This window comes from Triticum urartu, chromosome 2A (genome assembly GCF_056163025.1).
Source record: "Triticum urartu cultivar PI428250 chromosome 2A, HENAU_Tu73, whole genome shotgun sequence".
In the NCBI taxonomy this organism is placed as follows: domain Eukaryota; kingdom Viridiplantae; phylum Streptophyta; class Magnoliopsida; order Poales; family Poaceae; genus Triticum; species Triticum urartu.
Window position 1 is genome coordinate 147,382,863 of NC_141874.1, and position 72,089 is coordinate 147,454,951.

A 72,089-nucleotide genomic window follows, 5' to 3' on the forward strand; every position below is an offset into this window, starting at 1 on the left:
AATTAGTTCTGAATTTTCAAAGTTTTGGTCAAACGGTCAAAGGGCATTCGAGGGACCACGACGGAAAAAGTAAAGGCAAAACTACGCAAGCTCGAAAAGTAAGGGCAAAACCCATGGGTAGGAACCAACTAGGGGCAAAAATGCAATTGCCCCTTATCAGATCCGGTCCAAACAACTGGCGGTCTCCAACTTCATCCCAAGACAATGGGGTCCTACACCTCCTTCCGTACAAGGCTTCGAAGGGGCCATCTTCAAACTGGATTGATAGCTGTTGTTGTACGAAAACTCTGCATACGGCAAATTCTCGTCCCAACTAGATCCATAATCTAGCGCACAAGCTCTTAGCATATCCTCCAAAATATGACGGAGGAGTCTAAACAGAAAGTGAAATTGATTCGCGATAGGCTCAAGGTAGCTCAATCCAGGCAGAAGAGTTATGCAGATTCTAAATGCAAGGAGACAGTTTACGAAGTCGGAGACCGAGTTTATCTTCGAGTATCACCACTTCGAGGAGTTAAGCGCTTTGGAGTTAAGGGAAAGTTAGCGCCATGTTTTGTAGGCCCATACAAAGTTTTGGAACGTATGGGAGAAGTTGCCTATAAGTTGGAATTGCCCGAAGGATTGTCAGGAGTTCACGACGTGTTCCACGTTTCCTAGTTGAAGAAGTGCCACGCAGAGATGGCTGATATCCCTCTGAGAGATACAGTGCCACTGGAAGCGATTCAGTTGGACGGCGACTTGACCTACGAGGAGAAACCAGTCAAGATTCTCGATTTTGCCAGCCGAGTCACACGCACCAAAGTTATCAAGTTATGTAAGGTTCAGTGGAGCCACCATACTGAGGATGAAGCCACCTGGGAATGAGAGGAAGACCTATGGAAGGATCACCCTCACCTATTTTCTAGCCAACCCGAATCTCGAGGGCGAGATTCATCTTAAGGGCGGTAGGTTTGTAACATCCCAAATTTCCAATTTGGAAAGTTATGCATTAGATCATCATTGCATATCATATTTTAATGCATTTTGGTTTGATCCTAGAAATTTCATGCAACTCAAGGACCCACAGAGAGAGTTGGGGATTTCGTTATTTTCATATTTGAGTTTTCTCAAATTTTGAAAAGAGGATCGTTTGATTTTAATTATTTTTCTCTTCAAATATTTCTTTTATAAAAATAAAAGAGAGAGGATAAAATGACTTTCGCAAAATAAAGAAATATTTGAGATTTAATATTAAAATCAAATAAGATTTTATCCGAAGTTTATTGTTATTTTATTTGAATTAGGAAAGAATATGCGTTTTTTAAAAATTGCATTTAGGCCCCAAATAAATGTTCATCCTGTGCGGCTTGATTTTAGAAGCCGGGGAAAATTTATTTCGGGATTTTTGGAGTCCGTTTAGTATTCCTTTTGTCTTTTTTTCGAGCGTAATTATTTAAAAAAAAGTCTGAACTGACCTTGGGCCGTAACCGGCCAGGACTCCTCCTAGCCGGGCCTCTTATAAGCGCCCCGAGGCCCCCGGCCAAGCCCAAGCCGCCGCCCCCCGCCCTAACCCTAACCCTAGCCGGCTGCCGCCGCCGACGCCGCGCCGCCCGCACCGCCCTGCCGCCGCCCGCCCGCGCCACCGCCGCCGTTCGCCGGAGTCGCCGGAGGTAGTTTTTTTTTCGCCTCCGGTTTTTCTCGAAAAACCGTTCGGTTTTCCGACGGTTTTGTCGTTTTTTTAGTTTCATTTTTTAAAATAAATCGGTTTTCCGGTTTATTTAATTAGCGAGCGTTCGTCCGTTCGTTCATTTTAACGAATGTTCGTCATTTTTTCTTTTTCTCGGATTAAATCCACAATTTTTCAGATCGCGATTCCTGATCTGATTTTCGTTTTAGTCTAACTTTTCGCTCGTTTATCGGAATCAGACGATTCAAGCACCTGGAGTTTCGTCTCGAAACCGTCTTTCCATTTAACCAACTCAAACAAGTTTTTGCCACTGTAAAAATTTCCCTAGATCCAGAATAGTAAATGAAGCATGTTTCTTTTGTCGTTTGTCTTTCATTGCTTCGTTCGATTTGATTCTTTTTGCCAACCAGAGTTCTTAAGTTGAACTTTCTGGTTAGATCTCTTATGCGAGTTTTACCTGTGCATTAGTTGAGTACTTATTGTATGCTTGTTTGTTTGCGATAGAGTACCCGGAGTGCGCCGCTTGCTACTTCGAATCGCTAGGTTTCCCGGATCATCAGCAAGGCAAGTAACACTTTGATCATGTTTTCCCTCTACCCAGTTTTATTGCATTAGATCAACCCTCAGACATTGCATGATTAGGATCTAATTAAATTGTGGGTTTGGGAAGTAGATGAGGTAGAACCTATTACCTGTTATTATCAAACCCTTGGGAGTTACTATTATGTTATGCTTATATTGCCATGCTATGCTCGTAGACGTGGATTTGGGTTTGAGAGTAATTCATGACAGATGTGAGATTGTTAATTTATGGTTTACTTAAGGTGGCAACTTTAACACACATCTGGGTGGATTGAGGCACCCGGGTATTCCAGGATTGCCTGTTTTTTTGGACCGCCACCCAGGGTCAAAGGGATCATGAGATTATTCATGCTAGAAACTTCCGTGTGCAACCACAAGCTATTATGGGCTCTAGCATAGTTGATTAAATTGTGTGAATTCTTACAGTGGTAGACTAGCAGATGTAGGGGAAAGTAGGTGTAACGGTCTACCCGATCGTAAGGTGCTAGTGCTTCTGAAAGACTATGTCTCGGTCATCCGTCTTCTCAAACACCATGCAGTGCGAGAAACCAAACGGAGGCGATCGAGTCTTGTGGGAAAAAGTGCGCAAACCTCTGCAGAGTGTATAAACTAATCATGATTAGCCGTGTCCCCGGTTATGGACATCTTGAGTATCTAGTACCTGGATTATCATGTGAATCTCAACATGTTACTCTAAAATTAATTTTGATGGGTTTTGTTTAATGATGATGCTTAATTGGGATTGAGAATGATGTCAACCATTCTCAATGTTTAACAACTACCATGTTAGTTAAATAAAATTTATTCCTTTGTAGTAGGGAAAAATTGGCTTTACGCAAAACTATAACCATAGAGCTTTCCACCAGCCAAATATGCATATAGAATAGCCTATTTCATTCCATTACTCTCTATGTGTTATTTTGCCAGCATATTCCATGTGCTGACCCGTTTCGGGCTACAACGTTAATGTTGCAGACTTTTCAGACGATGATTAAGGAGTTTTTAGGTCGTGGTTCTATACTCAGTGATGCCGTTGGAGTTGATGGACACACTTATTTTCCAAGCCTTCCGCTGTTATCGTTATTAGTTGGCCTTAAGCCATATTTATTGTAATAAGTTCTCTTTTGAGACACTCGATGTAATAAGTGTGTGATTTCTACTCTGTTATAAATCCTTCAAGTACTGTGTGGTGTTAGCATTACTGATCCAGGGATGACACCTGAGCACAGAGATTGGACCGTTTGAGGTCTGGTCGCTACATGGACATTGGTCAAAATTATCCTTAGTGGAATAAGGATATGTTTCTCGATTATGGAAGTGACAAAAGGTTCGTCGTAAAGGGTTATGTCGATGCAAATTTTGACACTGATCCAGATGACTCTAAATCTCAATCTGGATACATATTGAAAGTGGGAGCAATTAGCTAGAGTAGCTCTGTGCAGAGCATTGTTGACATAGAAATTTGCAAAATATTTACGGATCTGAATGTGGCAGACCCGTTGATTAAACTTCTCTCACAAGCAAAACATGATCACATCTCAGTACTCTTTGGGTGTTAATCACATAGCAATGTGAACTAGATTATTGACTCTAGTAAACCCTTTGGGTGTTAGTCACATGTCGATGTGAACTATGGGTGTTAATCACATGGTGATGTGAACTATTGGTATTAAATCACATGGCGATCTGAACTAGATTATTGACTCTAGTGCAAGTGGGGGGCTGAAGGAAATATGCCCTAGAGGCAATAATAGAGTTATTATTTATTTCCTTATATCATGATAAATGTTTATTATTCATGCTAGAATTGTATTAACCGGAAACATAATACATGTGTGAATACATAGACAAACAGAGTGTCACTAGTATGCCTCTACTTGACTAGCTCGTTGATCAAAGATGATTATGTTTCCTAACCATAGACATGAGTTGTCATTTGATTAACGGGATCACATCATTAGGAGAATGATGTGATTGACTTGACCCATTCCGTTAGCATAGCACTTGATCGTTTAGTTTGTTGCTATTGCTTTCTTCATGACTTATACATGTTCCTATGACTATGAGATTATGCAACTCCCGTTTACCAGAGGAACACTTTGTGTGCTACCAAACGTCACAACGTAACTAGGTGATTATAAAGTTTCTCTACAGGTGTCTCCGAAGGTACTTGTTGGGTTAGCGTATTTCGAGATTAGGATTTGTCACTCCGATTGTCGGAGAGGTATCTCTGGGCCCTCTCGGTAATGCACATCACTTAAGCCTTGCAAGCATTGCAACTAATGAGTTAGTTGCGGTATGATGTATTACGGAACGAGTAAAGAGACTTGCCGGTAACGAGATTGAACTAGGTATTGAGATACCGACGATCGAATCTCGGGCAAGTAACATACAGATGACAAAGGGAACAACGTATGTTGTTATGCGGTCTAACCGATAAAGATCTTCGTATATGTGGGATCCAATATGAGCATCCAGGTTCCACTATTGGTTATTGACCGGAGACATGTCTCGGTCATGTCTACATAGTTCTCAAACCCGTAGGGTCCGCACGCTTAAAGTTTCGGTGACGATTGTATTATGAGTTTATGTGATTTGATGTACCGAAGGTAGTTCGGAGTCCCGGATGAGATCGGGGACATGACGAGGAGTCTCGAAATGGTCAAGACATAAAGATCGATATATTGGATGACTATATTCGGACATCGGAAAGGTTCCGAGTGATTCGGGTATTTTCGGGGTACCGGGGAGTTACGGGAATACGAGGAAGAAGTAATGGGCCTCATGGGCCAAGTGGTGGAAGAGAGGAGGCAGGGCGCACGACCCCCCTAGCCCAAACCGAATTGGACTAGGGGGCCGGCCCCCCTTTCCTCCTTTTCCTCCTTCTCCTTCCTTCTCCTTCTCCTCCTTCCTTTCCTCCTCCTAGTAGGAGTAGGAAAGGGGAGTCCTACTCCTACTAGGAGGACTCCTCCTCCTGGCGCGCCCATAGAGGGCCGGCCAGCCTCCCCCTTGCTTCTTTATATACAGGGGCAGGGGGCACCTCTAGACACACAAGTTGATCAGTTGATCTCTCCTAGCCATGTGCGGTGCCCCCTCCATTCCACCTCGGTCATATCGTAGCGGTGCTTAGGCGAAGCCCTACGTCGGTAGCAACATCATCACCGTCACCATGTCGTCGTGCTGACGGAACTCTCCCGTGAAGCTCTGCTGGATCGGAGTTCCGGGACGTCATCGAGCTGAACGTGTGCTGAACTCGGAGGTGTCGTGCGTTCGGTACTTGGATCGGTCGGATCATGAAGACGTACGACTCATCAACCGCGTTGTGCTAATGCTTCCGCTTTCGGTCTACGAGGGTACGTGGACAACACTCTCCCATTTTGTTGCTATGCATCACCATGATCTTGCGTGTGCGTAGGAATTTTTTTGAAATTACTACGTTCCTCAACAGTTAATGCTTTGTTCCGGTTCTCTATTAAAAAGAGACCTTAATATCCCTTAGTTTCCGTAAGGACCCCGCTGCCACGGGAGGGTAGGACAAAAGATGTCATGCAAGTTCTTTTCCATAAGCATGTATGACTATGTTCGGAATACATGCCTACATTATATCAATGAACTGGAGCTAGTTCTGTGTCACCTTAGGTTATGACTGTTACATGATGAACCACATCCGGCATAATTCTCCATCATCGATCCATTGCCTACGAGCTTTCCATATATTTTTCTTCGCTTATTTACTTTTCCGTTGCTATTGCTATCATCACTACAAAATACCAAAATATTACTTTTACTACTATTACCTTTTGCTACCGTTATCACCACTATCATATTACTTTGCTACTAAACACTTTGCTGCAGATATTAAGTTTCCAAGTGTGGTTGAATTGACAACTCAGCTGCTAACACTTGAGAATATTCTTTGGCTCCCCTTGTGTCGAATCAATAAATTTGGGTTGAATACTCTACCCTTGAAAACTGTTGCGATCCCCTATACTTGTGGGTTATCAAGACTATTTTCTGGCGCCGTTGCCGGGGAGCATAGCTCTATTCTTTGAGTCACTTGGGATATATATCTGCTTATCATTATGAAGAACTTGAGAGATCCAAAAACTAAGATCTATCCCTCAACTACGAGGGGAGGTAAGGAACTGCCATCTAGCTCTGCACTTGATTCACCTTCTATTTTGACTAAGCTTGCGACACCTACACCTACTTCTGCTATTCGTTCTGATATGTCGCATGTTATTGATGATGCCACTTCTACTATGAATGATACTTATGATGAAACTACCTCTATGCCTGATACTACTATGCCACTTAGTGCTTTTCTTGATGAACAACTTGCTAGGGCTAGAGAAATTAAAAATATTGAATCTGATGATATTGATGAAAGTGATGATGAAGAACCACTTGCTATTCCTAAGGGTTATGTTTTTGATCAAGATGCTTCTTTACCGATTTTAGCTTGCAGAAATAGAACTGAACTTAAAAAATTATTAGCTAAATGGAGTAAGCAATCTCTAAATTTTAGAATGAAACCTGACCCTGCCTTTGCTACTTCACCTATCTTTGTTAGTGATAAGGATTATGAATTCTCTGTTGATCCTGATATAATTACTTTGGTTGAATCTGATCCTTTTCATTGTTATGAATCTGAAACTGTTGTGGCACATCTTACTAAATTGAATGATATAGCTACCCTGTTCACTAAAGATGAGAGAACTCGCCACTTTTATATCCTTAAAATATTTCCGTTCTCATTAAAGGGTGATGCTAAGATATGGTTTAATTCTCTTGATCCTGGTTGTGTGCGTAGTCCCCAGGATATGATTTATTACTTCTCTGCTAAATATTTCCCTGCTCATAAGAAACAAGCTGCTTTAAGGGATATATATAATTTTGTGCAAATTGAAGAAGAGAGTCTCCCACAAGCTTGGGGGAGGCTTCTCCAATTACTTAATGCTTTGCCTGATCATCCTCTTAAGAAAAATGAAATACTTGATATCTTTTATAATGGACTAACCGATGCCTTCAGAGATTACCTGGGTAGTTGTGCTGGTTCTGTTTTCAGGAAAAGAACACCGGATGAAGCTGAAATTCTATTGAATAATATGTTGACAAATGAAAATAATTGGACACCTTCGGAGCCAATTCCTGAGCCTATTCCTAAACCAACTCCGAAGAAGAGGGGTATTCTATTTCTCAGTCCGGAAGATATGCAAGAGGCAAAGAAATCTATGAAAGAAAAGGGTATTAAAGTTGAAGATGTTAAGAATTTACCTCCTATTGAAGAAATACATTGTCTTAATTTACCGCCTGTTGAAGAAACATATAATCCAAATCCTTTACCTATTGAAGAAACTCATGGTCTTGATAACCCGACACAGGTAGTAAAGGTAAATTCTCTCTATAGATATGATAAAGCTGTAATCCCATTTACTAAAATTGCTAGCCCATGCTTAGATGAGTTTGATAAATTTATGGCTAAGCAAGAAGATTTTAATGCTTATTTTGGTAGACAACTGAAATATAATTCAAATATGCTTGGACACTTGGGTGATTATATGGCTAATGTCAAAGGTGAACTTAAACTTATTAGTAAACATGCTTCTATGGTTACCACTCAAGTCGAACAAGTACTTAAAGCTCAAAATGATTTTCTCAATGAATTGAATAATAAGAATAATGATAATGCTGTTAGAGTTATGACCAGAGGTGGTAGAATGACTCAGGAACCTTTTTATCCTGAAGGCCACCCTAAGAGAATTGAGCAAGATTCTCAGAGAAATAATATAGATGCACCTAGTTCTTCTAAAAAGAAGAAAAAGAAAAATGATAGGACTTTGCATGCTTCTAGTGATCCTATTGTTGAAACACCTGAGAATCCAAATGATATTTATATTTCTGATGCTGAAACTCAATCTGGTAATGAACCTGAAACTAGTGATAATGCTAATAATAATGTTCATAATGATGCTCAACCTAGTAATGATATTGACATAGAAATTGAACCTGCTATTGATCTTGATAACCCACAATCAAAGAATCAACGTTATGATAGGAAAGACTTTGTTGCTAGGAAACACGTTAAAGAAAGAGAGCCTTGGGTTCAGAAACCCATGCCTTTTCCTCCCAAACCATCCAAGAAAAAGGATGATGAGGATTTTGAGCGCTTTGCTGAAATGATTAGACCTATCTTTTTGCGTATGCAATTAACTAACATGCTCAAAACCAATCCTTATGCTAAGTATATGAAAGATATTATTACAAATAAAAGAAAGATACCGGAAGTTGAAATTTCCACCATGCTTGCCAATTACACTTTTAAGGGTGGAATACCGAAGAAACTTGGAGATCCAGGAGTACCCAATATACCATGCTCTATTAAAAGAAACTATGTTAAAACTGCTTTATGTGATCTTGGAGCCGGTTTTAGTGTTATGCCTCTCTCTTTTATATCGTAGACTTGATTTGAATAAGTTGAAACCTACTGAAATATCTTTGCAAATGGCTGATAAATCAACTGCTATACCTGTCGGTATTTGTGAGGATGTGCCTGTTGTAGTTGCAAATGTTACTATTTTAACGGACTTTGTTATTCTTGATATTCCCGAGGACGATAGTCTGTCTATTATTCTTGGAAGACCCTTTTTGAATACTGCAGGGGCTGTTATTGATTGCACTAAAGGCAATGTCACTTTTCATGTTAATGGTAATGAGCACACGGTACACTTTCCGAGGAAACAACCTCAAGTTCATAGTATCAACTCTATTGGAAAAATTCCATCGATTATATTTGGAGGTTTTGAATTTCCTCTTCCTACTGTCAAGAACAAATATGATATTCTTATTATTGGGGATGTGCATATCCCCGTTGAGGTAACATAGTGTTATTCGAAATTTCTCTGGTTCCATGTTATTCGGAATGAGTTCGTTAACAAGACTTGATCAACCTTGTTAGTGGATTCCTTTTGATGACCATGAGATGGATGAAACTAGAAGGCACAACCTTCTGTATCCCACTTTTACTTTCTATTATTTATATTAAATAAAATAGAAATAAATATTTTTCTGTCTGTTATCTGATTATCCGTGCAATATAAAAATACCTCGAAAATAAAAGTTCTCCAAATGCCCTGAAAATTAGATATGATTTTTTCTAGAATATTTTAGGATTTATGGAACTGAGAACACACCAGGGGGCCAACCACCTGCCCACGAGGGTGGAGGGCGCGCCCACCCCTCTAGGGTGCGCCCCCCTGCCTCGTGGGCCCACGGTGGCCCTCCTCCACTTATTCCTGCACCCACACACTTCATCTTCCTCCCACAAACACGAATATCCAGCTCAAGCACGAGTTCTAGCTCATCTTGCTGCCATTTTCGATCTCCTTGCTCAAAGCACCTCTCACAAAACTGCTTGAGGAGATTGTTCCTTGGTATGTGACTCCCCCATTGGTCCAATTAGTTTCTGTTCTAGTGCTTTATTCATTGCAAATTTTTGCTTCTTAGGTGACCCTGTTCTTGAGCTTGCATGTCAAAGTTATATGGTCAAAAGTAGTTTTGATGCATGATATAGGCCCTAGGCACTTGTAGGAGCAGTTACTATCAATATTATTGAGTTTGGTTTGCTTTTATTTTGAAGTTACTAAAAAATTTCAGAATTTTTCAGAGGAAGAAAAATGCTTAGGAAAATGTTCCAAGGTGGTTCTTCAAGGAAGCAAGGACCTAGGCTTGCAATGCGTGATGCTGATGAAGAGCCACCAAGAGACGCTCCAGTGCGTCCTTGTGAGTGGCCTTCTGAAAATTTTATGGATCGAGCGGGAATAAAAGAAGAATTCAACGCATATTTGCGTAACGCTGATCTCGTGAGCTTCGAGGAAGAGAAGTGCAGTCAGTATCATAATCTCACTAGTTCCTTTGTGAGGAGGTTTAAATTTTCAACTTCACGTAATTCTCCAACTGCCCTGTTTGATCTTTATGATAAATCTTATACCATGGACTTAGAGGATTTTACCACTGCATGCAAACTTCCACAATGGGGTAGTATAAGGGATCCTCGCAAATCTGAATTTAGAGATTTTCTTGCTAGCATAACTGTGGGAAAATCTAGAGATATTACACAAGCTACCATAGGGAGCATTCACTTTCCTGCTATACATTATTTTGCTCTCTTCATAGGTAGATGTATTAATGGTAAAGATGAGGATGTCACATGTGTGTCCCTGATCTCAGTATTCTTAGGAGTGCTGTGTTAGGAGACCAATCTTATAATTTGGGAGCCATTGTTGCACGTAGGTTGCATCTTAATAGATTTAATGGAGATTTCTTTGGTGGAATTTATGCAACCCACGTAGCTAATTTTCTTGGTATAGATGTACGCGAAGATGATATTGAATTACCTCCTGCCTATCTAGATTTTAATGATATGGTTCACCACTAGTTTATCGAGAGGAACGAATCACCTCTCCAGTTTCGACTAATCTTTGACAGACGCCGTGTTGTCCGTATTACTCTCCCTGCTCCTGCTTTCTTTGATTATCAGGCAAGAGGAGGATACACTATTACCAGAGAGGAGGCCGCTCGTCGCCACGCTACAGCTCAGCAGGCGATAGCTGCTGCATCATAGTACGACCCCAGCTACTATTATGGATATCAGCCAGGCCAACCGTGGCCATAGACCAACTTAGGCCAAAATTCTAAGCTTGGGGGAGTACGTATTTCTCACCGACATTACATTTATGCTCACACACTCATTGCTAGATGTTGGTGCTCATACTTTTTCATTCTATCATCCATGCTAGTTTAATTTCCTTTTTATGCTTTCTTCTTGGATGTTTAATAAACCTTAAGAAAAACCAAAAAAAATTAGTTGTAGCTTTTAATCAGTTTAATTTCCATGCTTGTAGTAGTAATTAAAAAGAAAACCCAAAAATATTTCCTGTTCTTCTTTTGCTTGTTGGGAGCTTTCCCGTGTAAATAGTTTTATTTCTTTTCTTTTCTTTGGAGGTCGATAGGAGAAGACCATGATTAAATTGTTGAAGTGGCTCTTATATGCATTATTGTTGATCTGACAAAAGAGCCCGTATTGCCTTGTCTTCTCCTGTTTATTGAATGCTTGCAGATTCCAACTTAGTCCAATGCACGTGCACTATTATTATTATCCACACTATTCGGTCGTGCAAGTGAAAGGCAATTATGATGATATATGATGGACTGGCTGAGATGAGAAAAGCTGGTATGAACTCGACCTCTTTTGTTTTTGTAAATATGATTAGTTCATCGTTCCTGATTCAGCCTATTATGAATAAACATGTTTGCAATGACAACTAGAGATCATAGTTTCTTGTGCCATGCTTGATTAGCTATGAGTTATAATGGTTTACCTTGCGTGCCAACATGCTATTAAAATGGTTATGATGTGGTGTGATAGGGTGGTATCCTCCTCTGAATGATTTAAGTGACTTCACTTGGCACATGTTCACGCATGTAGTTGAAACAAAATCAACATAGCCTTCACGATATTTATGTTCATGGTGGATTATATCCTACTCATGCTTGCATTCGGTGTTGATTAATTTTAATGCATGTTCATGACTGTTGTCGCTCTCTAGCTGGTCGCTTCCCAGTATTTTGCTAGCCTTCACCTGTACTAAGCGAGAATACTGCTTGTGCATCCAATCCCTTAAAACCCAAAGTTATTCCACATGAGTCCACTATACCTACCTATATACGGTATCTACCTGCCGTTCCAAGTAAATTTGTATGTGCCAAACTCTAAACCTTCAAATAAATATCCTGTTTTGTATGCTCGAATAGATCATGTATCAACTAGGGTTGTCTGTATCTTCCATGTTAGGCGGGTTATTCTCAAGAGGAGTGGACTCCGCTCCTCACTCACGAGATAAATGGCTGGCCACCGGGATGCCCAGTCCCATGCTTTATGCAAACTAAATCAAAATAATTGCAAACAAAACTCCCCCTAGGACTCTTGTTAGTTGGAGGCACTCGTTGTTTCGAGCAAGCCATGGATTGATGCTTGTGGTGGAAGGGGGAGTATAAACTTTACCATTCTGTTTGGGAACCGCCTATAATGTGTGTAGCATGGAAGATATCGCCATCTCTTGGTTGTTATGTTGACAATGAAAGTATACCGCTCAAAATATCATTCACCTCTGTTTTAAAACCGAGCTCTGGCACCTCTACAAATCCCTTCTTCCCTCTGCGAAGGGCCTATCTATTTACTTTTATGTTGAGTCATCATCCCCTTATTAAAAAGCACCAGTTGGAGAGCACCGTTGTCATTTGCATCCATTACTGTTAGTTTACATTGAGTGTGACTTGACTGGATCTCTTTTACCATGAATTACAATGTCTAGTCAGTCCTTGGTCTTTAAAGGTGCTCTGCATTTATGTTTTACGGTCTCAGAAAGGGCTAGCAAGATACCATCCTGTTATATCATATTATGATTGTTTTGAGAAAGTGTTGTCATCCGAGTTTTATTATTATGGCTCGCTAGTTGATTATGCTATTGATATGAGTAAACTTGAGACCTATGCGTTATTGCAAATGTGGTTAGTTATAATCTTTGCTGAAAACTTGAATGCTGGCTTTACATATTTACAACAACAAGAGCAAACAGAGTTTGTAAAAGTTTTTCTTTATCACTTTCAGTTTATCAACTGAATTGCTTGAGGACAAGCAAAGGTTTAAGCTTGGGGGAGTTGATACGTCTCCGTCGTATCTACTTTTCCAAACACTTTTGCCCTTGTTTTGGACTCTAACTTGCATGATTTGAATGGAACTAACCCAGACTGACGTTGTTTTCAGCAGAATTACCATGGTGTTATTTATGTGTAGGAGCAAACGTTCTCGGAATGACCTGAAACTTCACGGAGACACTTTTCAGAAAATAAGAAAAATACCTGCCAAAGATGAAGGCCAGGGGGGCCACCACCTTGCCATGAGGGTGGGGGGCGTGCCCCCTACCTCGTGGGCCCCCTGTTGCCTCTCCGACTCCAACTCCACCTCCATATATTGAGTTCCGGGGAGAAAAAAATCAGAGAGAAGAAATCATCGCGTTTTACGATACGGAGCCGTCGCCAAGCCCTAAAACCTCTCGGGAGGGCTGATCTGGAGTCCGTTCGGGGCTCCGGAGAGGGGAATCCGTCGCCATCGTCATCATCAACCATCCTCCATCACCAATTTCATGATGCTCACCGCCGTGCGTGAGTAATTCCATCGTAGGTTTGCTGGACGGTGATGGGTTGGATGGGATCTATCATGTAATCGAGTTAGTTTTGTTAGGGTTTGATCCCTAGTGTCCACTATGTTCTGAGATTGATGTTGCTATGACTTTGCTATGCTTAATGCTTGTCACTAGGGCCCGAGTGCCATGATTTCAGATCTGAACCTATTATGTTTTCATCAATATATGAGTGTTCTTGATCCTATCTTGCAAGTCTATAGTCACCTATTATGTGTTATGATCCGTTAACCCCGAAGTGACAATAGTCGGGATACTTACCGGTGATGACCGTAGTTTGAGGAGTTCATGTATTCACTATGTGTTAATGCTTTGTTCTAGTTCTCTATTAAAAGGAGACCTTAATATCCCTTAGTTTCCGTAAGGACCCCGCTGCCACGGGAGGGCAGGATAAAAGATGTCATGCAAGTTCTTTTCCATAAGCATGTATGACTATGTTCGAAATACATGCCTACATTATATCAATGAACTGAAGCTAGTTCTGTGCCACCCTAGGTTATGACTGTTACATGATGAACCGCATCCGGCATAATTCTCCATCACCGATCCATTGCCTACGAGCTTTCCATATATTGTTCTTCGCTTATTTACTTTTCCGTTGCTATTGCTATCATCACTACAAAATACCAAAAATATTACCTTTTCTATTGTTACCTTTTGCTACTGTTATCACCACTATCATATTACTTTGCTACTAAACACTTTGCTGCAGATATTAAGTTTCTAGGTGTGGTTGAATTGACAACTCAGCTGCTAATACTTGAGAATATTCTTTGGCTCCCCTTATGTCGAATCAATAAATTTGGGTTGAATACTCTACCCTCGAAAACTGTTGCGATCCCCTATACTTGTGGGTTATCAGGACCGATCACTCATCTCGGTTAGACCGAAACGTTACGAAGGGAAACAGAGTTTGCAATCCCATCTCGGTGAGACCGAGATCCCTATCGGTGAGACCGAACTGATTAGGGTTTCTGGCTATGGCTATGTCAAATGAACTCGGTGGCACCGGATAGATCAAATCGGTGGGTCCGAGTTTGACTTTTGGTTTGGGACATATGTGGATATGAGAAAGTGGTTGAGGGCTTTTGGAGCATATCACTAAGCATTTTGAGCAAGCAAACCATTAAGCAACACCTCATCTCCTTTTAATAGTATTGACTTTTCCTATGGACTCAATGTGATCTTGGATCACTAAAATGAAAATGTAGAGTCTTGAGCCTTTGCCAACATGTGTCCTTAGCATTTTGAGGGGTCCACATTCCTAGTCCATGCCGTGCCAATCATTGAACTTTCTGAAATGATCATCTTGAAAGAGCATTAGTTCAATGAGTTATATGTTGTTAGGAATTACCAAAACCACCCAGGGATAGTTGCACTTTCAACTTTGCGCTTTTTTATCAATTGCTCAGCAGTAATTTGTTCACCCACCGTAATAATTTCTATCTTGAGAGAAGCCTCCAGTGAAACCTATGGCCCCTGGGTCTATTTTACAACATATTAGTTTCCCGTCAAATTGCCAATTTCTATCGTCGTTCCCTTTGCAATCTTTTACTTTCCGTTCCATAAACCAAAAATACCAAAAATATTACTTTACCGTTTATCCATCTCTATCAGATCTCACGTTTGCAAATAACCGTGAAGGGATTGACAACCCCTTTTATCGCATTGGGTGCAAGTTGGTGTTTATTTGTGCAGGTATTCGGTGGCTTGCGCGTTGTCTCCTACTAGATTGATACCTTAGTTCTCAAAACTGAGGGAAATACTTACTCTACTTTGCTGCATCACCCTTTTCTTTTCAAGGGAAAAACCAACGCAAGCTCAAGAGGTAGCAGGTTACAAGTTCTAAGTAGGTTAGGAGGAGTCCCTCTGAATGTCGGTTATCTTGTCTTGCACCCCAAGCCTTCGAGCCTACCATGTTGTGGGGCCATGGGCAATTGATTGTCCTATAGCATGATCGACCTAGGGTCCCTAGGTCGGCTTCTGGCAAGGGGAAACACCCCTTGGCTGTAACACAATCAAATGGTCTAACACCTTACATGGTTCCACCCCTCCACTTACATAGACGTCCTGAGATGGGCTCAACAGTTAAGGCCCATTGGGACTCCATGTCCAAGTTCCGCTCAGGACTAATATGAGTCTGAGTGGTCCACTCGGATCCCATTCGACTGAACTAGTCGGATATGAGACACTTACCCTGTCGGATTCTCCATGTTTGTGTTCTTCGTTGTCGGTGTGCTTCCCTTCTCACTGCCGCGAAATCCACCGATGTTCACCATCTCAAGACGCAGCTCCAGTGACGCTGCCCTCTGACATCATTGACCAAAGCAAGAGATAGTGCATAATGGTGATGCGTCCTAGTGAATGTGAAAAGTGAGCGACGAGGAACCTAGGGTTATTTTTTCGGAATAGGTGGGGAATTGACTGCACGAACCCGGAACATATTGTGGTTAGAGATCACAGGTTCAGGTCTTACCACTAGATGCACGGTCACGACATTAGAAGGATATTTGGCGAAGCACATCTACCGTCCCCTCCTGATGGATCCCTCAAATAGCTCCCCATGGATCCCACAAATGGTTAGTCCAAACCTTGTAGGTGCGACAACTCTAAGGTATCCACATATATACAGAGAAACGTTGGGCAACAAACTTCTAGATCGGAATGCACAATATGGACGTGGAAGTGGTGACTACTAGGTCGTGGAACGATCTAAGCCTTTATATGTTCCCGTCTTCACTTACATAGTTGTCTCGAGATGTTCTCAACGCTGGCCATTAGGATTCCATGCCCAAATTCCATCGGGGACTAATCCAGGTCTGAGTGGTCCAGCCGGATCACATCCGGTTGAACTAATTGGATCTGAGACACTTACCACACCAGGATCTCCATACTTGTGTTCTCTGTTGTCAGTGCATGTCGCCGTGACATCCACCGATATACACCATCCCGGGACACATATCCGGTGCCATTGTGCTCTCACACCATCGACCAAAGGAGTAGATATTGCGTACTGGTGATGTGTCCTGATGAATGTGAAAAACCTCCTACAAGGAAGCTAGGGTTAGCTGTTTTTTTTTTCAAGGAAAGGGGGGGGGTGGTTGAGAACAACGATGACGATGGGAAACGACATAGTGAAAGTGAGGCTTATACTAACCTGACTGCAGGCCCACTTGTAAGGAGATGCCAAGGGCAGTGAGTGTCCAAAAAATGACGGCCGTCACTGTGAAACGTCACTGACCGGACAAAATCATGATGGAAAGGCAAAAACATAAGAGCCCTTCAGTTTTTAGGGGCAAAACCGAGGAAGCTTGGAAACTAGGGGCTCAAACGTAAATTATCCCTTACACCAACTCACCAAGTTCCATCCTGTCCGTTGTTTCCCATCCTGCGGCTGTATCTTCTTCGGTGCAGCAGCAGCAGTACTCTCTCTGACCCGGCGCACCACACGGCACGTCACCAAGGGGGCTCTAATAAAGTGTCTCAGTGCCCTAGAGGTGCCGCCGTGCCGTAGCGTCGCCGCCGACGCCATCGCCGTTCCCGTTCCACCTCATCTCGCCCCTGCCGCGTCGACCCCGTGCGCGATTTCCGTCGTTGGTCTCCGAGGTAGGAGCATTTTGCCATCCGGTGAATAGTTAAACCCCAGCGACCTCCAGAATTTCTGGGTGCGTCGGTGCGGTGCAGACCATCTAGATCCGCCCCCGAAAGACCCATATCTTCTTTCCTGTCCTAGATGCTCCAATCGCGGCTGCCAATTTGATTCGGTTGTTCTAATGTCAGCTTGTTTCCCCCCCAAATTTTGTCCTTCAACTGAAAAGCAGGAATGCCGTAAAGGATTTGCCGTGGAATCTATGTCTGAAGGGCAGGAATGCCGTAAGGATCCACTGTGGATTGGTTCACCACTATGGAGAATGACCATGGAGATGGGGATGATCTGGGATCAGGGTGGTTTGAAGTGAAAAAGGTAAGCGGGTCCTTTACCTGACTAGCTCTGCTCCATTTTAATTCCATAGAATGATTGAAATTGTACACAATATCTTCTCAATATCACCATGTTAGTTTGATTCTTCTGTAAGATGCTTCAAGGCTATGGGCTTTTCCAAAATTACCTTGTGTTGTGGACTGTCAAGATGGCACCACAATAGACCTTTTTTTTCTCCCATTGTTGTGTGTGTTTATCTCCTGTTGTGTGGTGCTGTGCTGCTGTTAACTCGCTATAATTTCTTTTAACAGAAACATCGATCCAGCTCGAAATTCACATTGCAGAGGTCTTCAGGAAGTTCCACCCATAAAACTCCAAACTCTTCATCACGGTCTCAGGCCAACTACAGTAGTGGCAGTTCAAGGTGGTATGACAGGCTGCAGTACCCACATCAGAGCACAAATGATAACCTTGCCGTTGATGAATTGGATAGTAGAGAAACAACTAAAGTTCAGCATGAGGAATGTGTTGATGTAGGTGCTAGTAACCTGAAGAATGGATTTAATGTTTCAGCTTCAGAGCATGTAGTAAAAAAATGTGAAGAACTGCAGTTGGCTGAAGAAACAATTGATCCTCCCAAAACTGGCATGATTGATCGCACAGATCATTCAGTGCCTCATGAATCTCCCAACTGTTCAAGTGATCTTGCAAAATCTGTAGAAGATTCTGATCATGTCAAAGACCCTCCAAAGACAGAGCTAGTAGGTGTTTTGCCCAACTCTTCTGTCAAGTTTGGAAATTTTGATGATGTCACAGGTCTAGCATTATCCTCAGATGCCTTCAGAGATAATAATTCTTCTACAGAGTACATGGATGATGAAGATACTACACAATTCAGAAATGAATTAAAAGATGAAAGTGAACTTGAAGATGAGATGAATTCTATAAGAAATGCTGATACATCTCCTATCACAATTCATGCAGTGGAGACACCCACTGAATGTAATAGAAATCCATTGGATATATGTGAAATACAAGATAGTCCTGTAGTTGTTAGTGGTTCAACTACCTTAGCTGACTCTGTCTCCCTGTCCTCAAATAATGATCTTGAAGTTCCAGTTACATCTTCCTCGGTTGCGCCCATAGAAAGCCAAACATTACTTCCTAACCACACAACGGTTTCTGTAGATCTTGGAGGTGAAACTGCTGAGAGCAAAGAAAGATTCAGGCAGAGGCTTTGGTGTTTTCTTTTTGAGAATCTGAATAGGGCTGTGGATGAACTGTACCTCCTCTGTGAATTAGAATGTGACATGGAGCAAATTAATGAATCCATACTTGTTCTTGATGAAGCTATATCTGATTTTCAAGAACTAAAGTCCAGGGCAGAACATTTTGATAACACCAAGAAGTCTCCTAGCTTACCAAAGGAAGGGGTACCAATGGCTGTCAAAGCCGATCATCGAAGACCTCATGCATTGTCTTGGGAGGTCTGTGTTCACACCAGTCCATCAAGATTACCTTCATGCGGTTCATTTTCATATTACACCTGTTCATTTTGTCTGCGGAACTTTGAAATATGTGTATATGGTTGTTTCTTAGCATTCTTATCTCTTTATGATAGTTGTTGAGCACTCTGATGAACTGTGTACTACTCCTAGAACACACGTCTACTACGTTGAATGCTAAAAGTTCTTGTTGGTTATGTTAATCGTGGTATATGTTTATCCTTAAAAAAGAGTGGTATATGATGTCTTGGTGAATGTAGATTTCTCGTATATATTTCTGTTGGAATAATATGAACAGTTGTGAAGGCTGAAGCGACATTTTCTGATATATCACGTATGCAGGTCAGACGAATGACAAGTTCACCACACAGGCAAGAGATATTGTCTTCATCTCTAGAGGCCTTCCAGAGAATTCAGTTCGAACTGGCACGCAAGCAGGCTGGTATAACAGCAGAGAGCTTTGCACCTAGCTCTTCTGGGGAAGTTTCAGGTATTTCAGCAAAGCTGACTACAGCATCAGCAACAGTTGGGAATATCAGTTTGAAAGTGGAGAGTCAGGTGAAACTTTCTGATGATAGTGAGAAAGAAGTTACTGAAGAGAGACAAAGTAAGGAGGCATTGAAGTCAGGTAGATCATTCCCACAAAGTAATCCTTCATTTTCTGCAAGGAGTAGAAGAGGGGCACTAGAACCAATATCTGAGATAGCTAAACACACTTCTAAGGATAGGGTAATGGCAGAGAACAAAAAGTCAACAGATATTGTGAAAAGGAGTACGACCCATCTTGAAAAGGAGAAGCAAAATACAGCACAGTGGAAATCGATGGATGCCTGGAAGGAAAAAAGAAACTGGGAAGATATACTGAAATCTCCTGTTCGGAGTTCCCGTGCCTCTCATTCTCCTGGTGTTGGCAGAAAAGTAACAGAACGTGGACGTGTTCTACATGACAAGTTAATGTCTCCCGAAAAGAAGAAAAGAAGTGCTTTTGATACGAAAAGAGAAGCAGAAGAAAAGCATGCACGAGCTTTGCGGATCAGGAGTCAACTGGAAAGTGAGAGAGTTCAGAGACTACAACGTACCACTGAAAAGTTAAGTCGTGTAAATGAATTGCAGGCTGTGCGCAGCTCAAAACTGCGAGAAGTAATGAATGCACGTCATCAACGTGGTGAATCTCGTCATGAAGCATATCTAGCCCAGGTTGCGAAAAGAGCTGGTGATGAGAGCACTAAGGTCAGTGAGGTTCGCTTTATTACATCACTGAACGATGAAACTAAGAAATTCTTGCTGAGGCAGAAACTTCATGATTCTGAAATGCGGAGAGCTGAAAAGCTACAGGTGATCAAAACAAAGCAGAAGGAGGACACTGCAAGGGAAGAGGCTGTGTTGGAACGAAGAAAGTTCCTTGAAGCTGAGAAAATGCAGCGCCTTGCTGAAATACAGCGTAAGAAAGAAGAAGCTATAGTCAGAAGAGAAGAGGAGCGCAAAGCATCTAGTGCTGCACGAGAAGCGAAGAGCGCAGAGCAACAACGAAGAAAAGAGATAAGAGCTAAAGCGCAACAAGAGGAAGCTGAACTTTTAGCACAAAAACTAGCTGAAAAGCTCCGTGAAAGTGAGCAGCGCCGGAAGTTTTACCTTGAACAAATACGTGAGAGAGCTTCAATGGATTTTAGGGATCAGTCTTCACCTTTTCAGCGTCGCTTCCCAAGTAAAGATAGCCTAAACCGTTCTACGTCAGCTAATAGTGGCGAAGATTCACAGATAGTAGGCAATGCCAGCACTGCAGACTCTATGGTTAAAACATCCAATGCCACACAAATGAAACGAAAGATTAAGAAGATTCGTCAGAGATTAATGGCTCTCAAGCATGAATTTGTTGAACCAGCCATAGGTGAAAACACAGGAATTGCACACAGGGCTGCTCTAGGAGCTGCCAAAGGTAAGTTAAGTAGATGGCTTCAGGACTTGCAAAGACACCGTCAAGCTAGAAAAGAAGGTGCTGCGAGCATTGGTTTGATTGTTGGTGACATGACGAAGGTACTTCTTATTGATTACATTACATATTGTGCCATACTATGATAGCAAAGATGGTTACTGATAGCACTTTCTGTCTATTTTTTAACAGTTCTTAGAAGGAAAGGATCTCGAACTGCATGCTACTAGACAAGTTGGTTTGCTTGATTTCATTGCGTCTGCTTTACTTGCCTCACACACTTCAAGACCAGTAGCTTGTGAAGTCACTGTTTACCTTTTGCGCCTGCTTAGAGTGTTACTCTCACTTCCAGCTAATCGGACTTATTTTCTAGTACAAAATCTTTTACCTCCGATTATTCCCATGCTATCTGCATCACTAGAGAATTACATTAAGGTGGCAGCATCAAACTCTGGAAGTTTGAATCTTCCGTTAAGTAAAACTACAGAGAACATGGAGACAGTTGGTGAAGTTTTAGATGGTTTTATATGGACTGTAACCGTCATTGTTGGTCACTTATATGTTGACGACGAACAACTCAAAATGCAGGAGGGTCTGATAGAACTGATTGTAGCTTATCAAACAATTCACCGTCTGCGAGATCTTTTTGCCCTTTATGATAGGCCCCAGGTGGAAGGGTCCCCACTCCCATCATCCATACTATTTGGTCTCAATCTTCTGACTGTCTTGACATCCAAACCAGGGAACTTTTCTGCCATTGATTGGGAGTCCTGCAAATGCAGAACTCCAGCTGGTAATCTAGCTCACGAATGTGAGTATCTTAGTTCACTAGACATACGAGTTGGCAACCAGCTGATGGCACCGGACGAGTCTGGAGATGCCAAATTACCATCTAACACTTGTGATATTTCGAAATGTGATGACTGTGGGTTTAGTGAAGTGGTTGAAGAAAACAAGCCCACCGAACAACATGAAGGTTCCGCTCTAGGAGATAGAAGATCACTGGATGAAACTAGAAAAGGCTTGTTAGACCTCTCTGCTGGCCAGAATAACTCAGGGTCTGTGTTAGAAATACAATCGTCAAATCTGGGAGATACAATAGATCAACATTTTGAAGTTTCCACTCAGAGAAATGAAAATAGTACCGTGGACGGTCACCTTGAAGGAAGAAAGATGAATAACATATGTACAGAAATGAATGACAGTCCTGGAAAAGGCAATGAAATAAACCTGAAACAACCTGCAGTGCTTGTACTTTCTGCCATGGCTGAGACAGGCCTGGTTAGTCTGCCTTCACTGTTGACAGCTGTGTTGCTGCAGGCAAACAACAGGTCGTCATCCGACCAGGTTTGTGTTTCTGCTTGTTATAAGGTGCAATGCTTTATTGAGAAAAGTTGTTTTATCTCCAAACTCAATTGCGCTGTAGACCTTGAGAGTCGCTTTACAAGATTGCACTGGGATGTTTGTAGAACTCATGCATTTTGATATATAGCACTAAATTTCTCAGCTTCAAAGTAGTACTCATTTTTGTTTCATGAACAAGAAGGGTTTTGCCCATAAATTTTCTTTCACTGGCATACTATTGTTCTTATTAAAGAGTTTAGTAACATATAACGAGAAAAATTGACCTTTTGACATCATATAGATATAATTTTGTAGGTAGCTAGCAGGCAATTTAGATATTATTGCATTGATTTGTTGTAGTTTTCTTCTTGCTAGAAAATGATAGCTAAAATTTTCAGGCTTCAGCGATTCTTCCATCAAATTTTGAAGAAGTAGCCACTGGTGTATTGAAAGTTTTGAACAATGTGGCATGTTTGGATATCACTCTTCTGCAATGTATGCTGGTAAGCAGCTGTATCCAAGGCTGGGTATTATTGTTATTGGCTTCTTGTTTGTTGGTTTTCATGCATCGTTTGACGCTGAATAGATGAATTTCTGAACTGCAAAATATAGCCTAGGAAGACACACAAAAAATAATCTTAAACTATTTATAGTGCCAGCAGAGAACTAGTCATTCTTAAAGATCTCATGCAAAATTTGCTGTCGGCAAACTGGCAACATTTTAATATGGGAGCCCTGAAGATCTTAATGATCTGTTTTTCCACCTATGGTAGTTTGTATGCTTACTGGTTATGAACTCTTTTCAGGCTAGATCAGATCTGAAGATGGAATTCTTTCATTTGATCAGTTTTCTGCTGAATCATTGCATGAATAAATGGGGAGTACCAAATGATCAGGTAAACTGTAGGCTATTGTATTTACAAGCAAACTTTCCATGTATTCTCAGTAGTTTGTGTGATATATCTATGGTTCTTTTTCTCGGATGTCCGTCCCTGGAGGGCCATATCTGTGTCGCTTTTGAAGTAGTGCTTTGTGTTGAAGTAGATTGTTTCACTCAAGTATTGTAGTAGTTACTTTCAGGTTTCAAGTTTTTCCAATTTGTAAATCATTTCTTCGTTGGCCGATGGTAGCAAGTAATACATCTGGAGTTCATTATTATTTGTCTTCTACTGATTAGGCTGTGATCGGTGTATCACTAGAATAATAAAGTGGAGACCGCTATTCCCAATGGTTTGAAAAATAAAGTGGATTCTGATATTTGTGCACTCTTTTAACTGTTGTTGGGATGCTGTCATTTCTAACAACAAAGCCTTTAGTCCCAAACAAGCTGGGGTAGGCTAGAGCTGAAACCCATAAGATCTTGAAACCAACTCATGGTCTAGCTACCTTCCACACACCCCTCTCCATGGATAGTTCTTGGTGATATTCCAGTCCTTTAGATCTCTCTTAACGGACTCCTCCCGTGCCAAGTTGGGTCTACCCCGACCTCTCTTGACATTTTCAGCACGCTTTAACCATCCGCTATGCACTGGAGCTTCTGGAGGCCTGTGTTGTATATGCCCAAACCACCTCAGGCGATGTTGGACAAGCTTCTCTTCGGTCGGTGCTATCCCGACTCTTATCATGTATATCATCATTTCGCACCTGATCCTTTCTTGTGTGGCCACACATCCATCTCAACATGTGCATATCCCCTACACCCAACTGTTGAACATGTCGCCTTTTAGTCGGCCAACACTCAGCGCCATACAACATTGCGGGTCGGATCGCCGTCCTTAGAACCCGCCTTTTAACTTTTGTGGCACTCTCTTGCCACAGAGAACGACAGAAGCTTGGCACCACTTCATCCATTTGGCTTTGATTCTATGGCTCATATCTTCATTGAGATCACCGTCCTTCTGTAGCATTGACCCCAAATATTGAAAGGTGTCTGTCTAAGGTACCACCAGTCCATCAAGGCTAACCTCCTCGTGCCTAGTAGTACTGAAACCGCACCTCATGTACTTAGTTTTAGTTCTACTAGGAAATGTGCCCGTGCGTTGCAACGGGATAAACAAATCTTTTCACGTCCTAGTGGTGACACATCCGTATTGCCACGTCTCCTCTTCACCATCGTCGTCAATGATAGTCACATTATTCACTTATTCACGATAAAAGTGGTCAATCCTAAGGCAATGAGCTTGCTTACTCTAGAATGCCACTTCGTGAGCTCCTCTCTACAATGACTTGTAATTCTACATACTTATGATGATGGTGGACGCCATCCTTATCTCATCTTTACTTGATTCATGCACCATTCCTACATTTGTATGCAATTGCTTTTTTCTGACGGTGTGGAATATATGATAGAGATAATTATTGTTGGATAATTTTGAATCAAATAACGAAGGTCCTATGCAATGAAGCTCGATGACAATGGCTAGGAATTCATTTGAATTTCACAAATGATTTCCTCCACCTTCTCCGTCCTATCTAAATCATAAGATATCCCCATCTGACAGCACCCTCACTACTAAAAAACACATCGTGCAAGACTAAAAATTAGGTTATGGCGACGTGGTAGAGAATAAAAAAACTTTTGAAACTTAAGCTGAGAAAAACTTCTAAAAGGCCATTTAAAATACTAAAACCATAAGGCGATATCACAGCCTATAGAGGCATGCTCCATACAGTGCAAGCCTTGGCGTCAATGTGTCCAAGCTTAGCTTCCTTCTAGCTTTAGAGGCCGCCTCCAACAAATAAACTTGTTGTTTGGTTCCATTTATCAGCAAAAGAGCACGCACGTTCTAATTGGTATAAAATAAATTTGATAATTTGTATCATATTCGAGTATTTATCTATTGCACTACTAAGTCCAAATCCATCCAAATTGAAATAATTACATATATTGGCTCCAAGTAATGGGGTGAGATATATTTACTCTTGATAGACCTCAAGTTTTACAGAGATGATTACTCCTGTGAGTAATTATTCTGTGAATATATTTCAAAGAAAATGATCATGCACATAATTAGATGTGGCACTACCGAGATACAGGAAGCAACTTGAAGTTTTTATCTCAAATTAGTCACCAAAAAGAATGCTCAAAAGTGCATGCTAGCCATACGTTTTAATGTCCATAATTTACGTGCATGAATGATGAATAATGAATAATGATCCCACAATATGTTGCATGGCACAATCATTGGAATTTTTAATTCCGGACAATGATTCCACAATATGGTGCATGGCACAATCTCTGGAATTTTTAATTCCGACCCACAAATCCTGTCCTTCCAAATCGGGGCTGCTTCATCTGTTTTACGGTGCATGGCATATGCCCCACACAAATCTCAGGAGTCTATTCTCATCTCTCCCTCTCCCTCTAATTAAGTTAGATCTTCTTTAATCTCCCTCATCCTGCGTGCATGCATAGCACACCGATTTATTTCCTCCTTAATCTCTCAAGTTATCCTGTGTGCATGCGTGCAGGCACGTTGTAACTCCTTAATCCACTCTGTCTCTCTCTCATTAATTTCATTTATTCCACATTTTTTCTTTAGAGACGGATCCAGTCCTTCCTGATTTTCTAGGCGGCTTATTGACATTAACTGGCAAGTGTATATAAATCAATCAGATTTTGTGTAAGAGGGCGAGGTGGGACAATATAAGACGGAAACGAACATGAAATCTTTAGTACATAACTTGGAGCTTGGTTAGTTGGTCGTGTCTGTAGGATTGAATCGGAGGGCTAGAGTTTGACTACGCGTACTGCATGTATAGTTGTTTTCTTTGCCTGGGCCACCTCGTGAGTGGGCTGAGGCCCATGTGATCGACAGGTCTAGAAAATCGACAGCGTACGAAAATTTGCTAGCGACGGACGAACGAAATTTTACACAACGGACGAAAATTTTGGGAGGAAGAAGCGATAGCTGCTTTATTATTAGGTAAAGACTAAGCCTAAAACCTTTCGATTCTAGAGTTTGTCTCCATAGCTCTTAACTTTCTAGTAACCCCCGTTCGACTATTATCGACTAGCACCACATCATCCGCAAAGAGCATATACACCATGGGATATCTCCTTGTATATCCCTTGTGACCCCATCCATCACCAAAGCAAAAAGATAAGGGCTCAAAGCTGACCCTTGGTGCCGTCCTATTTCAATCGGAAAGTCGTCATGTTGCCATCACTTGTACAAACACTTGCCACAACATTATCGTACATGTCTATGATGAGGGTAATGTACTTTGTTGGGACTTTCTTTTTCTCCAAGGCCCACCATATGTCATTCCATGGTATCTTATCGTAGGCCTTCTCCAAGTCAATGGACACTATATGCAAGTCCATCTTTGGCTCCCTGTCTCTCTCCATAAGTTGCTGTACCAAGAAAATGGCTTTCATGGTCGACCTCCCAGGCATGGAACCAAACTGACTTTTGGTCCCGCTTGTCGTTCTTCTTAAGCGGTGCTCAATGACTCTCCCATAGCTTCGTTGTATGGCTCATCAGCTTAATTCCACGGTAATTAATACAACTTTGAACATCCCCCTTGTTCTTGAAGGTTGATAATATACTCCGCCTCCATTCTTTTGGTATCTTGTTTGCCCGAAAAATGAGGTTGAAAAGCGTAGTTAGCCATACTAACACTATGTCTCCGAGGCCTCTCCACACCACAATCAGGATACAATCAGGACCCATTGCCTTACCTCCTTTCATCCTTTTTAAAGCCTCCTTGACCTCAGACTCCTGGATTCGTTGCACAGAACGCTTTATGGTATCATCAAAGGAGTCGTCCAGCTCAATGGTAGAGCTCTCATTCTCTCCATAATAGTTTGTCGAAGTACTCCCGCCATCTATGCTTGTTCTCCCCGTCCTTCACCAGGAGCCGATATGCTCTGTCCTTGATGCATTTGACTTGGTTGACATCCCTCGTCTTACTCTCTTGGATCTTGGCCATCTTATAGATGTCCTTTCGCCTTCCTTGGTATCTACTCCCTCCGTCCGAAAATACTTGTCATCAAAATGGATGTATCTAGAACTAAAATACATCTAGATACATCCCCTTTTATTCATTTTGATGACAAGTATTTCTGGACGGAAGGAGTAAGTGTTGGTAGAGGTCCTCATACGCCCGACCCCTTGCTTCGCTCATTGCTTGCTTTGTGGCCTTCTTTGCCACCTTGCACTTCTCAATGCTGTCTGCACTCATGTCCAGGTGTACGCGTCTGAAACTGTCTTCTACTTAATAGCCTTCTGGACATCATCGTTCCACCATCAGGTATCTTTAGCTCCGCTTCTACTTCCCCTCGTCACACCAAACTCCTCTGAAGCCACCCTACGAATGCAAGCTGCCATCTTCATCCACATATTGTTTGCATCACCTCCTTCCTCCCAAGGGCCCTCCTTAATAACCCTCTCCTTGAAAGTCTGAGCTGCCCCCCCCCCCCCCCCCCTGGAGTTTCCACCACTTCGTTCTAGCGACTTTGGTGCGCCTATCCCACTGGACACGAAGCCGAAAGCGGAAGTCAGCCACCACAAGCTTGTGTTGATGGACAACACTCTCTTCGGTTACGACCTTACAATCTAGGCAAGCACACCCGTCTTCTCTTCTCGAGAGAACGAAATCAATCTGGCTAGAGCGTTGACCACTACTAAAACTCACTAGATGGGATTCTCTCTTTTTACAAAGGGTGTTAGCTACGATCATATCGCAGGCTAGAGTGAAGCTCAAGACATCTTCTCCATCTTGATTCCGGATACCATAGCCAAAAACCCCATGCACCCCTTCAAAACCTGTATTAGATGTACCCATGTGGCCATTGAGGTCTCCTTCTATGAAGAGCTTCTCGCCAATAGGTACACTCCTAACCATGTTCTCGAGGCCTTCCCAGAACTCCCTCTTGGTGCTCTCATTGTGGCCTACGGGGTTTATGCCTTGATAATGTTGAGAACTAAGCCCCCAACTACCAGCTTGACCATGATAATCCGGTCCCCTTGCCTCCTCTTGACGTCTACCACTCCATACTTGAGGCTCTTGTTGATCAAGACACCTACTCCATTTCTGTTTGTAGTTATCCCCATGTACCACAACTTGAAGCCAGTATCCTCCACCTCCTTCGCCTTCTGCCCCCTCCATTCGGTTTCTTGGACGCATAGGATATCAACACCTCTCCTCACTGCTGTATCAACTAGCTCCCGTAACTTACCTGTCAGGGACCCTATGTTCCAGTTACCTAAGCTAAGCGGATCCTACTAGGTTCGGCTAGCTTCCTTACTCATCGCACTCGTCGAGCCAAATGCGAAGACTTGCTCATTTTCACTACACCCGGGCGTCGATGTAGCGCGCCACTAAGGATGCGATGACCCAATCCTTGCTCACTTATCACCATATCCAGATCAAGATACGGCATGCCACCAAGGGGGTGACGGCCAGGCCCTTGCCCACTTAACACCACACCTGGGTTCCGGTATGGCGCATCACTAAGAGGGTTATGCCCCAACGATGTTCTTTTGAGTTTCATGTCTACAAGAGTGGCTGAGTTTTGATGTTTGCTCGCCGAGCCTACGACAACCTTCCTCCTTTACCCAGGCTTGGGACCGGCTATTTTGAGACAACATAGGCAAAGTTGATGTTTTCATTTCTAACCATTCTACAAAGACCGATATGGGCACGAGGCAAATTTCTGGCACTGACAGTGATAGTTCTATTCGATGGTCAGCTATGATAATTTATACTTATTATTTTAAAAGGAACATTTATGTGTTACAATCGCTACTTTTTTTTTCTTTTCTTCTGGTTACCCAATGCAAGGGACCAGTGCTAACGTTATACCACAGTGACGCAAGGAAACAATTCTTGGCAAACATTTTTGGATAATAGGTGTGTGCTCCTTTTTTCAGGTCGGTTTACTGCTTCTAGAATCGATACTGCTTCTTGGCTACTTCTCTTTGTTCCATCCCGGGAATCAAGCAGTTCTTCGATGGGGTAAGAGCCCCACAATACTTCATAAGGTAAACAGTTATTTTATGTAGCCATGTTTTTTCGTAATTTCTGGAGAATACTGGGCGATTCTGATGAGTTGAGAAACAGGTGTGCGACCTGCCTTTTGCTTTCTTCAGCGACCCAGAGCTGATGCCCATCTTGACTACTGCTCTCATTGCCGTCTGCTACGGCTGTGATCAGAATAGAAGTGTGGTACTTCAAGAAATAAGCTCAGATATGATCGGTACTTTGCTTAGGTCCTGCAGAGCGTCAGTGCTGGCCACTTCAGATTCCGTCACCGTGGATGGTTCTGGAGCCAATAATTCCGGTGACAGCACTCATATCTTGCCGGACATCAGAAACTCACTATCTGACATGTCGATACGGTCAAGCCGCAAAGGTGCGCGGCCAGTGTTAGGAAAAGGCGTTTCAGGGGCCATCAAGTTAAACAGAAACAAGAATCAAAAGGATGGTAGAGTACGAGCTGGTGATGATGGGGGGCCCTTGAAGCAAAGGGCCGGAGAAGCTTCATCTGCTTTTATGTTGCATAGGAAAATCCCGGCTTTCTTCTTTGAGAAAGCAGAAGAGTTCTTCTGCGGCGGTGCATAGCGAAAACGCTGAATGGCACAAGCTGACCAGACTTTTACCAGAGGCTACAGAATTCGGGTTTTTGCACAAGCTGACTAGAAGACCTTTAGAAGAAGCTACCGAATTCCTTTTTTTTGCACAAGCTGACTGGACCTTCACAAGAAGCTGCCTGCCTGCCGAATTCGGGTGTTTGAGGCGATGGTTCGTCTGACTAGTGTACCATGAGGGAGGCAGTAACATATCAGCAGGCTGGTTCCAGGTTACCCTACCTGTTAATTTTTGACTAAATCCCGGGGGCTAAAGATGTGATTGTAGAGAATAAGTTTACGATGCAGCGTTATGCATGCCTCAAATTAGCCAGTTCCTGATTCTCAAAAAGAAATTAGCCAGTTCCTTGTCCAAAGAACTGTATAGAAACAAGCTGTGAATTGTAATGTCAAACTCTGGCACCAACACATGCACACAGGGAAGAAATACATCATATATACTATTTTGGGTGAGCTTCAGTTCAAAGCATGGTACAAACCAGACAAAGCTGTTATCCTTTTTCGAACATTATTTAGAGACGCGTATGCTGACAATCAATAAGTTTCTATTACAAAACAACCAAGGCCTCTGTCTTAGGAGGAACTACAACAAAATGCATTGATTTCCATGTCACTAGCCATCAAGGCTTGTGGTTACCTAATCTTTTGTACTAGCCATCACTATCTTATTCATGCCCGCCCAGCCGCCAACTGGCCCTCCCCGCGAGCCCGCTCTGGCTGCCGCCGACGCATGCATGTGCTGCTACTTAGAGCGCCGTCGTCTTGCCCCGAGCGTGGTCTTGTCACTCACCGTCTCGGCTCTCAGGACAGCGGGCTGCTGCGCTGTCCGTGCGCCCAGGCTCCGGCAGCCATCCCCACTCATCTCCTCCGCTTCATTCTCCCCACGTCAAGTGCCGGCCGGCGACCGGCGGCGGGGCACTTGTGCCGACGACCATATATTATGACAGCTCCCCCATCCCACAAGGCGTGTACGGAAAAGATGCATTTACACCTGCAACCGAGCCAGCGATATGACCGTAGTGCCTTGGGCGCAGGATGCCCAAGTACTGAAGCCTCGAGTGCATCAAATGATAGGCCAGCCCCCTCGTCAACGTATCGCACAAGAAGACGACGTCCTCAAAAGGATGGAACCCGAGGAAGCTAACATAATCAGACTTAGTTTCCCGCTCCACCACCGCTGCGTGATCGTCTTCTTCTTCGTCCGAGGCGCCGCCGTCGTTAACATCTTCCAGGATCCAACGCTCGTCGGTTTCTTCCCGACGGTAGCACACCCCACGCGCCAGTGCCTGCTCGAGGTCGACGCGATGCCTCAGCGCCCACTCGCACCGCCCGCGCGACTCGTCGAGGACCCAAACCCGGAGAAACCTGAACGCGTCTTCCACCATCGCGCAGCGGACCTCGTTCTCCGACTTGCCCAGATGAAGCTCCGGATACGTGGCCGTCTCCATGCCCGCCGGAGGGCGGATCACCCGATACTTACGGTCCGCCATAGATATCCTGCAGCAGAAGTCGTTTTAATTTGGATCTGCGCGTAGAGCGCTCCGCGCAGGTACACGCCGTAGCGCTTCACGTCCAGGTCTAGCCTGTCCTCCTCCAGCATGCCGGCGATGGTTCCCGCGGCGCCTCCTTGCCGGACGAACGCCCTCTCCTCCCACCGCTTCGTGTCCGACGAGTAGACGGGCAGGTCGAACGGCGACGGCGGCCACTCCGATTCCCTGGGCATCCGGCCCAGCCTCTCCTCAAATGGAACGAGAGGGATCGATACCACCTCGTAGTGAGGGGAGACACTGGGATCGAACACCAGAAACTTGTCTCCTCCCAAGACGTAGAAATCCTCCATCCCGGCGCGCGAGGGCAGCGGTGGCAGCGGCGGCAACCGCGCGCACTGCCGCGTTGCAGGGTTGACCACCATGTGGGAGAGTAGTAGGACGAGGCCGTTGCAGTGCTCCCTGACGGCGGTGTTCGAGCTATAACTGAGGTCGCCGGAGACCGCGGTCCTGGTCGACGGACGGAAGAGCTCCGAAACCTGTAGGAAGCAAGGTTTTGGATCCCAAGCGAGCCTTTTTTCTCGAGGGGCACCGAAATTCACGGTTCCCACGGTAACCACGAAATACCGGAAAAAATTCGGACGAAATTCAAAATCAAATTTTGAATTCAAATATTTCAAAGTTGATATAGATAAACTTTTAACTCTATGATATCAGTCTTTCTCCTAGCGTAGTGGCTCAACACACGCACCCACCTGCTTGGTCAGAGATTTTGAGTTCGGCTCCAGAATTTTTCAACTCTGTTAGTTTTTTACTTTCGCATTCTACTATGCCAGTGTGAGCGCTGTTGCTACATGAGAGATGCTGCTTATTTAACAGCAGAGTGATCGTTTGAATTCAAATTTAAAAAAAACTCGAATTTTTTTGCTTGGTATGAGTGTTTTCCGTGGGGTAGCGGTAAACGCGGTAACCGCTCGGGATTGCGAAATTTCGAGCGGTACCCAAAACAATGGTAGGAAGCGGAAGTATATGAAGATCTCGCCGAGCGTGTGCGGAAGGAGGTCTGCCCGCAGCAGGTGCCCGGCGTCGATCATGGCGTGCCACGCCTTGCAGACGCAGCGTGACGCCGTGAGGCTGCGCGGCGGGAGACGGTGGAGGATGTCCGCGAGCACGTCGTCGGGTAGCAGCTTTGTTACTGCTTCCATATGCTTGTCCCTTCCTTGACCTTGATCACACGTCCCTCTTGTTGATCGATCTAGCTAGCACACACACGAGACACAACACGGCGACACGCGAGTATATATATATACCTCCAAAGGCAGCCTAGTACATATAGAGTAGATGAATCGGTGACTGATCCTAGTTTGATTCGGATGGGACGTCGACTCTCGGTTTTTTTAGGAGAGAAAACGTGGACTCTCAGTTAATTCCAACCATAACGTGAAAAAAATGTGCCCTCTATTCCCTCTAATCTCTAATTTGAACAGACACTATCCATTATTTGTGATCATATGTAAAAAAATGATAGAAACATATGCGCATTTGATTGAAGCCGAGTGCACAACGTGGATAGTAAACGAGTCTTTTTTATCCGAAAATGATAAGTACTTGACATCAAGTGTGAGCACATGGCAAATCGAATGTTTTTAATGGTAATTTTAATGACGCGGAGATGGAAAGTTAGATGTACACACGGCAATTTTCCCTAACAGTTTCTGCACATCTCTTTTACATGTGGGCTCCTCCAATTTTCTGATTGCCTCTACCTTCTTAGGATCAATCTCTATGCCATGCTAATGAATTATAAAACCTAAGAACTTACCAGTCGACACACTGAAAGCACATTTGAATGGATTCATTTTCACCCCATACCAACGCATTCTTTCAAAAACTAATCACAAATCGGCTAAATGATGACCAAACCCATACGATTTAACAACTACATCATCAATATATATTTCTAACACGATGCCTAGAAGATCATGAAAAATCAGATTCATAGCACACTGGTATGTAGCGCCGGCATTTTTCAATCCAAAAGTTATGACAGTCCACTCAAATAAACCAACAAAATCAGGGCATCGAAAAGAAGTCTTAAACATATCTTTTCTGGCCATAAATATATGATTATAACCAGCATTACCATCTAAAAAATTGATTACTTTATGTCCAGAAGCATCATTAATCAATATGTCGGCCATAGGCATAGGATATTCATCTTTAGAGGTAGCCCTATTCAAATCCCTAAAATCAATACATACTCTAATCTTATTAGTATTTTTCTTTTCAACATGAACAATATTAGAAATCCATTCCGCATATCTACACGAACCCAGCTTTTAACAACCGATCAATTTCATCTTTGATGCGGTCATATATACTAGGATTGAATCGCCTAAGGGGTTGTTCATGTGGTTTAAAACCAGATTTATAAGGCAATTGTTCAACTAAGTCCCTGTTCAAATCGGGCATCTCAATATAATTCCAAGTAAAGCAATCGATAAATTCCTTAAGTAATGCACATACCTTCCCTCTTAGCCCCCATATTAGCATTAATAAATGTAGGTCTTGGGACACTTCCATCACCAATATCAACTTCCTCAAGTGGGTCAGCTGATGAGAACCCCTGTCCAAGCTTCTCCATGTCATCAAAATCTTCAATAGCTTCATGCATATCATTCCTTCCCGAACGATACTCCTCAGTACGCCTTTGCATCCGCTTAATACTATCCTCTTTATTCATTTTTAGAGAGATAAATCATTAGCCGAGCTACACTAGCCGGTTGTGCATGTACAGAAACAAAACCATCTCTGCCAATACTAATATAATCATAATCTGATAAATCCCTTCCCATCAAGCATCGCATCTCACCGTGTTGCTAGTCAACCGGTTGTTGGAAATATGCCCTAGAGGCAATAATAAAGTGGTTATTACTATATTTCCTTAATCATGATAAAAGTTTATTATTCATGCTATAATTATATTGATCGGAAACTTCAATACATGTGTGCATACATAAACAAATACCAAGTCCCTAGTGAGCCTCTACTATACTAGCTCGTTGATTAAAAGATGGTTAAGGTTTTCTGACCATAGATATGAGTTGTCATTTGATAACGAGATCATATCATTAGGAGAATGATTTGATGGACAAGACCCATTCGTTAGCGGAGCATATGATCGTTCGGTTTATTGCTACTACTTTCTTAATGTCAAATACATGTTCCTTCGACCATGAGATCATGCAACCCCCAGATTCCGGAGGAATGCCTTGTGTGTATCAAACGTCACTTCATGACTGGGTGATCATAAAGGTGCTCTACAGGTATCTCCGAAGATGTCTGTTGAGTTGGCATGGATCGAGATTAGGATTTGTCATTCTATATGATGGAAAGGTATCTCTGGGCCCTCTCGGTAATCAGCATCACAAGAAGCTTGCAAGCAAAGTGACTAAGGAGTTAGGTACAAGATGATGTATTACAGAACGAGTAAAGAGACTTGTCGGTAACGAGATTGAACTAGGTATGGAGATACCGACGATCGAATCTCGGGCAAGTAACATACCGACGGACAAAGGGAACTACATATGTTGCCATAAAGGTTCGACCGATAAAGATTTTCATAGAATATGTAGGAACCAATATGGGTATCCAGGTCTCGCTATTGGTTATTGTATGGAGAAGCGTCTGATACGTCTCCGGCGTATCTATAATTTATGAAGTATTCACGAAGTATTCATGTTGTTATATTATCATTCTTGGATGTTTTACAATCATTTTATAGCAACTTCATATTATTTTTTGGGACTAACCTATTGACATAGTGCCCAGTGTCAGTTGCTGTTTTTTGCTTATTTTTTACATCGCAGAAAATCAATACCAAACAGAGTCCAAACGCAGCGGAACTTTTCGGAGATTTTTTATGGACCAGAAGGAAGAACTTGGGCCAAAGAAGTACCAGAGGAGTGCCTCGAGGAGGGCACAACCCACTTGGGCGCGCACTGGTAGGTTGTGCCCACCTCGGTAGCCTCCCGCACCGCCTCTTCGCACTATAAATTTCCGAATATTACAAAACCCCCGGCGGTAACCCTAGATCAGAAGTTTCACCGCCGCAAGCCTCTGTAGCCATGAGAAACCAATCTAGACCCTGTTCCGGCACTCCGCCGGAGGAGGAAATTATCACCGGTGGCCATCTTCATCATCTCGGCGGCCACCATGATGAGGAGGGAGTAGTCCACCCTCGGGGTTGAGGGTTTGTACCAGTAGCTATGTGTTTAATATCTCCCTCTCTCGTGTTCTTGAGATGTCACGATCTTGATGTATCGTGGGCTTTGTTAATCTAGTCGGATCATATGATGTTTACCCCTATCTATCTTGTTGAGAATTGAGTTTTCCATTTGAGATTTCATTTTACCGGATTGAATATTTTTATGGATTTGGGAGCTGATGTATGTCTTGCTATCAATACCCGTGGTGACAATGGGGTATCATATTGATTCACTTGATATGTGTTTTGGCACTCAACTCGCGGGTTTCCGAGGTGACATTGGGGTAATCTATGGATAGGGGTTGATGCATGTTCTCGTCTTTGTTTCTCTGATAGAAATCTTGGGGCACTCATTGGGGTAAGCACACCCGTCTTCTCTTCTCGAGAGAACGAAGTCAATCTGGCTAGAGTGTTGACCACTACTAAAACTCACTAGATGGGATTCTCTTTCTTTAAAGAGGGTGTTAGCTACAATCATATCGTAGGCTAGAGCGAAGCTTAAGGCATCTTCTCTATCTTGATTCCTGATGCCATAGCCAAAAACCCCATGCACCCCTTCAAAACCTATATTAGATGTACCCATGTGGCCATCGAGGTCTCCTTCTATGAAGAGCTTCTCGCCAATAGGTATATTACTAACCATGTTCTCGAGGCCTTCCCGGAACTCCCTCTTGGCGCTCTCATTGTGGCCTACAGGGCTTATGCCCTGATAATATTGAGAACTAGGCCCCAATTACCAGCTTGACCATGATAATCCGGTCCCCTTGCCTCTTGATGTCTACCACTCCATACTTGAGGCTCTTGTTGATCAAGATGCCTACTCCATTTCTGTTTGTAGTTGTACGCGTGTAACACAGCTGAAGCCAGTATCCTCCACCTCCGCCTTCTGTTCCCTCCATTTGGTTTCTTGGATGCATAGGATATCAATACCTCTCCTCACCGCTGTATCAACTAGCTCCCGAAACTTACCTATTAGGGACCCTATGTTCTAGTTACCTAAGCTAAGCAGATCCTACTAGGCTCGGCTAGCTTCCTTACCCTTTGCACTCGTCGAGCCAAATGCGAAGACCTTGCTCATTTTCACCACACCCAGGCATCGATGTAGCGCGCCACTAAGGATGCGATGGCCCAATCCTTGCTCACTTATCACCATATCCAGATCAAGATACGGCACGCCACCAAGGGGGTGACGCCCCGGCCCTTGCACACTTAACACCACACCTTGGTTCCGGTATGGCGCATGAAAAAGAGGGTTACGTTCCAACGATGTTCTCCTGAGTTTCATCTCTATAAGAGTGGCTGAGTTTTGACGTTGGCTCGCCAAGCCTATGACAACCCTCCTCCTTTACCCGGGCTGGGGACCGGCTATGTTGAGACCACATAGGCGAAGTTGATGTTGTCATTTCTAACCATTCAACAAAGACCGATATGGGCATGAGGCGAATTTCTGGCACTGACAGTGATAGTTCTATTCGATGGTCGGCTATGATAATTTATACATATTAATATAAAAGGAACATTTATGTGTTACGATCGCTCCTTCTTCTTTCTTCTGGTTACCCAGTTGAAGGGACATTTATGTGCTAACATTATACCACAGTGACGCAAGGAAACAATTCTATCGCCAGCATTTTTGGATAATAGGTGTGTGCTCCTTTTTTCAGTTCGGTTTACTGCTTCTAGAATCGACACTGCTTTTTGGCTACTTCTCTTTGTTCCATCCCGGGAATCAAGCAGTTCTTCGATGGGGTAAGAGCCCCACAATACTTCATAAGGTAAACAATTATTTTATGTAGCCATGTTTTTCTTAATTTCTAGAGAATATTGGGCGATTCTGACGAATTGAGAAACAGGTGTGCGACCTGCCTTTTGCTTTCTTCAGCGACCCAGAGTTGATGCCCATCTTGACTACTGCTCTCATTGCTGTCTGCTACGGCTGTGATCAGAATAGAAGTGCGGTACTTCAAGAAATAAGCTCAGATATGATCGGCACTTTGCTTAGGTCCTGCAGAGTATCGGTACTGGCCACTTCAGATTCCGTCGCCGCGGATGGTTCTGGAGCCAATAATTCCGGTGACAGCATGTAACACCCATGATGCGGCTATATCTCCCACGTGTCGGAGCACGACTTAGAGGCATAACCGCATAGTAGGCATGTCGCAAGAGGGGTAATCTTTATACATCCCATGTACTGAATATGAAAGGGATAAAGAGTTGGCTTACAATCGCCACTTCACACAATACATAAATATAGCATTACATCATCCAGAATACAATCAAGGTCCGACTACGGAACCAAATAAATAAAGACAACCCCAAATGCATAGATCCCTGATCGTCCCGACTGGGCTCCACTACTGATCAACTGGAAACGAAACAACACAACGAACACAATCTTCATCGAGCTCCCACTTGAGCTCAGTTGCGTTATCTGCAATGGTATCATCGGCACCTGCAACTGTTTGGAAATATCTGTGAGTCACGAGGACTCAGCAATCTCACATCCGCGAAATCAAGACTATTTAAACTTATGGGTAGGAAAAGGTAGTGAGGTGGAGCTGCAGCAAGCACTAGCATATATGGTGGCTAACTTACGCAACTGAGAGCGAGAAGAGAAGCAAAGCGCAGGCGACAAGCTATAAGATCAAGAAGTGATCCTGAAACTACTTACGTTCAAGCATAACACAAGAACCGTGTTCACTTCCCGGACTCCGCCGAAAAGAGACCATCACAGCTACACACGCGGTTGATGCATTTTAATTAAGTTAAGTGTCAGGTTTTCTACAACCGGATATTAACAAATTCTCATCTGCCCATAACCGCGGGCACGGCTTCCGAAAGTTCAAACCCTGCAGGGGTGTCCCAACTTAGCTCATCACAAGCTCTCACGGTCAACTAAGGATATTCCTTCTCCCAGGAAGACCCGATCAGACTCGGAATCCCGGTTACAAGACATTTCGACAATGGTAAAACAAGACCAGCAAAGCCTCCCGAATGTGCCGACAAATCCCGATAGGAGCTGCACATATCTCGTTCTCGGGGCACATCGGATGAGCAATCCGTACAACTAAAACCAACCCTCAAGTTTCCCCGAGGTGGCGTTGCAAGGGGCTCTAGTTTGGACCAACACTCAGAGGAGCACTGGCCCAGGGGGTTAAAATAAAGATGACCCTCGGGCTCCGGAAACCCAAGGGAAAAAGGCTAGGTTGTTAGGCAAATGTAAAACCAAGGTTGGGCCTTGCTAGGGGAGTTTTATTCAAGGCGAACTGTCAAGGGGTTCCCATTATAACCCAACCGCGTTAGGAACACAAAATAAAGGAACATAACACCGGTATGACGGAAACTAGGGCGGCAAGAGTGGAACAAAACACCAGGCATAAGACCGAGCCTTCCACCCTTTACCAAGTATATAGGTGCATTAATTAAATAAGAGATATTGTGATATCCCAACATATCCATGTTCCAACATGGAACAAACTTCATCTTCACCTGCAACTAGCAACGCTATAAGAGGGGAGGGGCTGAGCAAAGTGGTAACATAGCCAAACAACGGTTTGCTAGGAAAAGGTGGGTTAGAGGCTTGACATGGCAATATGAGAGGCATGATAAAGCAAGTGGTAGGTATCGCGGCATAGCAATAGAGCGAGCAACTAAGCAAGCAAAGATAGAAGTGATTTTGAGGGTATGATCATCTTGCCTGAGATCACGCAAGGAAGAAGAACGAGTCCATGAGGAAGACAAACAGACGTAGTCGAACGGATCCTCACAAACGCGACGTTATCGGAACTAACCCGAAGAAGCAACACCGGAAAGAAGCAAACAACATAGTAAACAACCATCACATAAGCATGGCATGATGCACAATCAAGTATGATGCATGTCCGGTTTAATGAGGCATGGCATGGCAAAGTGCACAAACAATACTACAAATTAAGTGGAGCACAATATGCAACGAGTTGCATATTAACGGAACACCACATGGCTTATTTAGTTCTCTCTCGTTTAGGTACCCAACAATATTAAAAGTTGTTAAACATGGTAAGATATGAAGCATAATAAAACTAACTAACTAGGCAAGTTTAAATGAGGCCGGAAACAACAAGCAACAAGTCCGGAAAAATTCTCATGAGCATATATTAGATTTGGTACTGTTCTGGCCTAAAGCATATTTTAGAGTTGTTAAACATGCAAAGTAAAGCCACCATGTTAAACTAGGCATTTTTCTACCCCATTTACATATAAAGTTTGTTAAATTTGGAGCTACGGTTAATTAGTTATGAATCAAATCATTTTAGCATGGCAATTGGCAAAATAAAGCAAATAACAAGTTTAAACATTTTTAACATGCATGAAAGTTGCATATTATGAAACTAGGCAAAATTCTAAGCAAGTTACATATATAAAACATTTTAATATGATGCATGGTTGATGAGTTTTTATATGCATGAAGTGCAAGGGTTTTTCTGCAAATCTGTAAATCCCTGGTAATTAGCAAATTCGCAGAACAAAAAAAAACATTCACTGGGCTGAAACTTGCTGGCCCAACAGGAACAGGGGATCTGGAGGGGTCTGCTCACATCGGGCCTAGCAGGCCGAAACTAAAGCTGGGCCAGAGAGGAGGCGCACTGGCCCGACGGGGAAACATCACGGGCCGACCGGATCTGACCGATGCGGTCAACGCGGTTGCTGCAGCGCTCATCGTCTCGTTCCTGAAGCGGGGAATGAGCGATGCAGGGGAGCTGGCGCGGTCAACGCCGAAGAAACAGGAGCCTTGGCGCGGCCGCGACGCAGAGGACGCAGCGGCGGCCTAGCGTTGCTTAGGACTCCGGCGAAAAACGGCGCGACGGGGAGGTCGAAGGCACTGGTGAGCTCGGGGAGGATCCAGGCGCGAAAGGTCTTCGGGTCCCATTTCCTGCCGGATCGAAGCGGAGGCAGCGGCATGGCGGACATGGCGCCAACGCGGGCGAAGGTGAGGAGCTCCGAAGCGACGAAGAGGATGCAGGGTGCCATGAGGACGGGCGCGGGGACCTTGGGACCTGGCGTCCATGGCAGAGGCAGCGGCGCTGGAGGGTCCTGGTGGCCGGATCCGCGACGCGGCGGGGCAGACGGGGTCCTGGAGGCGTTCAGGCATCCATGGCAACCTGTGAGACACAGAGAGAAAGAGAGAGATGTGAGAGGAGGGAGCAGCAGGGAGAGATGGAGGGAAGGAGAGCAGCGGCAGGGCTCATCTGCTCGAGCAAGGTGGTGCGCAAGGGGCTCGGTTGTTGGAGAATCGAAGTGAAGCAGAGGGGGCCGGTGGTTGGTGGGGAGAGATCGAGAGGAATTTTGGATCTAGGACACTCACATTGATTGGATGGGGATGGATCCCGAGGTGGGAGAGGTAGTTGGCCCGATGGGGATAACGAGGAAGGAGGCTGGTCGGGTGGCTCGATCGAGAGGATCAGGCAAGATCCCGAGGAACCAGGAAGAGTGGGTGGCAGCGGCGGGGAGGATTTGATGGATGGATGGGACAAGGCTAGGGTTAAACTATATATATACCCGATGAAATTAGGTTAGGGGCTAACTCGTCCCTTCGATCAGAATCGGGAGGTCAAGGAAAATAGATTAGGAAGTCCAAATAAGAAAACAATGATGTTTTGTAGATGTTTGGGGATGATCCTGATCCAACGGTGACGACTGTCCGGGTCAGGTTCAGGTAAGTTTCGGACACAGGCAGGGGTCGATGCACTGTGCAAAGAGGGGTTTTCGGACCGTGCGATCGCATCGGACAGCTCCGGACGCGAAGAGGGGTAGGCATGGGCCTAGGTGGACTGTGGAGAGCGGGTTGGCCTGAGAGAAGAGGGGAGAGATGCAGCCCGGCACAGTTTCCGGAGACCGAAAACGTCCCACGAAAAGACCGGCTATACTGCCGCTATAGTTATCCGTTGGGGCATCAAACAGACTCCAAATGCGATGAAACTTGATAGGCGGTCTATCTACACTATAATAAGACCACACGCCAACTTTCATCCTATTCTGAGAAAAAAATTCGGCCACTTATAAAATACTATTTCAGAGGTGTCGCGGGCGCGTGCAAGTGTGTCTGGGCTCAGAACGGACAACTGAGAGAACGAGGAGACCGGGACGGATGCAAGTTTTAAAAACATGATGATGTAATGCACATAATGACATGACAAGATGCAACACGCAAATGCATGACATGGCAAAGACAACAAATAACTGGAAGACACCTGGCACATCGGATTCAGAGCGTCACACAACGCTCATATCTTGCCGGACATCAGAAACTCACTATCTGAAATGTCGATACGGTCAAGCCGCAAAGGCTTGCGGCCAGTGTTAGGAAAAGGCGTTTCAGGGGAAGTTAAACAGAAACAAGAATCAAAAGGATGGTAGAGGAGTACGAGCTGGTGATGATGGAGGGCCCTTGAAGCAAAGGGCTGGCGAAGCTTCATCTGCTTTTATGTTGCATAGGAAAATCCCGGCTTTCTTCTTTGACAAAGCAGAAGAGTTCTTCTGTGGCGGTGCATAGCGAAACCGCTGAATAGCAAAGCTGACCAGATCTTTACCACAGGCTACAGAATTCGGGTTTTTGCACAAGCTGACCAAACCTTTAGAAGAAGCTACCGAATTTGGGTTTTTTGCACAAGCTGACTGGACCTTCACAAGAAGCTGCCTGCCGAATTCGGGTTTTTGAGGCGATGGTGCGTCTGACTAGTGTACCGTGAGGGAGGCAGTGACATATCAGCAGGCTGGTTCCAGGTTACCCTACCTGTTATTTTTTGACTAAATCCCGGGGCTAAAGATGTGATTGTAGAGAATAAGTTTGCGATGTGGCATTGTGCATTCCTCAAATTAGCCTCTGTGTTCCTTGTCCAAAAGAACTGTATAGAAACAAGCTGTGAACTGTAATGTCAAACTCTGGCACCAACACATGTACACAGGGAAGAAATACATCACATATAGTACTATTTTGGGTGAGCTTCAGTTCAAAGCATGGTACAAACCAGACAAAGCTGTTATCCTTTTTCAAACATTATTTAGAGATGCGCATGTTGATAATCAATAAGTTTCTATTTTCTGGCCCAACTGTCCTAAAGGGTGCTGCTCCAGGAGAAAAAATCTGAGACCCGGGCCTTTTTGCAGTCCAATTGGCTGGCCAGTGCTCATCCCCACGACCACGAGCATTACGGGAGAAAAGCCGATCGATGGTTGTCTCTCCGGAAAAAATTCGCGTGACACGAGGGAGGTGAAGGCATCATGATTGATGATTCAGTGTTACAATTGGCATGAGTAAGTGGGTGCGGACAATTGGCAGTAGTAGTGATAGTTCTATGTACGCATGATTGATGATTCAGTGTTACAATTAGCATGAGTCAGTGGGTGCGGGCGTTGGTACTGCAGCACGTAAACCGTGCATAACCAAAACTACTCCTACCCCGCACCAAATTCCAAACCACCCTCCTGCCCACGCCGAATTCATGAAGGGTAGTGCTTGCACGTCAGCTCACTGTTCTACATATCGTGTTCCTTTAAATAGCAGCGATGCACGTTCAGAAAGCGGTAGTACGAGGAGTGTAGCGAGCTTCATTCGAGGACAAGCACCGGCGGTGGAGTGGAGAAGAAAGTACACCGTAAGTGACAATCCTTGGTCGTGTTCATAGTCAGATTCATGGTGCCTGTTGTGAATGGCGTTTGAGTTTCAACTAGATAATTTGGGCATATGCTTCCGTTTTGGGGATTCTGAACACATTGAGATCATGATGAAGTAACGATTTCCTCAAAAGTGAATACAAACGCCCATTAGAAATCTTTCTTCTTCTTATTGACATCACAATCGATTACCATGCAGAATGGCAGTTTGGCTCTTCTTCCTCGTTATGACCTTGGCGTTACCTGGTGCTGGGAATGGACGCACTGACTGTGACGCAGTCTTGATTGCATCGCTAGTCCAGGAACAATGCAATGGCGAGCCAGTGACAGGCTCATGCTGTGAGGTGCTCAGGACAATCATTACACCCTCGAGGGGCAAGCTGCAATGCCTCAAGTTGGTTCTTGACCAGCCTGAGCTCAAGTATTCGGGATTCACCAGAGGGCTCCTGCTGGACATGGCCAAGTCGTGCACTGCATCAAGGGCCCCTCCCCCAGCTGATGTAACAGCAGGTATGTTAGTAAACACATTATCCTCTTTTGGGAAACCTGCCTGTGTTACTATCATGTCAAAATGGTGTGTACGATTACTTGCTGTGCTAACAATCTCTTAAATTGGCAGGTTCCGTTGGCCCCAAGGACAGGGTTGTGGATGTGCATGATCCAGCAGGTATGCTAAAATAAACGGCTTATCCTAGCTTGAGAAATGCACAAGTGTAGTGATATGTTATCTACCTACATGACCCTTGCATGTGTTACTGTCATGAAGAAATGGTGTGCACAACGACCAATACAGGATTGGCTAAAAGTCTTTTTTATTGGCAGATTCTCCGCGCCCCAAAGGCAGGGACGTGTACGTGGACGCACACAGGAGCTAAGCATGAGGAAAACCAAGGGGATGCTGGTGTGCCTAGGGACAAGGACACCATCAAACCAAGGAACAAGCCAAGTATTTATTCTATGATAAATGACATCTGTTCTTAGGCTAGTTATAGTGGGAGTAACTTAGGTAGTAACATAGCGCACCTCGAGAATTTTTTGCTTATATGGCAAGTAGTTAATGAGAAGTAATAACATAATATGTTACTGTAACATAGCGCTTTCCAAGACAACATGAGTCTACAAGCTATTAAATGAGGCCACATATGACATTAGTACTATGTTACTTTGTACTATGAAGGTAGTAACTTAGACTAGTGTCATGCATATGACACTAGTCTAAGTTACTCCCCACTATGACCAGCCTTAGTTTGGCACAAGATCATGTCTCATGTATGTAGTGTAGGTATTAACTCAGGTAAGACTGGAATGCAAATGGAAAATTCAGACTTTCAGTAACACAAGTAATTGGACGAACTGCACTTTCACTTGTGTCACTGAAAACACACCTGAAGCTTATGTTTCTTTACAAACAAGACCCCAACATTGTGCAGTCAAAAACCTAAAGCATGTGTTTCCTTACAAACAAGGCCAAATTTTTGACAAGTCGTCATAATTTTGGCTAGAAATTTCGGCAGCGTAGCACGTTGGGTAGCCGAAGATTTGAGGTTCATAGCAATCATATATGGTATTATAACTGAGATGTCACATACATATGTGTGAGCAGAAAGACAACTTGTGTGCTTTGCCTCCTCCTGCCATCACTACCATACCAGGATTTCCATCTCTAAGAGCTACCTACTTACTACTCCAATGCACCCCTCCTACCAAAGAAACACACCAAGCAAGCTAGTTCACAAGGAAAGCAACAAGCAGACCAAGTACGAAACAATATCAGCATGCAGCAATCACATCATCCGGAACTTGGGCGAGCATCCAGCCAGCAATCAAACAAAAGCGCAAGCTGCACGTCCAGCTCGCTTGATGTAGCGCTTCCAAATCTTGGCTCTCCCCGGCGCCTTGGGTCGATCTCAATGGCACCAACAAACAATAGGCCCTTGCGGCTTTTGGGGCACTGTCAAGCACAAAGCACGATAAATCATATAATTGTAGAAAAGAAGGCGCACATTGGATATATAATGGCAGAAGAATTCAGGTCTGGGTACAGTTGCGGAAAGGGCAATGAGGAGGAAATAGGATTCCAGATAATCACCACAACCCCCCGTGATCTAAACAGGTAATCACCACACCCAGCGCGGACCCAGGCTACAAAGACATTCACTTGTTCACCCAGTCATTTCCAGTGACTCACAGGTTCACAGGTTCACAGAGACCACCTCGTAGTGAGGAGAGACGCTGGGATCAAACACCAGAAACTCCTCTCCTCCCAAGGCGTAGAAATCCTCCATCCCGGCGCGCGAGGGCAGCGGCGGCAGCCGCGCGCACCGCCGTGTCGCGCGGTTGACCACCGTGTGGGAGAGTAGCAGGACGAGGCCGTTGCAGTGCTTGCCGACGGCGGTGTTGGCCGAGCTATAGGTGAGGTCGCCGGAGACCGCGGTCCTGGTCGACGGACGGAAGAGCTCCGAGACCTGTAGGAAGCGGAAATCTATGAAGATCCCGCCGAGCGTGTGCGGAAGGAGGTCCGCCCGCAGTAGGTGGCCGGCGTCGATGATGCCGTGCCAGGCTGTTGAATACATGGTTGGTGCATGTATATTGTATAGTCTGGTTCATCTTTTAGTCTTTGTATAGTTAAGATTGTGATTTATCTTGTACTTCATGTATATGTGGGCTATGCACCGATCAATACATCATGAAGCATTGACAAAACCCTTGTCTCCAACATGGTATCATACCTAAGATCCTAACCCTAACCCGTGTGCCGCCGCTGCCGCCGTGATCCCCATCGCCGCCGCCACCCACCACCGCCGCCGCGATCCCACGCCGCCGCGACCGCCGCACCCGTGTGCGCCGCCGCCCTCGCTTCCGCCCCCACCGTACCGCGCCGCCACCCGGCCGCGCCTCCATCCCTCGGCCGCGCCGCTTCCCCGCGAGACGCCGCCAACCCCATGGCCTCCCCTGGCTCCTCCAACACCACCCGCAGCCGCCACACCAACCCGTTCGAAGGTCCCGATCCCGTCGTCACCCGCGACGTCAACATCCTCGCCCGGGTTCCCGTCGTTCTCGATCACCTCACCTCCACGTACTATGCATGGAAGACATACTTCTTCCTCGTGTTTCGGGAGTACAACATCCGGGATCACATCGATGGCTCCATGGACTCCCGCTTCATGGAGGACGATGAGGAGTGGATGTCCATCGACGCCACTCTCATCCGTTGATTCTACACCACCATCTCGAAGGACCTCTTCCACACGGTGGTCTCCGCCGACGATGATGCTCACGCCGTTTGGACCAAGCTCAACGGCCTCTTCACTGACAACGCGCTCCAACACAAGATTTTCTTGCACAGCGAGTTCTTTGGGTGCCAGCAGCTCGACACGTCCGTTGATGATTACTGCATGCGCCTCAAGAAGCTTGTTGACGAGCTCCGTGATCTTGGTGAGAAGGTCTCCGATGAGCTCCTCCTTATCACCCTCATCGCCGGCCTGAACGACGATTTCGGGAACGCCGCCTCCAACATCCCCCTCATCACCAACCCGGCGTTCTCGAGGATCGTTGCGTACCTGAAGTTGGAGGAGCAGAGGATGTTGGGGAACGTAGTAATTTCAAAAAAAAATTCCTACGCACATGTAAGATCATGATGATGCATAGCAACGAGAGGGGAGAGTGTTGTCTACGTACCCTCGTAGACCGAAAGCGGAAGCGTTAGCACAACGCGGTTGATGTAGTCGTACATCTTCACGATCTGACCGATCAAGTACCGAACGCACGACACCTCCGAGTTTAACACACGTTCAGCCCGATGACGTCCCTCGAACTCCGATCCAGCCGAGTGTTGAGGGAGAGTTTCGTCAGCACGACGGCGTGGTGACGATGATGATGTTCTACCGAAGCAGGGTTTCGCCTAAGCACCGCTACAGTATTATCGAGGCGGACTATGGTGGAGGGGGGCACCGCACACGGCTAAAAGATCAAATCAACTGTTGTGTCTTTGGGGTGCCCCCTGCCCCCGTATATAAAGGGGCAAGGGGGGAGGTGCGGCCGGCCAGGAGGAGGCACGCCAGGAGGAGTCCTACTCCCAGTGGGAGTAGGACTCCCTCCCTTCCTTGTTGGATTAGGAGAAGGGGGAAAGAGGAGGGAGAGAGGAAGGAAAGGGGGGGGGCTGCCGCCCCCTCTCCTTGTCCTATTCAGACTAGAGGGGGAGGGGCGCGCGGCCCTGCCCTAGCCGCCTCTCCTCTTCTCCACTAAGGCCCAGTATGGCCCATTAAGCCCCCGGGGGGTTCCGGTAATCCTTCGGTACTCCGGAAAAATCCCGATTTCACCCAGAACATTTACGATATCCAAATATAGTCTTCCAATATATCAATCTTCATGTCTTGACCATTTCGAGACTCCTTGTCATGTCTGTGATCATATCTGGGACTCCGAACAACCTTCGGTACATCAATACTCATAAACTCATAATATAACCGTCATCGAAACTTTAAGTGTGCGGACCCTATGAGTTCGAGAACTACGTAGACATGACCGAGACACGTCTCCGGTCAATAACCAATAGCGGAACATGGATGCTCATATTGGCTCCCACATATTCTACGAAGATTTTTATCGGTCAGACCGCATAACAACATACGTTGTTCCCATTGTCATCGGTATGTTACGTGCCTGAGATTCGATCATCGGTATCTCAATACCTAGTTCAATATCATTACCGGCAAGTCTCTTTACTCATTCTGTAATACATCATCCCGCAACTAACTCATTAGTTGCAATGCTTGCAAGGCTTAAGTGATGTGCATTACCAAGTGGGCCCAGAGATACCTCTCTGACAATTGGAGTGACAAATCCTAATCTTGAAATACGCCAACCCAACAAGTACCTTCGGAGACACCTGTAGAGCACCTTTATAATCACCCAGTTACGTTGTGACGTTTGGTAGCACACAAAGTGTTCCTCCTGTAAACGGGAGATGCACAATCTCATAGTCATAGGAACATGTATAAGTCATGAAGAAAGCAATAGCAACAAACTAAACGATCAAGTGCTAAGCTAACGGAATGGGTCAAGTCAATCACATCATTCTCCTAATGATGTGATCCCGTTAATCAAATGACAACTCATGTCTATGGTTAGGAAACATAACCATCTTTGATCAACGAGATAGTCCAGTAGAGGCATACTAGTGACATTCTGTTTGTCTATGTATTCACACATGTATTATGTTTCCGTTAATACAATTCTAGTATGAATAATAAATATTTATCATGATATAAGGAAATAAATAATAACTTTATTATTGCCTCTAGGGCATATTTCCTTCAGTCTCCCACTTGCACTAGAGTCAATAATCTAGTTCACATCGCCATGTGATTTAATACCAATAGTTCACATCAGCATGTGATTAACACCCATAGTTCACATCGACATGTGACCAACACCCAAAGGGTTTACTAGAGTCAATAATCTAGTTCACATCGCTATGTGATTAACACCCAAAGAGTACTAAGGTGTGATCATGTTTTGCTCGTGAGAGAAGTTTAGTCAACGGGTCTGCCACATTCAGATCCGTAAGTATTTTGCAAATTTCTATGTCAAGAGTGCTCTGCACGGATCTACTATAGCTAATTGCTCCCACTTTCAATATGTATCCAGATTGAGATTTAGAGTCATCCGGATCAGTGTCAAAATTTGCATCGACGTAACCCTTTACGACAAACCTTTTTGTCACCTTCATAATCGAGAAACATATCCTTATCCCACTAAGGATAATTTTGACCGCTGTCCAGTGATCTACTCCTAGATCACTATTGTACTCCCTTGCCAAAAACAGTGTAGGGTATACAATAGATCTGGTACACAACATGGCATATTTTATAGAACCTATGTCCAAGGCATAGGGAATGACTTCCATTCTCTTTCTATCTTCTGCAGTGGTCGGGCTTTGAGTCTTACTCAGTTTCACACCTTGTAACACAGACAAGAACTATTTCTTTGACTGTTCCATTTTGAACTACTTCAAAATCTTGTCAAGGTATGTACTCATTGAAAAACTTATCAAGCGTCTTGATCTATCTCTATAGATCTTGATGCTCAATATGTAAGCAGTTTTACCGAGGTCTTTCTTTGAAAAACTCCTTTCAAACACTCCTTTATGCTTTGCAGAATAATTCTACATTATCTCCAATCAACAATATGTCATTCACATATACTTATCAGAAATGCTGTAGTGCTCCCATTCACTTTCTTATAAATACAAGCTTCACCGCAAGTCTGTATAAAACTATATGCTTTGATAACTTATCAAAGCGTATATTCCAACTCCGAGATGCTTGCACTAGTCCATAGATGGATCGCTGGAGCTTGCATATTTTTTTAGCACCTTTAGGATTGACAAAACTTTCTTGTTGCATCATATACAACTCTTCTTTAATAAATCCATTAAGGAATGTAGTTTTGTTTATCCATTTGCCAGATTTCATAAAATATGGCAATTGCTAACATGATTCGGACAGACTTAAGCATAGATACGAGTGAGAAATTCTCATCGTAGTCAACACCTTGAACTTGTCGAAAACCTTTTGCGACAATTCTAGCTTTGTAGATAGTAACACTACTATTAGCGTCCGTCTTCCTCTTGAAGATCCATTTAATCTCAATGGCTCGTCGATCTTTAGGCAACTCAATCAAAGTCCATACTTTGTTCTTATATATGGATCTCATCTCAGATTTCATGGCCTCAAGCCATTTCGCGGACTCTGGGCTCATCATCGCTTCCTCATAGTTCGTAGGTTCGTCATGGTCAAGTAACATGACCTCCAGAACAGGATTACCTTACCACTCTAGTGCGGATCTCACTCTGGTTGACCTACGAGGTTCGGTAGTAACTTGATCTGAAGTTACATGATCATCATCATTAGCTTCCTCACTAATTGGTGTAGGAGTCACAGAAACAGATTTCTGTGATGAACTACTTTCCAATAAGGGAGCAGGTACAGTTACCTCATCAAGTTCTACTTTCCTCCCACTCACTTCTTTCGAGAGAAACTCCTTCTCTAGAAAGGATCTATTCTCAGCAACAAATATCTTGCTTTCGGATCTGTGATAGAAGGTGTACCCAACAGTTAGTTTTGGGTATCCTATGAAGACGCACTTCTCCGACTTGGGTTTGAGCTTATGAAGATGAAACCTTTTTCACATAAGCATCGCAACCCCAAACTTTAAGAAATGACAGCTTAGGTTTCTTGCTAAACCACAGTTCATACGGTGTCGTCTCAACGGATTTAGATGGTGCCCTTTTTAACGTGAATGCAGTTGTCTCTAATGCATAACCCCAAAACGATAGTGGTAAATCGGTAAGAGACATCATAGATCGCACTATATCTAATAAAGTACGGTTACGACGCTTAGACACACCATTACATTGTGGTGTGCCAGGTGGCGTGAGTTGCGAAACTATTTCGCATTGTTTCAAATGAAGACCAAACTCGTAACTCAAATATTCTCCTCCACGATCAGATCGTAGAAACTTTATTTTCTTGTTACGATGATTTTCCACTTCACTGTGAAATTATATGAACTTTTCAAATGTTTCAGACTTATGTTTCATCAAGTAGATATACACATATCTGCTCAAATCATCTGTGAAGGTCAGAAAACAATGATACCCACCGTGAGTCTCAACACCCATTGGACTGCATACATCGGTATGTATTATTTCCAATAAGTCAGTGGCTCGCTCCATTGTTTTGGAGAACGTAGTCTTAGTCATCTTGCCCATGAGGCATGGTTCGCAAGCATCAACTGATTCATAATCAAGTGATTCCAAAAGCCCATGAGCATGGATTTTCTTGATGTGCTTTACACCAATATGACCTAAATGTCAGTGCCACAAATAAGTTGCACTATCATTATTAACTTTGCATCTTTTGGCTTCAATATTATGAAAATGTGCATCACACCACGATCGAGATCCAACAAACCATTTTCATTGGGTGTATGACCATAGAAGGTTTTATTCATGTAAACAGAACAACAATTATTCTCTAACTTACATGAATAATCGTATTGCAATAAACATGATCCAATCATATTCATGCTCAACGCAAACACTAAATAACATTTATTAGGTTTAACACTAATCCCGAAATTATAGGGAGTGTGCGATGATGATCATATCAATCTTGGAACCATTTCCAATACACATCGTCAGTTCACCCTTAACTAGTCTCTGTTCATTCTGCAACTCCTGTTTCGAGTTACTATTCTTAGCAACTGAACTACTATCAAATACTGAGGGGTTGCTATAAACACTAGTAAAGTACACATCAATAACATGTATATCAAATATACCTATGTTCACTTTGCCATCCTTCTTATCCGCCAATTACTTGGGGTAGTTCCGCTTCCAGTGACCAGTCCCTTTGCAGTAGAAGCACTCAGTTTTAGGCTTAGGTCCAGACTTGGGTTTTTTCACTTGAGCAGCAACTTGCTTGCCGTTCTTCTTGAAGTTCCCCTTTCTTCCCTTTGTCCCTTTACTTGAAACTAGTGGTTTTGTTTACCATCAACACTTGATGCTTTTCTTGATTTCTACCTTCATCGATTTTAGCATCACGAAGAGCTTGGGAATCGTTTCCGTTATCCCTTGCATATTATAGTTCATCACGAAGTTCTACTAACTTGGTGATGGTGACTAGAGAATTCTGTCAATCACTATTTTATCTGGAAGATTAACTCCCACTTGATTCAAGCGGTTGTTGTACCCGGACAATCTAAGCACATGCTCACTGCTTGAGCTATTCTCCTCCATCTTTTAGCTATAGAACTTGTTGGAGACTTCATATCTCTCAACTCGGGTATTTGCTTGCAATATTAACTTCAACTCCTGGAACATCTCATATGGTCCATGACGTTCAAAACATCTTTGGAGTCCCGATTCTAAGCCGTTTAAGCATGGTGCACTAAACTATCAAGTAGTCATCATATTGAGCTAGCCAAACGTTCATAACATCTGCATCTGCTCCTGCAATAGGTTTGTCACCTAGCGGTGCATCAAGGACACAATTCTTCTGTGCAGTAATGAGGATAAACCTCAGATCATGGATCCAATCCGCATCATTGCTACTAACATCTTTCAACTTAGTTTTCTCTAGGAACATATCAAAAATAAAATAGGGGAGCTAAACGCGAGCTATTGATCTACAACATAGATATGCTAATACTACCCGGACTAAGTTCATGATAAATTTAAGTTCAATTAATCATATTACTTAAGAACTCCCAGTTAGATAGACATCCCTCTAATCCTCTAAGTGATCACGTGATCCATATCAACTAGACCATGTCCGATCATCACGTGAGATGGAGTAGTTTCAATGGTGAACATCACTATGTTGATCATATCTACTATATGATTCACGCTCGACCTTTCGGTCTCAGTGTTCCGAGGCCATATCTGCATATGCTAGGCTCGTCAAGTTTAACCTGAGTATTCTGCGTGTGCAAAACTGGCTTGCACCCGTTGTAGATGGACGTAGAGCTTATCACACCCAATCATCACGTGGTGTCTGGGCACGACGAACTTTGGCAACGGTGCATACTCAAGGAGAACACTTTTATCTTGAAATTTAGTGATAGATCATCTTATAATGCTACCGTCAATCAAAGCAAGATAAGATGCATAAAAGATAAACATCACATGCAATCAATATAAGTGATATGATATGGCCATCATCATCTTGTGCTTGTGATCTCCATCTCCGAAGCACCGTTATGATCACCATCGTCACCGGTGCGACACCTTGATCTCCATCGTAGCATCGTTGTCATCTCGCCAATCTTATGCTTCCATGACTATCGCTACCGCTTAGTGATAAAGTAAAGCATTATAGGGCGATTGCATTGCATACAATAAAGCGACAACCATATGGCTCCTACCAGTTGCCGATAACTCGGTTACAAAACATGATCATCTCATACAATAAAATTTAGCATCATGCTTTGACCATATCACATCACAGCATGCCCTGGAAAAACAAGTTAGACGTCCTCTACTTTGTTGTTGCAAGTTTTACGTGGCTGCTACGGGCTGAGCAAGAACCGTTCTTACCTATGCATCAAAACCACAACGATAGTTTGTCAAGTTGGTGCTGTTTTAACCTTCGCAAGGATCGGGCGTAGCCACACTCGGTTCAACTAAAATTGGAGAAACTGACACCCGCCAGCCACCTGTGTGCAAAGCACGTCGGTAGAACCAGTCTCGCGTAAGCGTATGCGTAATGTCGGTCCGGGCCGCTTCATCCAACAATATCGCCGAACCAAAGTATGACATGCTGGTAAGTAGTATGACTTATATCGCCCACAACTCACTTGTGTTCTACTTGTGCATATGACATATACGCATAAAACCTGGCTCAGATGCCACTGTTGGGGAACGTAGTAATTTCAAAAAAATTCCTACGCACACGCAAGATCATGGTGATGCATAGCAACGAGAGGGGATAGTGTTGTCTACGTACCCTCGTAGACCGAAAGCGGAAGCGTTAGCACAACACGGTTGATGTAGTCGTACGTCTTCACGATCCGACCGATCAAGTATCGAACGCACGACACCTCCGAGTTCAGCACACGTTCAGCCCGATGACGTCCCTTGAACTCCGATCCAGCCGAGTGTTGAGGGAGAGTTTCGTCAGCACGACGGCGTGGTGATGGTGATGATGTTCTACCGACGCAGGGCTTCGCCTAAGCACCGCTACAGTATTATCGAGGTGGACTATGGTGGAGGGGGGCACCGCACACGGCTAAAAGATCAAATCAATTGTTGTGTCTTTTGGGTGCCCCCTTTCCCCGTATATAAATGAGCAAGGGGGGAGGTGCGGCCAGCCAGGAGGAGGCGTGCCAGGAGGAGTCCTACTCCCCCTTCCTTGTTGGATTAGGAGAAGGGGGAAAGAGGAGGGAGAGAGGAAGGAAAGGGGGGGGCGCCGCCCCCCTCTCCTTGTCCTATTTGGACTAGAGGGGGAGGGGCACGCGGCCCTGCCCTAGCCGCCTCTCCTCTTCTCCACTAAGGCCCACTATGGCCCATTAAGCCCCCAGGGGGTTCCGGTAACCCCTCGGTACTCTGAAAAAATTCCGATTTCACCTGGAACATTTCCGATATCCAAATATAGGCTTCCAATATATCAATCTTCATGTCTCGACCATTTCGAGACTCCTCGTCATGTCCGTGAACATATCCGGGACTCCGAACAACCTTCGGTACATAATACTCATAAACTCATAATATAACCGTCATAGAAACTTTAAGCGTGCGGACCCTATGGGTTTGAGAACTATGTAGACATGACCGAGACACGTCTCCGGTCAATAACCAATAGCGGAACTTGGATGCTCATATTGGCTCCCATATATTCTACAAAGATCTTTATCGGTCAAACCGCATAACAACATACGTTGTTCCCTTTGTCATCGGTATGTTACTTGCCCGAGATTCGATCGTCGATATCTCAATACCTAGTTCAATCTCGTTACCGACAAGTCTCTTTACTCGTTCCGTAATACATCATCCTGCAACTAACTCATTAGTTGCAATGCTTGCAAGGCTTAAGCGATGTGCATTACCGAGTGGGCCCAGAGATACCTCTCCGACAATCGGAGTGACAAATCCTAATCTCGAAATACGCCAACCCAACAAGTACCTTCGGAGACACCTGTAGAGCACCTTTATAATCACCCAGTTACATTGTGACATTTGGTAGCACACAAAGTGTTCCTCCGGTAAACGGGACTTGCATAATCTCATAGTCATAGGAACATGTATAAGTCATGAAGAAAGCAATAGCAACAAACTAAACGATCAAGTGCTAAGCTAACGGAATGGGTCAAGTCAATCACATCATTCTCCTAATGATGTGATCCCGTTAATCAAATGAAAAGTCATGTCTATGGTTAGGAAACATAACCATCTTTGGTCAGCGAGCTAGTCCAGTAGAGGCATACTAGTGACACTCTGTTTGTCTATGTATTCACACATGTATTATGTTTCCGGTTAATACAATGCTAGCATGAATAATAAACATTTATCATGATATAAGGAAATAAATAATAACTTTATTATTGCCTCTAGGGCATATTTCCTTCAGAGGATGCAGATGTCACGCACCCGGGCCACCCACACGGCCCTCACCGTCTGTACCCGCGGCGGTGCGCCACCCACCGCCCCGCCGAGGCCCGTCCCGGGTTCCTTCCCGGCGCCGCTGATACGTCCATTTTGCATTATGGGCTGTTATTACACATTATGTCACAATACTTATGCCTATTCTCTCTTATTTTACAAGGTTTACATAAAGAGGGAGAATGCCGGCAGCTGGGATTCTAGGCTGGAAAAGGAGCAAATATTAGAGACCTATTCCGCACAGCTCCAAAAGTCCTGAAACTTCACGGAAGACGTTTTTAGAATATATAAAAAATACTGAGTGCAAGAAGTTCACCAGAGGGGCCACACCCTGCCCACAAGGGTGGGGCGCGCCCTACCCCCTGGGCGCGCCCCCTACCTCGTGGGCCCACAGTGGCCCTCCAATGGCCATCTTCTGCTATATGAAGTCTTCCTATGAGAAAAAAATCAGAAGCCATCTCCTCGGACGAAACTCCGCCGCCACGAGGCGGAACCTTGGCGGATCCAATCTAGGGCTCCAGCTGAGCTGTTCTGCCGGGGAAACTTCCCTCCGGGAGTGGGAAATCATCGCCATCATCATCACCAACCCTCCTCTCATCGGGAGAGGGCAACCTCCATCAACATCTTCACCAACACCATCTCCTCTCAAAACCCTAGTTCATCTCTTGTATCCAATTCTTGTCTCTAAGCCTCGGATTGGTACCTGTAGGTTGCTAGTAGTGTTAATTACTCCTTGTAGTTGATTCTAGTTGGTTTATTTGGTGGAAGATCATATGTTCAGATACTATACGCATATTAATACCCCTCTGATTATGAACATGATTATGCTTTGTGAGTAGTTACTTTTGTTCCCGAGGTCAGGGGAGAAGCCTTGCTATTAGTAGTCATGTGAATTTGGTATTCGTTCGATAATTTTGATGAGATGTATGTTGTCTCTCCTCTAGTGGTGTTATGTGAACATCGACTACATAACACTTCACCATTATTTGGGCCTAGAGGAAGTCATTGGGAAGTAATAAGTAGATGATGGGTTGCTAGAGTAACAGAAGCTCAAACCCTAGTTTATGCATTGCTTCGTAAGGGGCTGATTTGGATCCATATGTTTCATGCTATGGTTAGGTTTACCTTAATACTTTTGTTGTAGTTGCGGATGCTTGCAATAGAGGTTAATCATAAGTGGGATGCTTGTCTAAGTAAGGATAGTACCCAAGCACCGGTCCACCCACATACCAAATTATCAAAGTACCAAACGCGAATCATATGAACGTGATGAAAACTAGCTTGATGATATTCCCATGTGTCCTCGGGAGCGCTTTGCTCTATATAAGAGTTTGTCCAGGCTTGTCCTTTGCTACAAAAAGGATTGGGCCACCTTGCTGCACTTTATTTACTTTTGTTACTTGTTGCTCGTTACAAATTATCCTATCACAAAACTATCTGTTACCACTTATTTCAGTACTTGCAGAGAATACCTTGCTGGAAACCGCTTATCATTTCCTTCTGCTCCTCGTTGGTTCGACACTCTTACTTATCGAAAGGACTACGATAGATCCCCTATACTTGTGGGACATCAAGACTCTTTTCTGGTGCCGTTGCCGGGGAGTGAAGCTCCTTTGGTAGGTGGAATTTGGTAAGGAAAAATTTATACAGTGTGCTGAAATTTACTGTCACTTGTTACTATGGAAAGTAACCCTCTGAGGGGCTTGTTCGGGGTATCTTCACCCCGACCAGTAGAACCGACTGAACCTACTAAAAATAAAATGCCTGCTTTGAAATTCCTTCGGGTATGATAGAAAAACTGCTAGCTAATCGTTTTGCAGGAGATGGAACAAAGCATCCTGATGAGCACCTAATATATGTGGATGAAGTTTGTGGATTATTTAAGCTTGCAGGTGTACCCAGAGATGTTGTTAAGAAGAAGATCGTCCCTTTATCTTTGAAGGAAGATGCATTCACATGGTATAGGCTATGTGATGATACGGGGTCATGGAACTACAAACGATTGAGATTGGAATTTCATCAGAAGTTTTATCCTATGCAACTTGTTCATCGTGATCGCAATTATATATATAATTTTTGGTCTCGCGAAGGAGAAAGCATCGCTCAAGCTTGGGGGAGGCTTAAATCACTATTATATTCATGCCCCAATCATGAGCTCTCAAGAGAAATGATTATTCAAAAATTTTATGCTCGGCTTTCTGATAACAATCGCACCATGCTCGATACTTCTTGCGCTGGCTCTTTTATGATGAAGACTACTGAATTCAAATCGGATTTATTGGAAAGAATTAAACGCAACTCTGAAGATTGGGACCTCGACAAAGGTATGGAGTCAGGTATGACACCTAAGTTTGATTGTGTTAAATCTTTTATGGATACTGATGTTTTCCGTAAATTTAGCACTAAATATGGACTTGACTCTGAAATAGTAGCTTCTTTCTGTGAATCTTTTGCTACTCGTGTTGATCTCCCTAGGGAGAAGTGGTTTAAATATCACCCCCCCATAGAAGTAAAAGTAGCCGCACCAATTAAAGTTGAAGAAAAGACTGTCACTTATAATGATCCTATTGTTCCTACCGCTTATGTTGAGAAACCACCTTTTCATGTTAGGATAAAGGATCATGCTAAAGCTTCAACTGTGGTTCGTAAAAGCAATACTAAAACTTATACACCTCCTGAGCAAATTAAAGTTGAACCTGATATTGCTATTGTTAAAGATCTCTTGTCTGATAATATTGATGGGCATGTTATTCATTTCCTCGATGAGACTGCTAGAATTGCTAAACCCTGTGCAAAAGATAAAAACAGACTTGTGGTAGGTATGCCTGTTATTTCTGGTAAAATAGGAGGTCATTGTTATCATGGCTTATGTGATATGGGTGCTAGTGCTAGTGCAATACCTTACGACTTATACAAAGAAATTATGCATGATATTGTACCTACTGAGATAGAAGATATTGATGTCACAATTAAACTTGCCAATAGAGATACTATTTCACCAATGGGAATTGTTAGAGATGTTGAAGTCTTGTGTGGGAAAACTAAATATCCTGCTGATTTTCTTGTTCTTGGTTCCCCACAAGATAGCTTTTGTCCCATTATATTTGGTAGACCCTTCTTGAACACTATTAATGCTAAGATAGATTGCAAAAAGGATGTTGTTACTATCGGTTTAGATGATATGTCTCATGAATTTAATTTCTGTAAATTTAGTAGACAACACCGTGAAGAAGAATTACCTAGTAAGGATGAAATTATTGGTCTTGCTTCTATTGCCGTACCTCCTAGTGATCCTTTAGAACAATATTTGCTAGACTATGAAAATGATATGTTTATGAATGAAAGAAGGGAAATAGATGAAGTATTCTTTAAACAGGAACCTATTCTGAAACACAATTTGCCTGTTGAAATCCTAGGGGATCCTCCTCCACCCAAGGGTGATCCCGTGTTTGAGCTTAAACCGTTGCCTGATACTCTTAAATATTCTTATCTTGATGAGAAAAAGATATATCTTGTTATTATTAGTGCTAACCTTTCAGAGCATGAGGAAGAGAGATTATTGAAAACTCTGAAGAAGCACCGTGCTGCTATTGGGTATACTCTTGATGATCTTAAGGGAATTAGTCCCACTCTATGTCAACATAAAATAAATTTGGAAGAAGATGCTAAACTAGTTCGTGATCATCAACGACGGCTGAATCCTAAAATGAAAGAAGTGGTAAGAAAGGAAATACTAAAGCTCCTTGAGGTAGGTATAATCTATCCCGTTGCTGATAGTCAGTGGGTAAGTCCTGTCCATTGTGTCCCTAAGAAGGGAGGTATTACTGTCGTTCCTAATGACAAAGATGAATTGATTCCTCAAAGAATTATTACAGGTTATAGGATGGTAATTGATTTCCGCAAATTAAATAAGGCCACTAAAAAGGATCATTACCCCTTACCTTTTATCGATCAAATGCTAGAAAGATTATCCAAACATACACATTTTTTCTTTCTAGATGGTTATTCTGGTTTCTCTCAAATACCTGTGTCAGCCAAGGATCAATCAAAGACTACTTTTACTTGCCCTTTTGGTACTTTTGCTTATAGATGTATGCCTTTTGGTTTATGTAATGCACCTGCTACCTTTCAAATATGCATGATGGCTATATTCTCTGACTTTTGTGAAAAGATTTGTGAGGTTTTCATGGATGATTTCTCCGTCTATGGATCTTCTTTTGATGATTTCTTGAGCAACCTTGATCGAGTTTTGCAGAGATGTGAAGAAACTAATCTTGTCTTGAATTGGGAAAAGTGCCACTTTATGGTTAATGAAGGTATTATCTTGGGGCATAAAGTTTCTGAAAGAGGTATTGAGGTTGATAAAGCCAAGGTTGATGCTATTGAAAAGATGCCATGTCCCAAGGACATCAAAGGTATAAAAAGTTTCCTTGGTCATGCCGGTTTTTATAGGAGGTTCATTAAGGACTTCTCAAAAATTTCTCGGCCTCTAACTAATTTATTACAAAAAGATATACCATTTGTCTTTGATGATGATTGTGTAGAAGCATTTGAAATACTGAAGAAAGCATTGATCTCTGCACCTATTGTTTAGCTACCTGATTGGAATTTACCATTTGAAATTATGTGTGATGCTAGTGATTATGTTGTAGGTGCTGTTCTAGGGCAAAGAGTTGATAAGAAATTAAATGTTATTCAATATGCTAGTAAAACCCTAGACAATGCTCAAAGAAATTATGCTACTACTGAAAAAGAATTCTTAGCAGTTGTATTTGCTTGTGATAAGTTCGGACCTTATATTGTTGATTCTAAAGTAACTATTCACAGTGATCATGCTGCTATTAAATATCTTATGGAAAAGAAAGATGCTAAATCTAGACTTATTAGATGGGTTCTCTTGCTACAAGAATTTGACTTACATATTGTTGATAGAAAGGGAGCTGAGAACCCCGTTGCAGACAACTTGTCTAGGTTAGAAAATGTGCTTAATGACCCACTACCTATTGATGATAGCTTTCCTGATGAGCAATTAAATGTCATAAATGCTTCTCATACTGCTCCATGGTATGCTGATTATGCTAATTACATTGTTGCCAAATTCATACCACCTAGTTTCACATACCAGCAAAAGAAAAAGTTCTTCTATGATTTGAGGCATTACTTTTGGGATGACCCACATCTTTATAAAGAAGGAGTAGATGGTGTTATTAGACGTTGTGTACCTAAGCATGAACAGGAATAGATGCTACGCAAGTGTCACTCTGAAGCTTATGGAGGACACCATGCTGGAGATAGAACTGCACATAAGGTATTGCAATCTGGTTTTTATTGGCCTATTCTCTTCAAGGATGCCCGTAAGTTTGTCTTATCTTGTGATGAATGTCAAAGAATTGGTAATATTAGTAGACATCAAGAAATGCCTATGAACTATTCACTCGTTATTGAACGATTTGATGTTTGGGGCTTTGACTATATGGGACCTTTTCCTGCCTCTAATGGATATACACATATTTTAGTTGGTGTTGATTACGTTACTAAGTGGGTAGAAGCTATTCCAACTAGTAGTGCTGACCATAACACTTCTATTAAAATGCTTAAAGAAGTTATTTTTCCAAGATTTGGAGTCCCTAGATATTTAATGACTGATGGTGGTTCACATTTTATTCATGGTGCTTTCCGTAAAATGCTTGCTAAGTATGATGTTAATAATAGAATTGCATCCCCTTATCACCCTCAGTCTAGTGGTCAAGTAGAATTGAGTAATAGAGAGTTCAAATTAATTTTGCAAAAGACTGTCAATAGGTCTAGAAAGAATTGGTCCAAGAAACTTGATGATGCACTATGGGCCTATAGAACTGCATATAAAAATCCTATGGGTATGTCTCCGTATAAAATGGTTTATGGAAAAGCATGTCACTTACCTCTCGAACTAGAACACAAGGCATATTGGGCTATTAAAGAGCTCAATTATGATTTTAAACTTGCCGGTGAGAAGAGGTTATTTGATATTAGCTCACTCGATGAATGGAGAACCCAAGCCTACGAACATGCCAAGTTGTTTAAAGAAAAGGTTAAAAGATGGCATGATAAAAGGATACAAAAGCGTGAGTTTAATGTAGGTGATTATGTATTGCTATACAACTCTCGTTAAGATTTTTTGCAGGAAAACTTCTCTCTAAATGGGAAGGTCCTTACGTTATCGAGGAGGTCTATCGTTCCGGTGCCATAAAAATCAACAACTTCGAAGGCACAAATCCGAAGGTGGTGAACGGTCAAAGAATCAAACATTATATCTCAGGTAATCCCATTAATGTTGAAACCAATGTTATTGAAACCGTAACCCTGGAGGAATACATAAGGGACACTTTCTGGAACGTTTCAGACTCCGAAAAGCAATAGGTATGTGGTACGGTAAGTAAACGACTCCAAAACAGTTTTAAGGCAATATTTCTTCGTTTTGGAATATTTAGAAAAATAGAAAAGTAAGAAGCAGTCCGGGAAGGACACGATGCCTCCACGAGGGTGGAGGGCGCGCCCTACCCTACTGGGCGCGCCCCCCTACCTCGTGGGCACCTCGTGCGCTCTCCGGACTCCGTTTTCTTACACGACACGTATTTTGGTCGGTAAAATTTCATTATATAATCTCCCGAAGGTTTTGACTCCTGTATCACACAAATATTCTCTGTTTTTGTTTCGAGTTGTCCTGTTGCAGATTAGAGCAACATGTCATCCCAGGATTCGGAAGGAGAAAGCTATGTGGCTGATTACCTTGCAGATCCTAAGGTCTATGGGGATGTGGAGCATTGTGGTTGGACTACGGAAGAAGAAGAGGACTATGAACCCAAGGGAAGGGAGGAGACAAGCTCAGAAGAAGATGAAGTCCCATTACCTCAACCTGGGGACATGCATGTGGAGTTCAAAAAGTCAAGCCTCCCGGATAGAGTAAAGAAACCTAAGATCGAGTTTATCCCTTGCCGCCTCTTGCAGGAAAACAAGCAGGAACTATGCAAAAAGATACTGAGCCTAGAGCAGGAGATCGATGACCTAAGGGACCAAAACTCTGTCCTCAAGCATAAATTAAGGAAGAAACATACGCCATCAACAAAACCATCACCTTCTCCACCAACAAAGAAGAATTGAGTATCTGGTATGGGCACTCCCCTTGGCAACTTCCAAGCTTGGGGGAGAGCCCCAGTATCGTATCACCATCACTTTTATCTTTACCGTTTTTCTTAGTTCGATCCTTTTGGTAATATCTTGATCTAGTAGAATAAAGTTTATGGCATGATCTAGTTTTGAGTTTTGCTTTATGATCCCTCTATGTAACCGAGTCCGTGAGCTATATATAATGAAGATTAGTGTTGAGTCAAGGGCTTGATTATTTTTCCATGATCCTAAGTGAATAAAAGAAAAGAGAAATAAATAAAAAAGGAAACAAAGAGATCATATGGATCTTATGGAGAGTAATGAGCTCACATAGAAAAAGTATGATGACTAAAAGTTGTTGAGAGTTGACAAACATAGTTTTGGTCATCGTTGCAATTAATAGGAAGTAATAAAGAAAGAGAGGTCTTCACATATAAATATACTATCTTGGACATCTTTTATGATTGTGAGCACTCATTAAAATATGACATGCAAAAGAGTTGACGTTGGACAAGGAAGACAACATAATGTGTTATGTTTTCTTACATCTGAGATAAATTATATTGTCATGGATCATCCAACATGGTTGAGCTTGCCTTTCTCCCTCATGCTAGCCAAATTCATCGCACCAAGTAGAGATACTACTTGTGCTTCCAAATACCCTTAAACCAATTTTGCCATGTGAAAGTGCGTTATATCGACTAGAGGGGGGGTGAATAGGAGATTTTTATGAAAGTCTTCAAAACATGAGATTTATGAAGACAAACAGCGAAGAGTATGCCTATTAGTATGCAGCGGAAGTTAGATTACACTGGGCCAGCCATGGTCATGTATTCAATAGAGTGAAAGCACAATGATAAACAGCTTCAGTGTAATAAGGATCAGGTAGGAAGAAGTTATGAAGCCAAACAGATCATACTTTCACGTTGTGAAGACAAAAGGATAAAGCAAGCATGCAATGGCTTCACAATGAGTAACAGTAAGAGAAGGAAGTGAAGATAAAACCAGTGACTCGTTGAAGACAATGATATGTTGGACCAGTTCCAGTTGCTGTGACAACTGTACGTCTGGTTGGAGCGGCTAGGTATTTAAACCTTAGGACACACAGTCCCGGACACCCAGTCCTGAACACACAGTTCAGGACACCAAGTCCTCACCGTATTCTCCTTGAGCTAAGGTCACTTAGTCCTCGCTCAATCACTCTGGTAAGTCTTCAAGGTAGACTCCCAAACCTTCACAGACTTCATCGCTTGATAGATCAATGGCTTCGCTGCGCAGAATGGCAGCAGCAGTGAGCTCTTTGCCTATTTGTTGCTGGGGCTCCTTTTCCTTCAGGGGCTTGGAGACGCGGGATACGTCTTCAGACTGCACACTAACTTCAGGAGGTGCAGTTTTCAATGGCTTTACCCTTGAGATTTTTGAGGCAGGGGCCGGCTTTGAAGCTTTTGGTTTCTTTGTCTGCTTTGGCTTCGGCACAGCAGGAGCTTCATCAGACTCAGAGTCAGCTGGAGGGTCATTTACGGCAGTCCCTTGGACTAAGATGTGGGTGATCAGGCCCTCAAGATTGGCAAACGGACCGATGACATTGGGTTCCGCGTCGTGTGTGCCATCTGCCCTAGGTGTGGAGGGACCAGGGTTGAAGTCTAACCCAAATTTCTTCTTGTTTAGCTTCGCTGACTGTTGGGCAAATTGAAAGTTGCGCTTGAAGAGATTGTCGTCACGGCACCAGAGGAGTGACGACAGATGTGCATCATCAGGCTGTGGTCCTCGGACCATGCATGGGTAGAAGCCTTGAGCAATGGCTTCATCTCTGGTCCTGGATACAAGGTTCTTGTATAAGATATCCCCCCATGGCCTCTTGATAGCACTCTTTTCAGCATACTCCTGGGTGACGAAGCGGTATTTGAACCACTGTTCTGCCCAATAGCGTCGAATCCATTGGATTCGGGACTTGCGCTGCCCATAGCTCTCTTCTGGATCTGTTTTGTACATTTCTGCCAAGTCTTCAGGCAGATCTTTGGAAGTTCCCTCACGTCTCTGTCTGCCCCCTTCCTTGCTGTTGCTTCTGAAGCCAAAAACTTTAACTTGAAAGGCTTCAAAACTTTCAAAGGCTTCAAAGGCTTTCTTTTTCTGGACCAACAGGAACTGGCTTCACGAGAGTTTATGTGATGCTGTAGGAATTCTGCAAATGAATGCAGACTATGAGAACCGAAGGATTCTCCCACGGACATGTACCTGTGATAGCATTAAGGTGCGAGGGAAGGGGAAGAGGTCATATGCATTCTCAGAAGGTTTTGAAGATTAATCAGTTTAGAAGACATTGACCTCATCGTGCGAAGACATTCACTCATAGATAAGAAGTTGGTTCCAGATTTGTACGAACCCACAGATTAGTACAAGTGAGGAATCTAACTACTTTATGAAGCACAAGTGAATATACTAGGCATGTCACTGAGATGCAGCGAGAGATCTAACTAGTGTGAAGAGAAACTTCTTATGGTAGAAAGTGACAGAACCATGAGATCAAAGGGGCTGTAAAAAGAAGTTTTATTTACCACACTGGAACTGCTAGACGGAAGGGAGTTGATGCCGAGCAGTTCAGTCCTCCGTGCCCTAACTTGGTGACGGAAAACACCTACGGCGATGGCGGAGAGGACGATGTCCGCGGTCGGCGTGAGGACGGCGTTGGAGATGTTGCGGCAGCGAAGCGCTTCGTCTCCGGCGTCGTCGAGTGCTAGCGGTGGCGCTAGGGTTCGTGCGAGGGTGGAAGAAGGAGATAATGACCGCGGTAAGTGTGAATTTATAGGCTTAGGGACGGCACTGTGCTATTACACAGGTGCCCCTGGCGGTTCGCATTTGAGGAACGCGTGGCCAGTTAGCGGAAGTTTGGGGTTTGTTCCACATCCCACGCACGCCTAAATTGTCGGGCGGTCGTTCCTGCTTCTCCGGATTTTATGTGGAGGAATGAGCATTAAAACGGACTTTATGGTTGTCTCTATATCTTCAGCTGACAAGGACACAGTGAAGACATTTGACAGTTTCAATAGAATGCATATGACTTGGAGAGATAGAATTTGATATAGAAAGCATAGAGAGATTAGGGTCCGATCACATTCACTTAGTTCAAAAGATTCAACCAAGAAGACATAGCTATAAGTGAATGCTGTAGAGGACAGAACACTATTATGTATATATCTATATAATCAATGTAGTGAAGATAATCATGAAGACATGTTGAGTTCGAAGCCAAACCAAATGTGAAGATATTGCAAGGTAACGTCATGAGTGAAACACTTCAAAATGGAACGTTTGGTGGTGGCGTTACCCACCGTATAGGAAGTAGTAGACCCAGACACGGCGCACAATTATCATGGCGCTCCAAAGTCAAATTCCACATTAATATATTCACACTTAGAATGTATGTCTTCATTGATTGAAGATATACTTTACTTTGTGTGTTGCACATCTAAGTCATCAATATGCATAAGTGTTAGGATGTGTGCCTGATCACAGGACATTTGAGGATTCCAAGATATTTAGCTCACACCGTAACTTGCAAAACCTCTTCTCATCCAAGGGCTTGGTGAAGATATCTGCCAATTGCTCTTCAGTGTTGACGTGTATGATATCAATGTCTTCCTTCACAACATGATCTCTGAGAAAGTGATGATGAATTTCAATGTGCTTTGTCTTCGAGTGCTGAACTGGGTTGTTGGCAATCTTGATGGCGCTTTCGTTGTCGCAGTATAGTGGCACCTGCTTCAGATGAATGCCATAGTCCTTGAGTGTTTTCTTCATCCACAGAAGCTGAGCGCAGCAAGATCCAGCAGCAATGTATTCAGATTCAGCAGTGGAGAGAGATACACAGTTCTGCTTCTTTGAAGACCAACATACAAGTGATCGTCCCAGAAAGTGACATGTGCCTGATGTAGACTTGTGATCAACCTTGTCACCAGCATAATCAGCATCCGAAAATCCAACCAAATCAAACTCTGAGCCCTTTGGATACCATAATCCTAGAGTTGGGGTGTGAGCCAAATATCGAAGAATTCGCTTCACAGCTAAGTGATGCGACTCCTTTGGTGCCGCTTGAAATCGAGCACACATGCAAACACTAAGCATGATATCTGGCCTAGATGCACATAAATAAAGCAAAGACCCAATCATGGAGCGGTATCACTTTTGATCGAACTCTTTACCATTGTCGTCAGGACCTAGATGATGTTTGGCTGGCATTGGTGTTGTGAAGCCTTTGCAGTCTTGCATACCAAACTTCTTCAGGCAATCTTTGAGATACTTCTCTTGAGATATGAAAATGCCATTGTGCTGTTGTCGTATTTGAAGACCAAGGAAGAACTTCAGCTCCCCCATCATGGACATCTGATATTGCTCTTGCATCATATATCCAAACTCTTCACCGTACTTCTGATTGGTGCAGCCGAAGATAATGTCATCCACATATATTTGGCACACAAACAGTTCACCATCATATGTCTTCGTGAAAAGAGTGGGATCCAGGGAACCAGGTATGAAGCCTTTGCTCTTCAGGAAGTACTTGAGTGTGTCATACTAGGCCCTAGGAGCTTGTTTGAGGCCATACAATGCCTTGTTGAGCTTATATACCATGTCAGGATGTTTTGGATTTTCAAAGCCAGGCGGTTGTGCAACATACACTTCTTCTTCAATCTTGCCATTGAGAAAGGCACTTTTCACATCCATTTGATATAGAAGTATGTTATGATGATTTGCATAGGCCAGCAGTATGCGTATGGCTTCAAGCCTAGCCACAGGAGCAAATGTTTCATCGAAGTCAATGCCCTCCACTTGAGTATATCCTTGAGCAACGAGACGAGCTTTGTTTCTGACAACTTGACCATGCTCATCTTGTTTGTTGTGATATATCCATTTAGTGCCTATAATGTTGTGCTTTCGTGGATCAGGACGCTTAACCAGTTCCCATACATTATTCAGCTCAAACTGTTGAAGCTCTTCTTGCATAGCTTGAATCCATTCAGGTTCCATGAAGGCTTCTTCAACTTTCTTGGGTTCTGATATTGATACGAATGCGAAGTGCCCACAGAAATTTGCTAGCTGAGTTGCCCTTGAACGAGTGAGTGGACCAGGTGCATTGATGCTGTCAATTATTCTGTCAATCTGCACTTCATTGGCAACACAAGGATGTATAGGGCGAAGACTTTGCTCTTGCTGATCTGTGTTGTTGATGGGAGGAATGTCTTCAGGTTGAGCAATGTCTTCATGTTGATCAGGTGCTGAGATGATAAGTTCTTCTTCAGGATGAGCTTCAGAAGGTATAATCTCTCCAGTTCCCATAAGCTTGATTGATTCACTAGCTGGAACTTCATCTAGAACATTTGGCAGTTGCTCTCTTTGTGAACCATTTGTCTCATCAAACCGCACATCCACTGTTTCAACCACTTTGTAATGGAAGAGATTGAAGACTCTGTAGGAGTGTGAATCCTTTCCATATCCAAGCATAAAGCCCTCATGTGCTTTTGGTGCAAACTTTGAGGTGTGGTGTGGGTCCTTGATCCAGCACCTTGCTCCAAATACTCTGAAATAACTGACATTTGGCTTCTTGCCAGTTAGGAGTTCATAAGATGTCTTGTTCAGAAGCTTGTGAAGATAAACACGGTTGATTGTATGGCATGCAGTGTCAATGGCTTCAGTCCAGAATTTTCTTGGAGTCTTGTATTCATCTAACATAGTTCTGGCCATCTCAATGAGTGTTCTGTTCTTGCGTTCGACGACGCCATTCTGTTGTGGCGTGTATGGAGCTGAGAATTCATGTGTGATGCCCAAGGTATCAAGGTATGTATCAAGGCCAGTGTTCTTGAATTCAGTGCCATTGTCACTTCTGATGTGCTTTATTTTGGCGCCAAAATTGTTCATAACTCGATTGGCGAAGCGTCTGAAGACATCCTGCACTTCAGTCTTATAAAGGATTATGTGCACCCAAGTATATCTAGAGTAATCATCAACAATGACAAAACCATAGAGGCAAGCAGAAGTAGTAAAAGTTGAGTAGTGAGTGGGACCGAAAAGATCCATGTGGAGCAGTTCGAAGGGTTGTGTAGTAGTCATGATTGTCTTCGAAGGATGTTTTGCCCTTGTCATCTTCCCTGCTTCACAGGCACCGCATAAGTGATCTTTCTTGAACTTGACGCCCTAGATGCCTATGACATGCTTCTTCTTCGCAAGGGTGTGGAGGTTCCTCATGCCAGCATGCCCAAGCCTCCAATGCCAAAGCCAGTATTCTGAAGCTTTTGCAAGAAGACATACTGCAAGTTGTGGCCCTGCTGAGAAATCTACCACGTACAGATCACCTTTCCGATACCCTTCAAACACTAGAGACTTGTCAGATTCCATTAGTACCAGGCAACGATATTTTCCAAACATTACGATCATATTCAAATCGCAAAGCATTGAGACAGACATTAAGTTGAAGCCAAGGGATTCAACAAGCATGACTTTATCCATGTGTTGATCCTTTGAGATTGCAACTCTACCTAGACCCAATACCTTACTTTTACCAGTGTCAGCAAATGTGATGTGGCTCTTATCGGATGGACGTAAGGTTGAGTCCATAAGAAGGCTTCTTTTGCCAGTCATGTGATTTGTACACCCACTGTCAATAATCCATTCTGAAGACTTTGAAGTCGCTGGTGTCGTACCCTACAGTGCAGTTAGGGGGATAGGCTTCACGAAGAGAATTGTGAAGCAGAAACATTCGACGAACCAGTGGGTTAAGAAAACTTAGATCCAGATTAGGACTAATAGGGAGAGTAGCATGCGATTTAGGAACGAAGTACATAATGATGCCATTCGGGCATTTTATCTTGCGCCCTACAAGATTTTTAAGGTCCCCAGCAATGGCATCAGAAGATTTTGTTTTTCTGCTGGAGACCTTTCCCTGCAAAAGAGAGTTAAGCTTTCTTAACCACCCACATCTTCAAGGGTGGCTTAGAAGCAATAAGTCTAAGTGCAGCATCTGAGAATTTTGGCTTTGAAGCCTTAGCAAACAGTCTAGCAGGTGGACAATAATACTCATAGGAATAAGCAGAATAATTTTTGGTCATATGAACATGACGATTCGAAGAACTGCTCTCATATTCATATGCCTGAGTATGGTTTCCCTGCAAAACATTTGCGTTAGTGTGACTCAGGTGAGTCCTCTGTTTGTATGAAGCCTTTGGACCATATGAAGCCTTTGGTCTGATGTTTGTCTTCTTCAATAAGGTGTCATGAAGACATTCACAGTAAGATTTTCCAGACACTTTTTCGGAACCCAGATCTTCTTCATAGGTAGTCCATTCCTACAGTTAGTACCAATGTACCTGGCAAACACTTCACGATTCTGATTCTTAAACAGTTTATAGTTTGCATCAAAGGATTCATCAATGATAATGGGGTTAGCACAAGTGAAGCCAGATAAATTGGATGGATCTGCTGAAAGTTCCTTTGCAGCAACCCATGTGGTTTTGGGGTACTGCTCAGGTTTCCAGTAAGAGCCATCTGCATTTATTTTCCTCACGAACCCAACACCCTCTTTCCTAGGGTTTCGGTTCAGAATCTGCTTCTTGAGGACATCACATAGTGTCTGATGTCCTTTAAGACTTTTGTACATCCCTGTTTCAAGCAATGTCTTCAACCTAGCATTCTCATCAGCAATAGCAGTGGTATCCTCAGCAGAGGAGTTAGTTACCACGTCAACAGTTGAAGATATTGGAACAATAGTAGCAGTGGAACATTCAGCAAGAGAAGTAGCATTATCACGCTCAATGCATTTAAGACATGGTGGTTCAAATCCTTCCTGAGCGGGACTGGTCCGTTCGGCGCGAAGTGACTCATTTTCTTTTTGAAGATCTTCATGAGCCGCTCTCAATTTCTCAAGTTCTTGCTTCCTTTGAAGATAATCATAGGAAAGCTTTTCATGAGTTGTTCAGAGAGTATCATGACGATCTTCAAGTTCCTGATACTTAACGTGAAGATTTTTTATGTCTTTAATTAAGGATTCAGATCGAGTCATTTCAGCACCCAACAGATCATCGCTTCTGTCTAACAGTTTTTGAATATGTTCCATGGCTTTCTGTTGTTCAGTTGCAATTTTAGCAAGTGTTTTGTAACTGGGTTTTGAATCACAATCAGAGTCATCGTCACTAGATGTTTGATAGTGAGTAGTGCGTTTGTTTACCTTGGCACCGCGTGCCATGAAGGAGTAGGTAGGAGTGGAGTAGTCCTTGTCATTTGCATCGGTGTCGGTGATGAAATCATTGTCTTCAGTGTTGAAGATGGACTTGGCGACGTATGCTGTAGCCAGACTTGCAATGCCAGAATCAGACTCCTCCTCAGACTCCTCCTCTGCCTCCTCAGAAGCGGACTCCTCCTCTGAATCCATTTCCTTGCCAACAAACGCACGTGCCTTGCCAGATGAGCTCTTCTTGTGTGATGAAGACTTTGAGGAAGACTTGGAAGAAGACTTTGTGTATTTCTTCTTCTTCTTGTCGTCAGAGTCATATTCCTTGCTCTTCTTCTTCTTTCTGTTCTCATTGTCCCACTGTGGACACTCAGAGATGAAGTGTCCAGTTTTCTTGCACTTGTGGCATGTTTTCTTCTTGTAGTCATGAGCAGAAGCTTCATCATTCCTTGAGCTTGATCATGAAGACTTTCTGAAGCCTTTCTTCTTGGTGAATTTTTGGAACTTCTTCACTAGCATAGCAAGTTCCCTTCCAATGTCTTTAGGATCATCAGAACTGCTGTCAGATTCTTCTTCAGATGAGGAAACAGCTTTTGCCTTCAAGGCACGAGTTCGCGCATAGTTTGGACCGTAGATATCTCTTTTCTCAGAAAGCTGAAACTCATGTGTGTTGAGCCTCTCAAGTATGTCAGACGGATGGAGTATCTTGAAATCAGGAAGTTCTTGAATCATCAGGGCCAGAATGTCAAACGAACTATCAAGTGATCTCAGCAGCGTCTTGACGATTTCATGTTTGGTGATCTCAGTGGCGCCGAGGGCTTGAAGCTCATTTGTGATGTCAGTGAGCCGGTCAAATGTGTGCTGGATATTCTCATTGTCATTTCGCTTGAAGCGGTTGAAGAGGTTGCGAAGAACACTGATTCTTTGATCTCTCTGGGTTGAGACGCCTTCATTGACCTTGGAGAGCCAGTCCCAGACCAGCTTGGATGTCTTCAAAGCACTCACACGGCCATACTGTCCTTTTGTCAGATGACCACAGATGATACTTTTGGCAGTAGAGTCCAGTTGAGTGAACTTCTTGACATCAGCAGCAGTGACACCTTCTCCAGCCTTGGGAACGCCGTTCTCGACGACATACCATAGGTCGACGTCAATGGCTTCAAGATGCATGCGCATCTTATTCTTCCAGTAGGGATATTCAGTTCCATCGAAGACGGGGCATGCAACGGAGACTTTGATTATCCCTGCAGTCAACATAGCTAAAACTCCAGGTGGTTAAACCGAATCACACAGAACAAGGGAGCACCTCGCTCTGATACCAATTGAAAGTGCGTTATATCGACTAGAGGGGGG

At 43.5% G+C, this 72,089-nt stretch overlaps 3 protein-coding genes, 1 long non-coding RNA gene and 1 pseudogene across 8 annotated transcripts; 2 read left to right on the forward strand and 3 right to left on the reverse strand.

The window, feature by feature from the left end:
* Nucleotides 1-16,924: 16,924 nt before the first annotated feature.
* Nucleotides 16,925-30,258, forward strand: LOC125530698 (uncharacterized). 4 transcript variants are annotated; one of them, XM_087543496.1, is made up of 9 exons: nt 16,927-17,115; nt 17,290-17,473; nt 17,743-18,918; nt 19,279-20,970; nt 21,059-22,213; nt 22,609-22,713; nt 23,017-23,106; nt 29,089-29,199; nt 29,279-30,258. In XM_087543496.1, the coding sequence occupies exons 2-9, from the start codon at nt 17,414-17,416 to the stop codon at nt 29,777-29,779; spliced, it is 4,890 nt and encodes a 1,629-aa protein (XP_087399622.1). In that variant the 5' UTR covers nt 16,927-17,115; nt 17,290-17,413; the 3' UTR covers nt 29,780-30,258. The 4 variants fall into 4 exon arrangements, 3 of the variants coding, with proteins under 3 accessions (XP_087399622.1, XP_087399621.1, XP_087399620.1); XM_087543495.1 differs by having other exon boundaries at nt 17,328-17,473; XM_087543494.1 differs by having other exon boundaries at nt 17,331-17,473.
* Nucleotides 30,259-30,364: 106 nt separating this feature from the next.
* LOC125530697 (uncharacterized) lies at nt 30,365-32,707 on the reverse strand. The gene is made up of 4 exons (XM_087541048.1): nt 32,170-32,707; nt 32,048-32,050; nt 31,286-31,872; nt 30,365-31,247 (listed from the first exon to the last, which is right to left on the reverse strand). The coding sequence occupies exons 1-4, from the start codon at nt 32,495-32,497 to the stop codon at nt 30,744-30,746; spliced, it is 1,422 nt and encodes a 473-aa protein (XP_087397174.1). The 5' UTR covers nt 32,498-32,707; the 3' UTR covers nt 30,365-30,743.
* A 213-nt stretch (nt 32,708-32,920) lies between these two features.
* LOC147984325 (uncharacterized) lies at nt 32,921-42,091 on the forward strand (annotated as a pseudogene).
* On the reverse strand, nt 37,752-41,059 carry LOC147984326 (uncharacterized). Its single transcript, XR_015615947.1, has 3 exons — nt 40,137-41,059; nt 39,257-39,345; nt 37,752-38,017 (listed from the first exon to the last, which is right to left on the reverse strand). It is a non-coding gene; the product is annotated as an uncharacterized LOC147984326 (long non-coding RNA).
* Nucleotides 42,092-44,766: 2,675 nt separating the features above from the next.
* LOC125541275 (uncharacterized) lies at nt 44,767-45,795 on the reverse strand. 2 transcript variants are annotated; one of them, XM_087539737.1, is made up of 2 exons: nt 45,426-45,795; nt 44,767-45,163 (listed from the first exon to the last, which is right to left on the reverse strand). In XM_087539737.1, the coding sequence occupies exons 1-2, from the start codon at nt 45,783-45,785 to the stop codon at nt 45,002-45,004; spliced, it is 522 nt and encodes a 173-aa protein (XP_087395863.1). In that variant the 5' UTR covers nt 45,786-45,795; the 3' UTR covers nt 44,767-45,001. The 2 variants fall into 2 exon arrangements, with proteins under 2 accessions (XP_087395863.1, XP_048560685.2); XM_048704728.2 differs by having other exon boundaries at nt 45,401-45,795.
* Nucleotides 45,796-72,089: the final 26,294 nt, after the last annotated feature.

Bases quoted from the DNA above. Each gene is read 5' to 3' on its own strand.
- LOC125530698 (XM_087543496.1), top strand. From the start codon at position 17,414: ATGGAGAATGACCATGGAGATGGGGATGATCTGGGATCAGGGTGGTTT. The intron at 18,919-19,278 runs GTCTGTGTTCAC...TCACGTATGCAG, and splicing joins CTCATGCATTGTCTTGGGAG to GTCAGACGAATGACAAGTTC. The intron at 23,107-29,088 runs GTAAACTGTAGG...TCCTTTTTTCAG, and splicing joins GGGGAGTACCAAATGATCAG to GTCGGTTTACTGCTTCTAGA.
- LOC125530697 (XM_087541048.1), bottom strand. From the start codon at position 32,497: ATGGAAGCAGTAACAAAGCTGCTACCCGACGACGTGCTCGCGGACATC. The intron at 31,248-31,285 runs GTAAGTATCGGG...GCGGGCATGGAG, and splicing joins CAGGATATCTATGGCGGACC to ACGGCCACGTATCCGGAGCT.
- LOC125541275 (XM_087539737.1), bottom strand. From the start codon at position 45,785: ATGTATTCAACAGCCTGGCACGGCATCATCGACGCCGGCCACCTACTG. The intron at 45,164-45,425 runs GTGGTCTCTGTG...TGTGCTTGACAG, and splicing joins GCGTCTCTCCTCACTACGAG to TGCCCCAAAAGCCGCAAGGG.